This window comes from Phalangium opilio, unplaced genomic scaffold (genome assembly GCF_054372755.1).
Source record: "Phalangium opilio isolate 3A_F unplaced genomic scaffold, DU_Popi_V2 ptg000039l_1, whole genome shotgun sequence".
Taxonomy (NCBI): domain Eukaryota; kingdom Metazoa; phylum Arthropoda; class Arachnida; order Opiliones; family Phalangiidae; genus Phalangium; species Phalangium opilio.
This window is the reverse complement of record NW_028324162.1, coordinates 2916503-2975427: the sequence shown is the minus strand read 5'-3', so window position 1 is coordinate 2975427 and position 58925 is coordinate 2916503. Positions and strand designations below refer to the sequence as shown.

The following is a 58925-nucleotide window of genomic DNA, read 5'->3' as shown; positions in this document are numbered from 1 at the left end:
CGGTAGTATAAGTTAAAGCTTATTTGCTCTCCCAAAACTATTCCGGACCTTAAAATCTACATTATTATGTTGCACCCCAGAAAACCCATTTCTCACCCCCAATTGACGTGAAACCTCATGATGGCGGACTTGGCTTGGGTTGGCGGGGGAAATTGGCGTGAAACCTCATGATGGCGTGCAATCTCAAGTCAAACACTTGAGAAAAGGTTATCTACTCCCATTGGCGTGGCCTATCGTAATTTTCGAAGGAAATATTAAATGCATGGTCTCACTGATATGGATTATGACATTTGAAATCCATGTCACGTGTGCGGGGAGTTAGGCTTAAAACTAGATGCCACAGTCTATTATAAACGAAGTAGGCGGGAAGTATGAAAGTGGGTGGTAAAAAGAGAGTGCAGTTTTCGGATACGACAGTGCACCTGATTCCTCATGAGGACAGGAGAAACCAGGAATTTCGCAACCTACAATGTTTTAGAATGCAAATAAAATGTAAATACGAGGACAAATTAACTCCGATATTGAAGTTGAAAATTGAACGCATCGCTTAGCCTTGTCATGGCTTGGGGTTTTTAACGCCATGTTGACCCTACATGGCAGAACATCGCGATAAGTCATCTTAAAGAACGTCATGTTGGCGTGATTAGAATCCGATCGTCTCGCGTTAAGATCCTATAAAAGACGCGGTAGTTTAAAAGATAAGTCATTTTACGACTCTTCAAGCTTTTCATCCCAGCTAACGATATTCACGTGTCATCACTTAGAAATGGACTCAGTCAAATTATAAGTATACTCTTAACAATATAGTTAACCCTTGCATGTGCATTTCTACCCAGACTTATAATCAGAGTATCCGGTCAATTTTTAAACCAACAGGAACGAATCAATAGCGTTTTACGAAACTGGCAATACGACGGACACGCCTTCCTGTCCTATCTGCTGTAGTGAGGACGGTAGAATGAATTCACGCAATACTTTAGAAGCCGTCGTTAGACGAAACAACTTAAGACGTATTGAAAAATTTGCTACTATCGGATGGGATAAAGATTACGGAAAGGACTACAGATCCCGAAACGGGGGATTTACTAATAAACCCCACACCGAATGAAGTCTATAATGTAGCCGATGGTGAAGGTTATATATGGCAATACGTTTATGGCCCTAATATAAATTTTGGTTTGAAACACTTAGCGATGTACAGATTACTAACTTCTACAGTGCAACTACCCGCAGGGTCATTAATTGATATGTTTGCTAGACAGTTTCCATGTATCATAAATAAGAAGGTTCATCAATTCAAATTGAAAGAATTTGCGGGGGATACTATCCTCGTATTTCCCGTACACCTCACATCGCACAAAATGTACGAAATGCCAACCCCAGATATTTGCCATTTAGGGAGTTGCCATCCTCGCAATGAGGAGGGATGTAAATTTCGTGCCTTTTATTACGGAGGATACGCATTTCATTGCCCATACCAGTACTTAAGAGTTCTGAACTTAGCTCTTCATATGTGTATGTTTATGGTATATAAAACTAACAAAACCGTAAGGAAAAATTATAGTGATGAAAACGACCTAGCTACGCATTATATATTCAAGGCTCTGCAGATTTGTAGGTTAGCCGAGTGTCTGTGTGATAACACTCACAGTTTAATGTTTTACGAAGTGCATTACCACATGAGATCCAATGACGCGAATAATTATTTCGCGAATAAGTATTTCGCAGACTTTCTTTAATTAATAAATCGTTTGAAAGTTCTACATTTTGTAGGCGAAGGATAGTGTTAAATGCTAAACAATATTTGTAGAATCTCAAATAAAAAGAAAATGTTTGAATGATATAGGTTTCTAATTATTTTACGTAGGTATAATATAATTAATATTTTAAACCCATTTTAAAACTTTATCTTTTGGGTATTTATTTAATTTTCAGCATTAATTCACATATGAAACGATATACATATCAATAATAAGCACATCCGACATTAATACTTTTTCATTTACCTAAATATAAGCATATTTCAAATTTTAGGAGTTACTTATATTCAAATTTAATACTATTTAACTAAATATATAGGCATATTTCAAATTTTAGGAGTTATTTCAACTTAATATCCGAATTTAATACTTCTAAATATAAACTTTAGAAATTATTTCAACTTAAACCAATTTCCCTTTATTGATAGACCTATTTCGCATTTTTCAAGGATAGGAAATGTAAATAACGAGTTCGGTGAACTGGAATGGGGAAACTCGGATGGTAAATAAACGGCCTATGTCAATAATTAGAAATCATGATAAGCGCTTGTATGAAACTCCGACGCTGAGTGTCGACATGGGATGATAGTTGGGGTTGCAATGTTTGTTTATGCTAATAAACTTGTAAGTAAACAAACTAGATTGAAACTTGGCGCGAATTTCGAAACACGGCGCGGTTTTCGACTTGCCGTCAACGGAAAAACCCATATGATAGTTCGGACAAAGATTAAAGAGTACAAAAACCTGGCACGTGTCTTTATAACTAGTTAAAATGTTTATTTGTGATATTTGTAATGCGAAGTTCTCCAGGAATCGTGACGTCAATAGGCATAAACAGGTAAAACACGCGAAAGTTGGTTTCCCATGTTCGGTTTGCAACAAAGTTTTATCCAGACGTGACATGTTAAAGGCCTTTGCGTGGGTAATTTAAATCTCGGGTACAAAACAAAACCAAACCTAACCAATTCTAAGCCTATCGCACTGCGAACAATCTATTTAAATTGGAATAAAGCCAATCAACTAATATATTTTTAAGTAATTTAAGTGGGTGTTTCCGAAACGAAACATATGAGTAATAAAAACTTTGTAAGAACCTTTTGTCAATATAAGTTATAAGCTGGATGTTTAGGCGCGGATCTCTCTTAAAAGTGTCGTTTAATGACTAAAAAGTGGTTGAAAGTGTCGTTAAATGACTAAAAAGTGGTTGAAAGTGTCGTTAAATGACTAAAAAGTGGTTGAAAGTGTCGTTAAATAACTAAAATGTCGTTAAGTTACCATAAAATGATAGAAAATTTTATTGTGCCAAAACTTTGACGGGTAATTTGAAACCGTAAATGACTAAAAAGAGGTTAAAATGTCGTTAAATGACTAAATCGTGCATGAAAGTGTTGTTAAATGAATAAAAAATCGTTGAAACGGTTGAGAAAACATGGTTAAACGTGTTGATGAATGACTAAATTGTGGTTGAAAGTGGCGTTAAATGAATACAATATAATAGAAATGATGTTAAATGACTGAAAAGCGGCTGGAAATGCTGTTAATGGCAAAACACCAAAAATAGGTTTACGTTTCGTTAAAAGTCTAATAAACGTCCCGCTATACGACTTAAATGTGTTTGATATTGTTATTATATTACTGAAATAAAACTGATAATGAAGTTGAATGTCCAAAAAGTGCCCGAAAGTGTTGTTAATTTACTAAAATGTGTTTGAAAACGTTGTGAAACGAAAACATTCAATTGAAAGCAAACTAAAAAGTGGTCGAAAGTGTTGTTACTCGTGACTCAAATCGTATTCAAAGGAACTAAAAAGCAGTTAAACGTTCATGAAACGACTAAAGTGCAACTGTAAGTATTGGCAAAACACCAAAAATAGGTTTAAGTTACGTTAAAAGTCTAATAAAAGCCTCGCTATTCAACATAAATGTGTTTGATATTGTTATTATTTTACTGAAATAAATCTGATAATGAAGTTGAATGTCTAAAAACTGGTCGAAACTGTTGTTAATTTACTGAAATGTGTTTGAAAACGCTGTGAAACGAAAACATTCAATTGAAAGTTCAAGGAAATTCCAGTCAGACATGAGGCGGATTTTGCGTATATTTTTCTCTGTATAGATGCAGAGGAATTAAAATGTATGATATTTGCTTAAAATTTGTAAAAGATAAGAGTTTGAACGATAAAATGATATTGGAATTTATGTATAAGAGATTTTTAATAAAGTTTTTTTGATTAAATTGTATGTTTTTCTTTAAGTCGCGCGCGAACTTATTCCTGAACGCCCGAACGCGGGAAATTTAAACACGCGCACGCGGCTGGTCCCACGCGCTTCACCTCATTTAACCTGGAAAAATTTGCCTAAGTTGTATGAAATAAGAGGGAAGAAATTTGTATTTAAAATTTTTTTATTTTGAATGAGAAACCGTAGTGTCTCGGGGTAAAACTCATTCGAGAAAAACAACTTAAAACTATACAATTATACTTTGGAATCCTAAAATATATACATTAAATTATTGAAACTTATAAATTACACATTAAACTATGAAATTTTTAAGGAAAAGGGTTGGGCCCACGTGGACCGATTCGGCCACTTCGCACCAAAAGGGTATGGGAGGGGGGCGTGTACCGGTTCGGCCACTTCGCCCCCAGGAGGGTATGGGAGGGGATAGGGTTACAGAAAGTAATTATACATTTGAAATTTTATTCCTTAATTTTAAAATGACCATGCGCGTATGTTGACACTCCATTGATGAAGAATCTCTTATCATCGCAAGGGTTAAGAGCGAGTTTTTTCTGGGTGATGGAAAATAGTTCGTGTTTAACACTGACTATCCTCTTCATCTCTCTGTGGTGAGTTTACGTTGAAGCAGGCATTCCTTGTATTGGGCGTGACGTATCTTCTTTTTGACGACGCGACGTTAGATTCCCTTCGCCGTCTTCTTTTCACCTTTTGCCGACAAGATGCTGTACATTTTCGGCCGCAAGCCGCAGAACTCTTGAATCTGGACGCTGTTGAGTTCGTCCTTGAACTTTCCGAGGGCCTTCTTGTTCTCTTCGCTGAAGAGAGGATGTTCCTTGGGGTAGGCGGAAAAGTCGAACATCTCCTTCATCTGGGCAAAGTCGCGGGGCAAATCGTCGGTGAAAATCTGATAGGTCAGGCTGTCTGCAATTATACGTAAAAACATTTAATTAGCTTTTTAAAATTGGAAGTAGAAAAAAGGATTTAAATCTAGTAAACGTTTTAAAAAAAATCATACCTGTGTCGGTAAAAAGAAGTTTGAGGTCGTCGCCATATTTTGCCTTCATAGTGTTGTAATGGAAGTCGTACATGACCAACTTTGAGAGGTCAAGGATGGCGAAACCGGTGTAAATGGGTCGGTCCAACTTGAGGGATTTCTTCAGACGATGGATCCCAACCAGCTCGTTCCTAAAGATGGTGAACCTCTGGAATGTCGGCGAACTGGCCTTCTTGATTGCCATCTCCCGGGTCTGGACAAGATCAAAGTTGATCCTGTTGCGGAGGTTTTCCATCGTCTTCCCGAAAACACTGTTAATAGATAAAAACTTTGATTAATTTACGTGTGAAATAATAACTTAGCGTAGCGTAGATGCGTACCTATTGTTGGCCAACTTGAAAAAATCTTTCTCAAAGTCGTTCACTGCCTGCTTCCTTTTCTCCGTGTTGAACTCGATAAATGGTTTTAACCACGCACCCTGCTCGAATGTGAGTATTCGATGGATTTTCCCCAATTTCATCCCCTTCCCTAGCAGCACAAAAGTGCTGGCCCACCACGTGATGGCGCGCTTCAGGCCGTCAGTGTTGGTGCAGCGCTGGGTCATAACTGGCCGTGTCCTACCTGGCCAGCAGTTGGTTTGGTGCCGGGTTTTAATTATTTATCCAGCACATGCCCATAACCACAGCCACCATTATGCCATATATTTTAAGCTTTTACGCCAACACCTAGCCACCATTCATCTATTCGCTAAACCTTCGCTAACCCATCACTTATTCGCCACTCCACCATCCAGTAATCCTACAGGTATCCAGGTTTATCAACATGGCAGGCCTACAGATGACCATCATTTGTCAACCTGGCAGGCCTACAGATGACCATCATTTGTCAACCTGGCGGGCCTACAGGTGTCCATCGGTTATCAACCTGTCAAGCCTGCTTGTGTCCATCATTTAAGAACCTGGCAGGCCTACACGCGTCCATCATTTAGAAGCTTGGTAGGCCTACAGTAAACCATCATGAAATCCTTACTCATTAACCTAGTTGGCCTACACTCAAACTACTGGTAGACCTTAACGTTTCCACCACTATTTCATCTTGTATGCTTACAATTACCCACCACTGTATCGCCACCCATCAACCCTTTTACCCTACTATTGTACACTACTTTTTCCTGCAATTATTTATTGACCTAATCACCCTAATTTCAATTAGATTTCAAGCCATACAATTCCTTTTGTTATTTTTATCCAAGTTTATTTTCCTCAATTATTATTGCACATTTAAATATCATTTTTAGTCATCATCTACATTATAGTGTTCGTCTTCGCTAATTTCTTTTGACATTCCAGCTTTCATTGCACGTCTTCTCCGCCCTCCATTTCGATCTGAAGCACCTCTTAAGAATTTCTGAACAGTGCCTTCAACTACAAATTCTTTAATGCCTTTAAAATTCGTTTGTATTGCACCTAGAAGTATAAGTATTTGTAGCCGTTAAATTAATTTTTCCACTTTACGCGCTACTTTTGGTAGATCATTACCTACTATGACGTTCTTAAGCTTTAATTCGGCGAATGAAAACTTCTGTTGCGAACCAACCCAGTTAAACTTGAGTACTATTTCGTGTGCTATTACATTAGCTAAGAATTCAAAACATTAGCTAAGAATTCAAAACATTAGCTAAGAATTCAAAACATTAGCTAAGAATTCAAAAAAATTAGCTAAGAATTCAAAAAATTAGCTAAGAATTCAAAAAATTAGCTAAGAATTCAAAAAATTAGCTAAGAATTCAAAAAATTAGCTAAGAATTCAAAAAATTAGCTAAGAATTCAAAAAATTAGCTAAGAATTAAAAAATTTAGCTAAGATTTTCAAGCATTTAACTAAGATTTTCAAGCATTTAACTAAGATTTTCAAGCATTTAACCAAGATTTTCAAGCATTTAACTAAGATTTTCAAGCATTTAACTAAGATTTTCAAAAATTTAACTAAGATTTTCAAAAATTTAACTAAGATTTTCAAAAATTTAACTAAGATTTTCAAAAATTTAACTAAGATTTTCAAAAAATTTAACTAAAATTTTCAAAAATTACTACTTAAAACAAACAGACTAACGGAGATTTCAACTATCTAAATGAGAAACCAAAGAGGTTTGGCTTTTTAAAATTAAACTATTAATGGCTTACCTTTATTTTAAACGTTGTAATAAATTTCGAACATTCAGTCACAAATTGTGATTCACAAGACAACTTCAACCAGCTAAGCCTCGGCGTAATTCATTAGGAAGACTAGATGCTCGCTAAATCCTACCAAGTAATAAATCAGAAAATTAATTGAATTATTTGGTAATTTATAATTAACAATTTAAAAATTCGTAAGTATATTCACCTTTTAACTCCAACGTTCCAAAACAGCCCTTAAAAGATTAACTAGTTAAAAAGCGTCTAGATTGGAGAATGGAGAATTTCTTTGTTCCCTTCTTTTTGCGCCGAAAAAGCCGTAACAACTAAAAACCGCGGATTACCAGAAAATAAACCGACCGAAAAACTTTCCTCCACGAGGTTGTAACGCCGTTTCTATTGCAAGAAATCTGCTACCATGGAGAAATATTATAGGAGACATAGAAAAATTCAGCAATTTTAAAGTAACTTTCGTTTCACTCCAATAAAAAACTACTCCATGGACAATGCTGATGTACGATTTTACAGACTAGGAGGATTCATACCATTTTCACAGCCCATTTCATACTCCATATGTAGCCTAACCTCGTGCAAATATTATTACTCCTAGTCTGAAACAATTTTTGGACCGAGTAAACAAATTCTAAATATGATGACACCAAAATTAAATTAAATTTGGCAAATTCGTAAATCATGATTTAGAAAGAATTTCAATATTCTAAATTGTTCTGTTTCAATTTTATCACGGATCACTTTACCACTATATATACTCAAAAAATGATATTTCAAAATTATAAGTCAACAATTTCACGCGGTGACGCGAGACATATGCGCCTATAGAGTAATGTCAGTTCTACGTATGCAAACGTCATACCCTTCTATCTCTTAGCTAAGTGTCATCCCCCCCTACCATGCGGCGCGTACAGTATCCCCTCTTACAAAAGCGCGCCTAGAGGGAGGGATACACAGTCTACTCCCCCCTCTACCGACACTACTCTATATCAATCGTACGCTTTGGGTAAAAGAATTGCCAGCACCATACCCTTCAGTTGTACGATGAAATACCAGCATTGAATTTAGAGATATACTTAAATATAATTGATTATGTACCTTAGATTTAATATCAACTTACTTCGAAATTAAATTTATCAAAACAGCTATAACTATTATGTTGAAGTTAAAAAAACGACTAAAAATATTATTGGTGCTGGGTTTCTGTATGAAAACATAGTGGCAAATTTTGCAGAAAATACATAAAATATAAGCTGCCGGTTTTGACATGTTCATGTAATGGCAAAATATCTACGTGGTGGACAAGTCAAGGCTTACAGCACGTAGCCATCACCATCAGTCTCCCAGCACACCCGGCAATGACCCTCCACCAAATCGGCAACCCCGTGCTACTAGGGTTAGCGATGTAAAACTTGAGGTTCCGGTAGTGGAGAACATATTTCTCCCTATTGTAGAGCGAGGTAACTAACTTTGGAAGGCTATCCCGTACGTTAATTTTCAGTTTGTTCAACTGTTCAATCGAATTCGGCGAAAGCTCATCCGCGTTAATAACTCTACGTTCGGGTGCTAAGGGTAGACAGTTATGTTCTTCGTGCAAACTTTCCGGGTACTCAAGATCAACCTCCAGGATAAAACCCTGGGGATCATCGTCTGGGTGATTCAAGATAATTTCACGAGTGAAATCTTGACATGGTTGAATCCATCGAAATCCTCTCATCGGCAGGTGATGACACATTACGGTGCCGTAAAGGTTATTACAGTCTAGGTAGGTAATGTAAGAGCTACGTTCTGCCGGGTTGAATGTTTCGGGGAGATCCTTATTATTGGCTATGGATAGTCTATGCGTAATTAAAGAAACACCCCCTCTTATACCCTTCTCAATAAAGAGATGCATATCAGGATCCTGAAGTAGTTCCAATTTCACTTGGGTCGTGTGAAGTGCGCTTTGCCAAGCGAAACCAGGACCTGTATATGCATGCGCGCAATCTAACTTGTAATATTCTAGACACATAGCCCTGAAACTTTCAAAAACATCCGCTAGGAGCAGAACGTCGGTCTTAACGTATAAATCATGGTACTCACCGAGGTTAGTGAGTTGGAATTTTTACCAAACCTTTTGACCTTGAGAATAATCTTCCTCACTAACCTCTTCGTCAGTTAAGGAATTGAAGAAGGCATCCTTGGATGGCAACTCGGTCTCGTCGAATTTCGTCTCGCAGTCGAAGTAGTCATAGGGGTAAACATGTTTCCTCAGCAGATGCGGTACTTCGTCAGCGCTGAAGGCAGAGGATAAACACTTGAACTTATCGGCTCCTCAACGAGCCAAATTCGATACGATTGTCTTTAGCGATGCCGGCATGAACCTAATTGAGTCTAAGAATCGTAAATTACCCAGAGAAAACGAAATGTACGTTTCGGAATTCGTGGGGATACACGTAATCTTGTGATCTTTGACCAATCCAATTTTGTCCATAATAAGATGGGCATCGTAACGAGATAAGTTATGCATGAAGACCGGAACGAATTATGAGCAGCCCCCCTGTAGGTTCCGTTAGTGTGGTCGTGGTCACGAACTTTACAGTCATTTACAGTGAAAGGCTTGTTACATAAGTAACAGGATTGGGCCGAGGCGAATTGCGCCTTTTCGAAGTGTGATAGATTCATGGGGGCGTTATCTTTAATCTTACGCTGAATAATTGCGTCTTCGCGCAAAAGGTTTTCTAAAAACTTTTCCCTGGCATCTATCCCTCGATAAGTAACTGGTTTAGAGACTGTACCCTCTTGACTAACAATGACATAACTAAACCCGCAGGAGATATGCTGCGAAGTTTTCGTGGTTGAAGAGAGGTCGGCATCGGGATCGCATCGGTGAGCTTTACGGAGAATGGACTCGAAATCGGCATAGATGACGTATTTAACCTGTGAGAAATAGAAATAAAACTATATTAGATAAAATGTAAACAAAACATTCTCTCTCTCCCATTCATCTTATCGTCTGCTTTATTTATCTTGCTATAGACGCCGTCTAACGTTAGCCTCAGTAAACTATTTTGGCGCGTTATTCAAAATACCCTGATAAATAACAAAAGTTTTAGTTTACCTTCTGTTGCCATGCGACGTTTTTGAATTCCAGAATAGGTTCCTTTACCGGCATCTCGATCTTCTGGGGACCGTGTATACTGCACTCCTTGATGTGTTCCCTGTAGTTCTTCTTCGAGTTTACACCGGAGAATCGATGCAGGCAATAACGACAATAATGGTCCATGCGATTGTGTGTGGAGAATGACTTAGCTAGAAGTCGACTCATGCTTCGGATTAGGCAGAAATGCTTCTTCTCACCCTCGGTTAATAGCAATAAATCTACTTGGCGTGGTTCCTCAACTCTGTTGGAACTCACGTAAAGGGGGAAGACCTCTTTCTCGTATCCGAATACATTAATCGAAATTCTCCAATTTACCGGTATTTACTTCCACGGGGAACGTAATACCGGTCATGTCCAATTCGTTACTATACTCTAGGTACTTTGTTACACGATTCGGGTTAACGTTTACAGGGTGTAAATGTGCCAAAGTTGACCATAAGAAACACTTATTGTCCGTATTTTGCACATTTAATAGGGCTTTTTTAGCTAGAAGATTTTTAGGGGTTTCAAAGTACGTACCCCCGTGAAGCGGGAGGTACGCTATGATATTAATCTACAGGAAGAGAATTTTATCTAAAACCCACCCGCTACCTTGCGCTTCGTACTCCTCTATTAAACGTTTCAGAGTCCTAATACTAAAGTCTATCTGTCCGGGGATAACGTCGGAGTTCAAAATAGTAAGGTTTTGGGTTCGACGATAAATTAAATTTTCTACTTCCTCGTCAGTGTCCGCTAACTGACGGGTGTAGCGAGCCCTGACAGTTAAATACCACTTAATCCCTCTATCCCTAGCCAGTTTATTGCGCAAGTAATTTTCAATCGCTACCCTATGTCTACCCACGTACAGCTCTACGTCTGTCTCAGTCGCTACGGGTGTGAAACGTGCACAAAAAATAGCCCTACCGAGTACTTCCAGTTCCTCTAGCTCGTCGTAAAGAGGAACTTCCGGTGACGCAACGATGGGTTCCTCCTCCTGCTCTTGACCACCACCACCCTCCTGCTGATCCATAAAGCGATGGATGACGCGGTTCTCCTGGCTGGAAAGGGCTGGGAAGTCATCCTCCTGGTCCATGAACTCGTTCAGGGCACGATTTCCATCGTCGGACAGCTCATCAAGATTTTCGCAAACGGCGGGTGGAGGAGTTCCCAGTAGAGATCCATTGATGACACCTTCTCGGTTCATGAACGCGTTCAGGGCACGATTCTCATCGTCGGACAGTTCATCTAGGGAAGGAATAGGGTAGGACGTGGACCGTTTCGGCCGCTTCGTCTCAGGAGTGGATGGGTCGGAAGTGGACCGTTTCGGCCTCTGCGTCCCAGGAGGGATAAAGGTGGAGGTTGAGGGACCCGAGAATGGGATAACAGGAGGAACAAAGGTAGAGGTTGATGGCCCCGTGAATGGGACAACGGTAGAAGTTGATGGACCTGCATTGGTCATGAGGGGGAGTGGAACCTTAGGGGTAGAGTGTCGGGTAGCCACGTGTAGCGTTAAATTCGCAAGTCTGGTATAAACGGCCGGTCATTGCGAGCATGGGTATTTAACATCCCCGTGTTTCTACCTTTTATGTCTCAAAATCTCCCTGTTCCCTTGGTAGGAACGTTCACAAATATTACACTTAAACATTCTCAAAGAATGAATGAGATAAGGACAATCTCAGAACAATCGCAAGTACTTGTAAAAATACGCAAGTACTTGTAAAAAAAAATACGCAAGTACTTGTAAAAATCACAAGTAATTTCGGTACTAGCCCGTAAACTTTTTTCTTACCCTCTGCAAAATAACTTCCAACGGCAAATGTTACCAAGTATTGAAAAGTACTATAAAGCAACTAAGGAGCGGGCTGGAACTCGTCTGAAGTCAGGATCAAAAGTGACTGAGTTTGGACACGTGCCGGGCTTTTATACTCTTGCCTCTTGGCGTCGTCCATTTAATCTTTGCCCTAACTATCATATGGGTTTTTCCGTTGGCGTCAAGTCGAAAACCGCGCCATGTTTCGAAATTCACGCCAAGTTTCAATCTAGTTTGTTTTATTTACAAGTTTCCTGGCATAAACAAACATTGCGGCGTCGTCCATTTAGTCTCTGCCTGAACTATCATATGGGTTTTCCCATTGACGTCACGATGAGAGCCAGACCATGTTTCGAAAACCGTGCCATGTTTCGAAATTCACGTCAAGTTTCAATCTAATTTGTTTATTTACAAGTTTCCTAGCATAAAAAACATTGCAACCCCAACTATCATCCCATGTTGACACTAACCGCTTTCATACAAGCGCTTATCATGATTTCTAATTATTGACATAGGCCGTTTATTTACCATCCGAGTTTCTCTATTCGCGTTCATCGACCTCGTTATTTACATTTCATATCCATGAAATAGGCCTATCAATAAAGGGGAATTGGTTTAAGTTAAAATAATATCTAAAGTTTATATTTAGAAGTATTAAATTCAGATATTAAGTTGGAATAACTCCTAAAATTTGGAATATGCCTATAAATTTAGTTATATAATATTAAATTTGAATAACTCCTAAAATTTGAAGTAGGCTTATATTTAGGTAAATGAAAAAAGTATTAAATTTGAATATTTATTATTTAAATTCAATGTATTACAAGAATTTTTTAGAGTTACATACACTTAGAGAAACCATTTGCTTGCAGAATTGAAAACTTAAGAAAGTGGAATTATTAAAAATATTAACTATCATCTCGATATTTAAATTAGACACGGCATTAGAACAATGTTCATCTACACGTTCGCTCCATTCCATCATTATACAATCATGCTGTAATTGTGAAGGATGGTCGATAATGCAGCCGTTGCACGAATTATTTATTCCCTCAGTTAGTTGCTGTATTACTATGTCCTTAATCACACTCTCCACACGTTTCGCTTCGGTAATGAATGTCGTCACCTGAATGTGTTTTTCCAATAACTTCCCCCATAGGAAGGGTCCTATGGCAAGGTATGTTATCGATTGGGCGTGTTATCAAAACAGCATTGTCCAAAACGGCTTTTTCATAAACGCGTTTGCCATTATAGCCATTTATCGTTTTAGCGCATTTTGATTACAGCGTTTAAATCTTGAGCGTACGAAAGTACGCCTTTTCCAAAATATTGTTGTTTATCTTCATTAACTTCCCAAAATAATATTCCTTTTCCAAAAAATTATATTTTATATTTACTTCCGATATAACACTACTCCTTTTTGCATAATATTGTTCTTTGTCCTATATACTTAATATAATAGAGATTTCCCTCCCTATCAATCACAGTTTGGGCGGAAACAGCAACCGCTGTTTTGGGAAATAGCGCTGTATTGAGAAACGCTGAAACAGCAACCGCGGTTTTGCTTGTACGCGGTTTTGCAAAGCGCTGTTTTGGGAACCGCTTTATTCCAAAACGCTCTTTTGAAAACCGCTCAACTACCCGTGAACCCTATGGCAAATCCATTCCTAGTTGGGTATTGGATTCCGTAGTTCGCTCCTTGTCCCTGGATCACTTGGCGGATATTTAACATCTTCCTATCCTGATAAGTTACAAGTTGAATTCGCTTGTCCATCGATCCCTCGAAAAAGCACGTGGTGGGTTGAGCGTCGTTCTTCTCGAAAAATCCGTTTATGGAGTCCTTCATTCCGTAAAGTTGCATATATTCCTCCTCGCTTAATACGATCCCAGTTGAGCCATCGGTCATTCCTAGTCTAATCCTACAGTCCGGTGTAACACTGACTGATTTAGTTGAGGAAATCTCGAACACGTTGGAGTTATCCCTAAATATTCACATTAAATATGGTAATCACATTAAATGGGATGCGGGCCGAGATTATAACACTAAAATTTGATGAGAAATTATACTTACATTTTCGGATCTGGATCGGTACTTCAAGGAAGGATGTAGAATGTCTTATCTTTAAACCGTCCTCGTCTTTTATACTTTAATGTCACGTGACTTTCTGACCATGTAAACATGGAGCACTTTTTAGACCAATCACGTTCTTATAGTCGACATGGCGTTTAAACCACGTGTATGACAAGGGTTATTTACCACGTTGCCGAATATGACGCTTAAGCCTAACATTGACGCCATGATTGATTGACTGACGCCATAGGAAGACACGTCATGTGCGTTTCACTGACGTCACAACAGGATTGGGTGAAGAATGTTTGATTCACTGGCGCCATAAGAAGAAAAATGCGGTGGACGCCATGTTTGACGCCATATTTGCAGGTGCCATCTGGCACTGTCTGACGCCAGTGAGCCAGCTCGCACACTTTCTATCTACTTGTAGCATCAGCGGCAGTGTATGTGACGTTTAAACTGATAATTCAGTGCCAAATGAAAATTAGTACTCGAAATTTAGCCGGGAGCGTGGCGCACTCCTGTAAGCCAAGCTTCTGGGCGGCAAAGTTTGAGGGAATAAGACATATGTCGGCGATCCTACCCTATAGGTGCCGACTACCCCGTGTCCGCCGGAGGTGACTTGACCCCCACACCCAGTCCGTTACCTCCCAAGTAAACCTCATTTCCTTCCCCTGCTTACACACATAATGAAACCTGAATAATCACATCCTTGCCGCGGTCCTCTGACCCACTTCGCATTGAAACCTCAAAAAAAAAATACTCGAAATTTCTTGCAATGGATGAACCACAATTTTCAGAAGAGAATATTTTCAAAAATGGTAAGTGTTGAAAACCTAATCACCCTAATATTAACCAAATTAGTTATGTAAACTCTTAAGCCATGGTCATAACATGAGTATAAAAATTGGTAATACTCTTTTCATTTTGTTTAGTACCTGTTGCTCTCTCTCGTGTCAAAATTGCTACGAGTATTACACATATTTTCCAAAAGATCCAACTGAAAAAATTCGAAAAGCTCTTCAGTCAAACTTTAAGGCAAATTAATTCACACAGTTTGGAAATATAAACGGAAAAAAACTCATGTTGCTTTAAACAAAGTCTAATTTAAAAGTAACGAAGAATGGTTTTGAAGTCAACCCTTCTTATCCATTCTTGGGGTGTTCCCCTGACGGTCTAGTCAACGATAATTTGGTCGAAATGAAATTGGTGAAAAAGGAAACTTAGAAACAGTCCTCAAGAAAACTCCTTACGTAATCAAGAAGGATGGAACATTTTCTTTGAAACCCAAACAAATGTATTATGGGCAAGTGCAATTTAGTTTGGCCCTTTTAGGACTTCAAAGTTGTCATTATGTAATTTATTCTAAACTGGAAGATGATTGTTTTGTTATTGATATGCCTAAAGACCAAACATTTATTAACAATCTTTTACCAAGATTACAAATTACTTTTAATTACTACATTCCAAATTATTTGAAATGGAAAAAAAAGGACAGAATGTAATGGCGCTAATAAGGCTGAAGTGATATTTTTAAGTTTCTATAAATGTGATAGAATCTTACAAATTTATTAAATAAAATTGTTTTACAAAATTTCAGGAGTCTTGGGTGCATTATTTTTTTGCATTTTTTTTTACGGGTTTTAACAACCTTGGGAACTGCGTAAGAGTTAATTTAAAATGATTTGAGGTCTAAACTTTACTTATTCCAAACAAAGCTGATAGAGCGGTGAATGAAATGCCAAGTTTTAGTTTCATGAGTGTCAAATATACCCTGTCTCGAGCCTCGTAGTTTCAGCTGGTTTTCGCGCGTCGGGAAGGGGAGGGGAGGGTGGGTGGGTGGGGGATCCACATGCTTCTACCTCTCTCTTCTCTAGACTCTAACTTAACGCGCTATATTTCCTAAGCGAGCGTGGGTCGATTGGTAGAGTGTTTGGCGTCTTCACTGGCGTCATAGTATGGAGTGGCAAAACGTAAAAAGGCAAAGTAGTAGACTAGACTTCGAAGTTCCGGTTAGTTGAAACAATCAGCCTTTTCAAATATTTGGTAGCCGAGTGGTAAATTAATTCACCAACGGTAGGCGGAGGTTACTTAACTCACCATTGGTAGGCGGGTGGTAACTCAATTCTCCATTGGTAGGCGGATGGTAACTTAATTCACCATTGGTAGGCGGGTGGTAACTTATTTAACGATTGGTTGTCGGTTGGTAATTCAATTCACGCTTGGTTGGCGGTTGGTAACTCAATTCACCATTGGAAGGCAGATAGTAACTAATTTCACCATTGGTAGGCGGGTAGTAACTCAATTCACCATTGGTAGGCGGTTCGTAACTCAATTCACTATCGGTAGGCGGTTAGTAACTTAATTCACCATTGGTACGTGGTTAGTAGCTTAATTTACCAATGATAGGTGGTTAGTAACATAACTCACCTTTAGTAGGCTTTCGGTAACTTCATTCACCATTTGTAGGCTCTTGGTAACTTAATTCACCATGAGTAGGTGGGTGGTAACTTAAGTCACCATGAGTAGGTGGGTGGTAACTATATTCACCATTGGTAGGCGGGTGGTAAATAAATTCATCATTGGTAGGCGGGTGGTAAATAAATTCATCATTGGTAGGCGAGTGGTAAATAAATTCACCATTAGTAGGCGGGTGGTAAATAAATTCACCCTTGGTAGGCGGGTGGTAACTTAATTCACCATTGGAAGGCGTTCGGAGACATAATTAACTCTTTGTAGGCGGGTTTTAACTAAATTCACCATTTGTAGGCGTTTGGAAACTTTCACTATAAAAAAACGTCTTTCTAGTGTGAAAGATGTGTTGAAAGTTAATTGCCTGAAGTAACAGATATTCATATTTTCAGTTTTGAAAACATGATTATAAAATATCAATTATTTGAAAAATTCCTAGTGTTTTTCTCCAAAATTTCATTTTCCCGAAATATTTTCCAACGTTATTTACCCAATTATTAGGTATGCTCTCAATAATAGGCCTAGAAAAATTGTACCTTAAAGGGAGGGTGAAGTGGAAAATCAAGTAATTTTTCAGCGATTCTTCTTCTGTAATTATAAGACCAGTCTGCATAGTGAAACATTCAGGAAATACCTCCGAATGATTTCAAAATTCAAATTAACTTCAGATTATAAGGATAATTTGAATTAAGCCCTTCCGACAAATCGCGTAACGCGCTGCCTTTTTGTTAACAAAATTCTCGTGGCATGGTCCATCTCTCGTGCCGCGATCGCCCGCAAATTTTATCAAATCTCGCGATAAATTTCATTTGACACGGTTTTTATATCAGAAGCTATGAACGATTTTCGGTCCATTTGACTCTCCTAATAGGGCCGAATACTCAATCAATTGTAAATTTTTGAGAGAAAATAAAATGCAAACGCGTACTGTTTTTAAAATGATCCACATGTTTCATATTAAAATATTTTTGCTATAGTAATTTTGGTGAAAAAACTGAGATAAGAATTTTTTCAAATAATTGATGTTTTGTAATCATGTCTTCAAAAGTGAAAATTTTAATATCTGGACTTCAGGCAATTAACTTTCAACACTAATCTTTGACACTTCTCCGACTTTGTCTACAAAGACGGTTATTTTTATTAATATCTGCAAGTTCAGTCTTAATATTAATTAAAATTGTTTAGAAAAATTAGGAGAGAAAAAAATCTTAGGCCTATGTATTCTAAAATCAATACGACCAACTTCGAAATCTGCGTCTTGCGGTTACGGTTCATGATTTGTATTGTTAAGGAAAGAAGTAAAAAAGAAAATCTAATTTAATATTCAACTATATCATAAATTTTACTTTCACTTTTACGTGTAATTGAAATCTAGGCTAGGTCACGCTTCTCCAAGCGAAAATTTATTAAAGCCTTACAGTTTATTTCCTCCAAAAAGGACCCAGTCAAGAATATAATTCTAGTGACGCTCAACTTGATCTTACTTTCTGGGTCGTATCACTGGATTACTTTGGAAAATGTGGCAAAGTAGCTTGGTTAATTCTACCTCAATGAGGATAAGCATGTACCAGGTGAGTCTCTCCAAAAAAAAGTTAAGATTGAAAGTTTTTGAAACTCTTATAAACCCGTATGTGTACAGCATGCACTCTAGTGATCAGCGGAATTCGCAGAGCGTGTGCCGAAAAAAGAATAGAGTCTTCCGTGGTATAATTATAAATAAGTTTTAAGGACCCTAGCTTCGTTTGTCTATGTCTGGCAGCGTTTCGTTTGCAAAAGAAGCAACACATAAGTTACATGGCCCGGGTTCAAATAGAGCTCGGCATTATCTATCCATTATCCACGTTATTTTATCTTTATCCATACTCGAAAATTATCCACAGAACTTACATGTTAAATTGTATTATAATCCACAACTTTGTTTATAAATAATCGGTTATCTACCAATTTGTGGATAATGGATAGGTAATGCCGAGCTCTATCTATGTAGAATAAACCAGGATTAAGAAGCTAACAAGTACAAAATGGAGTCCACGTGGGATAGACAAAGACCAGAAGATATTGATTTTAAAAGCCAATAGCTAAGGCGGTGTAGTTATATTACGAATTTAAGTGAGTTACTAGCGGTCCGTTAATGACGAACATGTTTGCTCCAATTTGCTAACTGCGAACGCGGTCCCATGAGGTGTAATAACAGACATAGGCAGACAGATACTGTCAAAACCGAACCTATCCGTAACATACGTAATTCGGAGATGAAAAATGTCTTAGTGATTCTCTTGCTGCGAGGGGGAAACCACGTGTGAAATCAGGTGTACAAAATTTTTGAAATCATGATTGAAGTCCATAAATCTCAGAATTTGGTTAAAATCTCGGAATTCATGCGAAGTCCCTTGGAAATCGCTTAAAGTCATGCGAAGTCCCTTGGAAATCTCTTTAAGTCTCTCGGAAGTCTCTTGAAGTCATACGAAGTCCCTTTGAAATCTTTTGAAGTTGATGAAGTCCGTTGGTAATCTCTTGAAGTCAAATGAAGTACTTGAAAAATATCTTGAAGTCATATGAAGCCTATGATAGTTCAAGTGAAGTCATTTGATATCTGAAATCGGGTGTACAAAATTTTCTTAGTGGTTTTCCCCCGTCTTGCTGTACGCGTACATGTTCTAAGAGACTTGTAAACGGTTTTAATAATTCAAACTTAATAGGATGAAGCCAATATGCTTTTCAAAAATCCGCGGTACAATGTATACGATAAGGATGAGATTATGTTGACGAAAATGCTTTTTCATTATATGGAAAACAGAACGTAAGAATTTACCAGATACGTGAAAGCAGGATTTCATAACAACCCCCCTTCGGGGGGAAGTACGAAACTGGCCATAGAGATAATGATAAAAATCGCGTAAAACAAGATTTTGTCGTTGCGCATAGAAAGGACTAGCCTGTTGATGGACAAACAACTTTACAGTAGATTGTAGTGGTATCTATGCTCCTTGGTTTTCGTTCCAAAACTTCCGTTGCCTGGGATCTCCGTCGTTAAGAAAATTGGCGACTATGGTGGACGTAGAAACACGATGGAATTCTTATATTAAAGATACTAGGAATGAATTTGTCCATACCGTTTCAATTTAACCACGGAATTCTCACTCACACATATCACAACAGAACATTAATGACGATCGTTTAAATGTTTTGTAGAAAACTAGAAACCATCGAAATATTTCTTAGCCAAGGCTTAATTTCCACCGACAGACACATATACTAGCCATTTTCACTCCCAAAATCACAAGATAAAAATAGTGCTAAGCAAAAGTGTGGAAGATAATGCGCGTGGGCGCTAAAAATTGTGTAACTAATTCTTTGGGAGTTAAGCGGTGTATAAATCCGCTGAGCTTTACGGCGAAACTTTGTTGTTGCGGGCTTTTTAACCAGTTTCGTACTTCCCCCCCTCCCGAAGGGTGGTTATTATGAACTCCTGGTGATAGGTAATTGCTGAAAGTTTAAGCGTTCCCGATTTTTCAGATGCAAATTTTTAAGTAATGAAGACGTAAATGCTAATCTTAAAAGATTGAATCAGACGATCTACAAAAACGTTGCAGTAAATATGGCTAATGCAATGAAGCTTGACGTACGTATATTAGAAGTGAAAGTCATGTATTATGATTTATTCAACTTCAAAATTGATGGCTATGGGTTTAGGCAAAGTAGTGTAATAATTAACAACACAACAAAGAGTGAAGACAGCGTCTCGTATTCGCTCATAAATGGGAGGCTTGCAACTTCATATTTTATGAGTTCAAATTAAAGAACCATAAAGAGTATCATTATTTTCAGTTAAATGAACTATAACAAACATTTAAAAATATGACAAGTTTTGCTTTGAACCTGCTACACCGTAAAATATTCTGAGATCCCCTTTATAGCCAAGTTTTAAATAAAAGTTTGTACAGTTCGTTTATATAATACATCTTAAAATGGTTATAATATTGGAAATATTGTTATTATCTTATTTTTGCTGTGCTATAGCCAAGTGACAATATATTTTGTATAAACTCTATAAAATTCCAAAAAATATATATGAAACTTGGCTGTTCATGGGGTTCCCTACCCAATGGACCGAATTCCCATTCCACCGAAACAAAATTTGGGAGTCGCCATTCGACCGAACTCCTGCACCTTGGGAAGTTTTCGAAAAGTGGAAAATAACCACAAAAGACTGCACTTAACGAAAGTGTTCATTGCTAACTTCTCTTTGATAATAACGGAGTAGCAAGGAATTACATTTTCAAACGATTTGAAGGCTTATCTTAATATAAGGAATCGGTGAAATAAGCCATAATCCGTAACATTTTCTTTGATATTATTGTAAATGATGCTCAAAAGATAAATTTATAATGAAATCAGGGTAAATTAACATGTTACTGTAAAATGTTGTGATATTATTGGATTTTAATGAAAGTTTGTGTGTAGTTCAAATTTAGAGCAGCAGAATCAAGCAATTATGCTATAGTACAAAGTAAACTTTATTTGGACTGTAACCTTCCGCAATAGTTTAGGAACCTCCCGAGTTTCTACTCCAGGGGTGTAAGATTACATACCTTTGACCTTTCCCTTACTATAAAAGGGTCGACTGCTTATCATTATAAGTCACTCACTCTCCACTACTAAGATGTACAAGTATGCTCGAGTGTAGGGCTTTGACCCTGGTATTGGACTTCATCATCATTATTAGTTATTATGGTTTAATTCTTATGTTATTTAATTTGTACTAAATACAAGTCGGTACTTAGTTAATTATTATTCAGTTCTTATAATAAATTAGGAATGAAACTAAGGTACGAGAGTAGTTTTATCTTAGTCTTAGCGAAGGCTTTTATGGCCACGTAAAGCGAGTTTAGAAATCTCGCAAGCGCGGTTACAGGGTTTACTAAACTTTTAATTCAACCGATACCCAACACTGTGAGTGTGGGCCTCACCAGCTCTTACCAATAATTAAACCTTGCCTCATTAATTTTAAAAATTTATACCCGAGACGCAATACGTTAAAATGATTAATGATTTTATAACTTTATGGGTAATGCAAAATAACCTGTACGTCGAAACAGTTCATTAGAAATTCCGCTATCGTTTCGTACCTTATTTGGCACATTTTGGTCGAATGGGAATTCGGTCCATCAGGAAGATGCTTCTCAGATGATCTCAGAACTTTTACGGTGTATTAGTTCCAAAGCGAAGCTTGGCATATTTTTTAAATCTTACTGTTTTTGTTGGAATCTCACTTTATTATTATCATCAGGTAGTTTTTAGAGTGAGAATTAAAATTCATTTCAAAGAAATTTCAGTATTTATAAATACTAAATAAATCCCAAATTTTAAGTTTCCACCTCATCTAGATAAACTCGGCATTATCTATCCATTATCCACGTTATTTCATATTTATCCATACTTGAACATTATCCACAGAACTTGCATGTTAAATCGTATTATATCCACAACTATGTTTATATATAATCGGTTATACACCAATTTGTGGATAATGAATAGAAAATGCGAAGCTCTACTTCTGGAAGCGCCTTAGAATTTTCATGATAGTAGTACTTAAATGCCGTTCCCAGCACAGGTACAGTGGAAGGCAGGGGAGGATTGGAGGATGGGAGGATGGGAGGATTGGAGGATGGGAGGATGGCAAGATGGCGGGAGAGAAAACGTAAACCTTTTGATTGACTCACCCCTCTCTCAGACCGGTAGGAGGGCGTTTATGATTGACTCACCCCTCTCATCCCCGCACCTGCAATGGGTGTTTTTGATTGACAGGGTCAATGAAGCGTGTTCGATTCTCGGATGTAGAAGTGCATACATTGGAGTATGAAGATAGGGTGAATTATGAATTAAGGAATAAACAGTATTTTAATATGTTAATTAGATTAAAATTTGAACCATTAATTTCCCCGCTATTAATCAAATGGTTAAGGGGGTATGAAACTCCAGATGACGGTGGGGGAAAATAAAGAATCCCCGTAAAAACCCAGCTCTACCGATTATTCTAGATCATTCTAGAAAAATTAAAATGCGCCCCGTAAAACCCAGGTTAACGTTGTTTAAGGCCATGACGTAAAATGTACAATCAAAGTTGTAGATTGTTCGAGAATAATCTTCCCGAAAAAACCCACAGCGTAAACACCAATAATGTACAGTCAAAGCTAGGATGATGATCTTATTAAATAGTATAAATAGCCAGGACCATGAGTTAAACCATCATCACAATCTCTCTAAAGTCCGACGAGGAAGGAAGGACCATCCAACAAGTACCATGTAAGTATAATTTTTGTGGACTTGTTATTTTTAAAGCTATAGTTTGGATATAAAACTTAGATTTTTTTTCTATTTGACAGAATGTCTGCTGTAGTGCTATTTCCCCTATCAGATGAGAAAGTAATTGAGGTTACCCCGAAGTTAGACGTACGACTAGGGTTCAAAGACAGTTCTACGGGACTCATACTTCACCAGTCCGATTTCCACGAGCTATACGCTAGGAAGGATGAAATATTCAAGTTCTTCGAAACCGACGACGCCCCGGAGACATCATGGTTCTTTGCCGGTTCTGAAACGAAGCGTGTGGAGTTGCGAACATATCGAGACCGTAAGATTATAGACATCAGGGAACTATACCCTGGAACAGGTGCTATGTACGGCAAGTTTTTCCCAACAAAGAAGGGATTCGCCGTTGGACACTACCTTGCCAAGACGTTAATGGATACGTATAAAGACGTAGTCACATTTCTTAACGAGGCGAGTCGAGTACGTGTGTTATTAAAAAATTGTATTGTAGAACAATTGAAATCAAACATCCGTAAATGTTGTTACGGATGTAGTATTGATCACCCCTCTCAAACTCAACACGATTGTTTGAATGGGTGGGAAATGCGTGTTTCAATGAACTTTGACACCGCGATAAGTAATCTTGATTATGTTGAAATTTATAAGATATTTACCCTAAGCACTTTTTTAAGTGACGAATTTTGTAAGTCTATGATTGGTCAAATCGTATGTAATGCCAAAGAATATTTGTGAATAAAAAACAACTTGATTCTTAAAAAGTGATTCATTCCTTAAAATGGACTTCAGCTTACAACACCCATTTAATGGTCTCATAGCCGGGGCGACACAATCGGGAAAATCATACTTTGTAGCTAACCTTATAAAGTATAAAGATATGTGTATATCACCCCCTCCAGATAGGATAATATGGTGTTACACTGAATATCAACCGAAATTATTTAATTCGGTATTAGATCACACGCCTTCTGTAGAATTTCACGAAGGTATATTAAATGTGAATATATTAGACCCCAATATCAAAAATTTTGTTATACTTGATGATTTACTTTGTGAAATATCTAATAACAAGGATGTAACTAATTTATTCATACGGGGTTCGCACCATAAAAACACGTCTGTTTTTATTTTGATGCAAAATTTATATTACCCCGGGAAGGAAATTAGAACATTAAATTTAAACGCCCACTACTTGATAATATTCAAATCTCCTCGAGATAAATCGGCTATATTTCATTTAGCCAAACAGATTTGTCCCACTAATAGTAAATACGTTATCGACGCATTCCATCAGGCAATCGCTAGAGATTTTGGGTATTTATGGGTTGATTTAAAGCCAACGACGTCAGATGATCATAGACTACGGACGGGACTCATACCAGGCGAAGAAGCCGCAGTCTATATTCCAAAATGAAAAGAGTGCATACGCATCAACATTTCTTAAATTATCTGACTACTTGTAATGCGTGTCAGAGAAAATACGCTATCAAACACGCTAGTAATGACTCTATCAAGGCCATAGTGGAATGTTGTATAAATGTCCTACGCGGTAACGTGAAGTTATCAGATGACCAGAAGAAACGATTGAAGAAGCACTGTCTAATGTTACGGAAGTTATCTAAACAAAGCACTGTAGCAAAACGAAAAAAGATCCTTATTCAAAAAGGTGGTTTTTTACCTCTTTTGTTAGCACCCCTCTTATCACTTGTTAGCACTGCTGCTGGTGCAGCTATAAGCAGAGCAATTAAAAATGGCTAGAAAGATGATATTGGTACCTGAAGAGGTTTACCGCCGATTAAACTCGCAACCAAAAGTTGAACATAGTGAAAATTTGGATACGAAGACTGTTTTGGTAGACAACAAATTGAACCAGACGCAAAAAGTTAACATGTACAATCATTTACTAACGAGTGCTATTAACAAAAGAAAAAAGAAGAAACCTGTTAAACAACAGAAAAAGAAAGATTGGTATTCTGAAATAGCCATGACAATACCAGATTCACACCTCAAACCAGCCATTGCCTTATACAAGTGGATTGATATCAACTCCAAGATTAACTGGTCTCCCAACGGGGAACTCATATACAGGGGGCAACCAATCGTCGGGTCGAATATTATGGATATTTTACACGAATCCGTTAAAGGTTATAAAAGTAAACCGAAACACACTGTCGTTGGAATAAATCAGTTTTACGAAATGTTAATAAAAGAAAATGTACCAAAAACTATCGTGAGAAACAAATTCCCATTTGGAGACTCTACGAGTGTTGTACCAAATACCTATCTCGATGTATCTAAAAGCGAATTACCGAAAATTGATTATTATCCCCCAACCCCGGATTCCCACTACGGTAATGGTCTCCACACCTGGATAAACTTGAAATAAAGAATATATATCAATACCACGTTTCATTTCTTTCACAAATTACTTACACGTTATCATGGAAGGATGTAACGACCCTTCTCCCACAGGGCTTCTAGCCTCCCTGTCCGTTTCATTTTTAAATAATCCCAAAGTTATTACGGCGCTTTTGATATTATTTCTTATTATAATTATCGAGTTATCTGATTTCGCTTATTGGTATACTCAAAAAACCTTAAACTGCACGACTAATGGATAAACTAGAAGAAATATACTTCAATGAAAAAGATCCGGGGAGCTTCGGAGGTGTTCAAGGACTATATAGGGCTGCGAGGGAAAAGGGGATTAACGTTTCCTTAAATGATGTTATTGAGTTCCTACAACGTCAAGATACGTACACGTATTACCCGACTTATTGGAATCGTATAATAACAACTACCACAAGTCAATTAAATGCAAACCCACTGAAGTGACAGAGGAAAATTCGAAAGAAATCTGGTTAAATTTGTACGGGAAAGTAAACTTTTCGCCGCCAGTTTCATACCCCTTTGAAATTGACGATTTAGTTAGAATTAGCAAAAATAAAAGAACGTTTGAAAAAGGGTATTTGGCCAATTATACCGAAGAACTATTCAAAGTAACAGAACGGATCCCGAGAGATCCACCGGTATATAAACTGAAGGATTTGAACTCCGAGCTCATTTCCGGTGTGTTCTACAAAGAGGAAATACAGAGAGTTGGCAAGGACCTAGAAAACTGTAAATTTAAAATTGAAAAAGTATTACGAAAACGTAAAAAACCTGACGGTACTAAAGAACTCCTCGTACGGTGGAGAGGGTATAGTTCCGAATTTGATTCCTGGGTGCAAGAAATCGACGTAAAATGAGTTTCTACATCACACTACCCTCTGACTCGTCAACGCAATATTTCAAAGGAAATACTATAAGCATGTTCAGAACGTATCTACCAGAACCTATAATTCTAGAGGGATCTCACGAGGTTGCTCTGGCTGAAATAAGCTATCCTAGAACTTGGAATAATGTAAAAAGGGAATGCGCAGTTCGCATTTGGGATAATTCGTTCGTAGGTGTTGCTTCGGATGCAATGGATGAATTCCCAGAAGAGGGATCTGGTTTCGGTGAAAGTGGACAGACAATTAACGGAGTGAATGAAAACCGGGGTATATCGATAATTATACCTCCCGGATATTACGGTTCTGTAGAGGAATTACTCGAAATATTGTCAGCCGACGACGATGCTGGTGCTACTGAAAAAATAAAATCTAGGGTTGAGTTTTCATACAACAAACCAAATCGACGGGTGATGGTTGAGTTAAAAGGGACGAACCAACTTTATATCCCAAGCGAAATTGCCATTATATTAGGGTTCACGAGGAATTCCAAAAAAGACTTCACTGTGGTCGCCTCTATGACGGCCCCATTCAGTTGTGATATGGATGCTGGAATGCACTCCTTATTCGTATACTCTGATATAATTCAGTCTCGATCGGTAGGAGACTCTGACGTCCCTCTCTTAAGAATTATAAGTATCAACGGGAAAGATGGTGACACGGTGGAAAAAGAGTTTGCTAAACCCCATTACATGCCCATAGCGAAAAACAACTTCCAAACAATTGAAATAAACATTATGAGTGAAATGGGTAAACCGGTTAAGTTCGAACGTGGGAAAGTTCACGTCACTCTGCATTTCAGGCCCAGAAGAACTTGGCACTTGTTATAAGAACTACGTTGAATTCAATCTCCGCCCCATTTATGACGTGATTGTCAAAGTGTAAGGATGTCTCCATATAATACGGGTCACGTTTCTGTTAAGGATTATGAGGACTATTATCTAAATCAAATTGGACATGGATCCATCCCAGTATATAGAGGTTTGGCCGTGCAACGTGGTTATGGCCTGGGGTCAATTATCTCCTCGGCGTTCAGATCGGCCATGCCATTACTTAAAAGGGGTGCCACGTTCCTAGGTCGAAAGTTTTTAAACACTGGCGCGAAAATTGCGACGGATTATACAAGCGGTGTACCCATTAAACAAGCATTGAGAACTAGGGGTAAAGAAGCGGGTAAGGAAACATTGAGAAGGGCCGCCGAAGAAGTGACCAAGCTAACTGGAAACGGACGTAAAAGGAAACGCAAAGTGTCACCCATCATCAGTTCTGTTCGAGCTAAGAAGAAGAGAAGGTCGTCATCTTTACACCCGGATATATTTTCATAATGTCGCTCGCACACCCAAACTCTATGATCAGCGTCAGCTCGGAACTAAATGTTTTTCACGTACCCTATACCCAAACTGGGATAGTAGGAAGTCAATGGGTGGAGTATAACTCTACCTCCAATGTGGATGAAAATCAGGCTATTATATTTCCCGTCACCGGGAACTCCGAGACATACATGGACTTGAAAAACACGCTCCTGCATTTACAAGTAAAAGTGGTTAAAGCCGATGGGTCTCTACCTAAAGCCGCTGTGTACGATGCGAATGGTGATATAACTACTCAGGCGGATAAAGTTGGACCCGAAAACCTATTACTCTCCAGTCTTTTTAGTGAACTACACGTATCGTTGAATGATAGATCAGTTACATCATGTCCTCAACAATACGCATACAAGAGCATGATTCAAACGCTATTGACATTTGGTGGTCCAGCGAAAAAGAGTTTTTTGACCGGGGCACTATTCTACAAAGATACGGCGGGACATTTTGACGACTTTTCCGAAAATGAAGGGTTTTTGAAACGGAGTGAACTCGCCCAAAATGGGGTTATAGACTTGATTGGCGTCGTACACGCCGATATATGTCAGCAAAATCGCTTTATCCCCAATCTGGTCGATGTGAATTTTAAATTTATCAAAAGTCCCAACGAATTCTGCTTACATGCGGATGGAAATAAAGCGAAAGTTATATTTACCCACGCTTCGTTATTCATAAGAAGAGTTAAACTAACCCCCGAGATTATGATATCACACGCCAAAACCCTGGAATTGGCCACGATGAAATACCCCATAACACGTACGGAATGTAATACGTTTTCCATATCTCAAGGAAGTAAAATAGCAGTCAAAGACAATTTATTTAGCGGTCAACAACCGAATAAAGTTGTAATTGGATTTGTAGACCAGAACGCGTTTTTGGGTGATTATAAAATGTCGCCTTTTAATTTTAAAAATGAAGCGGTGACTCAAATCACCTTATCCGTTGATGGGGTTAGCGTACCCCATAAACCCTTAAGCCCCAACTTTAAGGATAACCTATGTATGAGATCGTACGCCAATCTCTTTCTTCAAACCGGACAATGGAATATCGACGAGGGTAATTTCATTGACCGTGACGAGTTCGCCAATGGTAATGCTCTTTTCGTATTCGACTTGACCCCCGACCTGAATGGTAGTTCGACTGAAAGTTTCAACTTTATAAAGAACGGTAGTGTCCGATTGGAGTTAATATTTGCCGAAGCGCTACCGGCTACAATTGCCGTCGTTTACTATTCCGAATTCCAATCCTTGATTGAAATTGACAAACACCGAGCCGTTTTATTCGATCAAAGTTCATAATGGACTCTCGACAACTTGAGAGAATATTAAGGCGCGATCCATACACTAGAAATTTGTTCCGGGGAATATTTCCGGCGGATAAACTACCACTAACTGTTAAAACATTTCCATCGCTGTACATTGTGAACACTGATACGTCTAAAGGGGGAGGAAAACATTGGACGGCTATATACATTTCGAGGAAAAAGAATACTGAATTCTTTGAAAGCTATGGAAATCCTCCGGATTTATTTAAATTTAATGATTTTGTAGAGCGAAACAGCCTAACTGTTACGTTTAATTCGCGCCAACTACAAGGGGAATTAAGTCATACTTGTGGCGGATATTGCGTTTACTTTTCATTGTATCGGTGTAGGGGAGTTAAAATGTTTGATATAATAAAACGATTTTCTAAAAATAAAAATGTTAACGATCGTATGATATCTGAATATATGTATAAGAATTGCTCAATAAATTTGTCATAATTTTTTCTTTTTATTTCGCATTTTTATGCCCGTGGGCTAGTGTGGTAATACCATCATTCATTATGTAACGTTTATCGTCACAGGGATTGAGACATAGTTTGTTTTGCCGTACCGTTTTTAAAATGTGTTTGTCACTCACAATTCTAACCATTTCCGCGGTGGTCAGCTCGCGGTTCTGCAAGCATTCGCGGTAATGCGCGTGCCGGACGCGTTTCTTTACGACGCGCTTGCACACGCCCTTACAAGTCTTCTTTTCTCCTTTGGCGGACAAAATGCTATACATTTTTGGCCTAAGCCCACAAAACTCCTGGATCGGTGTCCCATCTAGTTCATCCTTGAATTTCCCTAGACGCTTTTTATTCACGTCACTGTGGAGAGGATGGTCACGAGGATAGCCGGAAAAGTCGTACATGTTGGATTGGGCAGCAAAGTCCGCGTACAGATCCTCTGTCTGGATGTGGTAGGTGAGGCTATCTGTAATTTTACATAATGTTAGTACAGGTATATGTTAAATATTCACGTAATACATACCAGTATCCGTGAAGAGGAGTTTTGCCCTATCTCCATATTGTCTCCGGATGACGTCATAATGAAATTCGTACATCGATAATTTTGACAGATCCAAGATGGCGAACCCCGTGTATATCGGTCGGTTTAACACCAACTTCTTCTTGGCGGAATGAATACCGACCAGTTCATTATGAAAAATTGTGAATTTTTCAAAGGCGGGTGAGCTGGCTTTCTTAACCGCCTTCTCGGGAGTGGTTACCAATTTGAAATCTTGGCGATTCCTAAGGTTCTCCATGGTTTTACCTGAAAAAGAGAGAGAGGAAATATAATAAAAGAGCTTAATATAGTAATAATTAATTTTACTACACACCGAATACAGCGTTGTTCATTAGTTTAAAGAGATCCTTTTCAAAATCGTCCGTCGCCTTGGTTCTCTTCTCCGTGTTAAAACTTATATATTTTTTTAACCAAGCCCCTTGTTCGAATTTCAATATCCGGTGAATATGGGTGATTTTTAACCCTGTTGCTACGTAATATTTCAGGTTGCGATAGTGCACCACATATCGTTCCTTTTTGAAAAAGTTGGGGACGAGTTTAGGTAGTGATTCCTTGATTGGGATGTTAAGAGCCGTCATCTGCTCCTTAGAATATTCGGAGAGGAATTCCGATTTTATTGTCATTGATTCCGGGGCTAGTGGGTAGCAGTTGTGGTTATCATGGAGGTCCTCAGGGTACTCCAAATCAACCTCAACTATAAAACCCTCCGGTGCAGCGTCGGGACAGTCCAATATTTCCCGCTCCGAGTTCAGGTTCGGTTCAACCCATCGAAATTGCTTCATTGGTAGGGCGTCGCACATTACAGTGCCGTAGAGGTTGTTGCAATCTATTGATACTATTCGTTAATACCATGATGTACAGAATTGTCTCAAAATTCATACCTAGGTAACATATGTAGCTATCTGATTTTGTGTTGTCGTACGTCTCCAGATATTTGTTATTAGCCTCTGCGAATCGATGACTAATCATCGACACCCCACTCCGAATCCCCTTTTCGATAAAAAGGTGCATGTCCTCGTCTAGGAATAGGTCCAAGCACACCTTGGTCATACACAAAGCGGCGTTCCAGGCGTAACCAGGTAGTGTATAGGCATGGGCGGGATCTAGACGGTAATACGTCATGCACATTTTGCGGAAGTTTTGGAACACGTCCGCTAGGAGGAGTGTGTCTGATAGCACGTACAAGTCGTGATACCCGCCTAATATATGGAATAATTAATTTCACCTGTTTGAATATGTTTATTTATATATATATTTACCTAAATTTCGAATTTTAAATGATTCCCACACATTCTGGGCATGCGTATAGTCGTCGGAGCTCAGCGGTTCATCCGTTAAGTCATTATGGAAGCTTTCGATTGGTGGTAATTGCGCCTCCTTAAATCGATCCTCGGAATCCATGTATGAATATGGGTATACACCCTTCCGTAGAAGTAATTTTACTTCTTCTGGTTTAAAAACCGAGCTCAATAAAGGGAATTTTTGAGCACCCCCCTTAGCCAAATTTGAAACCAGCGTTTCCAGCGAGGCGGGTAGAAAACGTATGCTATCTATAAAGCGGAGATTGCTCAGTGAGAATGAAATATATGTCTCGCTATTAGACGCTATGCAGTCTATCCTCGTGTTTTTCACGGTAGCGATATGTTGCATAATGAGATGAGCATCGTATCTGTTGATTAAAAATGTTTGGTAAACACCTCCCCTTATGGTAAATGATGAATAATCTATATTACCTGCTTAAATTATGCATCACGACTGGGATGAATTTTGGCGCTTTTAGCTTCAAATTACAGCTTTGACAAGCGCTTCCCCTATACGCTCCAGTATAGTGATCATGGTCACGTGTTTTGACCGATGTTTGAAGGAATGGTTCTTCGCATACGTAACAGCGACTTGAGGATTGGAATGAGGCCTCCTCTTCCACCGTTAACTGCATTGGAATGTTTTCCTTCAATTTTTCCATTATAGTTTTGGATTCATCCATGAGCATTTTTAGAAATTTTATGCCACCATCGCACCCTCTATATGTCTTGTGTTTAACAAGTTTTCCTGAAAATAGTATATCGTTAGATGACTGTATAATATCTGTACCCACAGGCTTTAACTTACCAGTAGGACCAATAATCGTGTATGAGAACCCGCATGCTGTATGAAGCGCCAAAGTTGTTGTGGAAGATAATGTTGCTTCCGGGAGACACGTTGTCACCTTTGCCAACAACGATTCAAAATCAGCTATTATGATGTATGGAACCTATAAATAAACGTGTAACTATTATAGAATTCTACCAAACTTTTATATTGTTAATAAATTACCATTTGATTCCACCCGTAATTTTTGAATTTCAAAATGGGTTCATCATGCGGCATTAATACTCGCTGCGGGTCGTGTACGTTACATTCCCGAACGTGGTTGTTATGGGTGGCCTCGGTGGCACTTCTTTTCAAACAATACCGACAATAAAACGATTGGTGGGAATGTTTCGTGAAGCCGTTAAACAGTCGGCTAATGCTACGAATTAAAACATAGTGCTTTGATTTCCCATTGGAAACCAAGAGAAGGTCTATTTGTCTCGATTCACGCACGTTATTCTCGCTCACGTAACGAGGGAAATATCCTTTTTCGTAGGCGAAGATATTCACGGATAAATTGTTTTTTAATTCGAAACGTTTCAGTTTAAAAGAGTCTAACTCAAAAGGGAAAGTGATTCCGCATAGGTCTAGTTCGTTCTCGTATGGTCTATAATGTGATACGCGGTTTGCGTTGACTAACGCTGGGTGAAGTTTTGCTAAAACCGACCATAGGAAACACTTGTTATCCTCTGGATCTTCCGGATTAACATTTACAGTAGCCCGTTTATTAGCGATCACGTCTGGCAGTTCAAAGTACGTTCCACCAACGAGGGGTAGATACTGGATAATATTAATTTGTAGAAATAGGATTCTATCCAATATCCAACCACTCCCCTTAGCCGTGAACGTATTCATGCTTTCGGCGATCTTATCCCTACTGACATTGATTTGTCCCGGAATGACTTCCGGCGTCAAAGTTGCGTGCGTGAACCCACGGAAGAATGGCGAGGTTTCCGTCTCAGTCCCGGTGTTTCCCAACTCGCGGGTGTACCGCGCTTGTATGACTATGTACCATTTGACGCCTCGTTTTTCGTTTAATTTGTTTCTAATATATCTCTCTAGCTTATGCATATGTTCATTTATGAACAAAATTGGATCCGTAACACCTTCGGGCGCGGTGATTCTGGCCGAGAAAATCGCATCGTTCAACGCGTTAATTTCCTCAATGTCCGGTTGTTGACTCCCGGGTTGTTCTACCGCGTTTTGTTCGGCCTCCCAATTGTCCATAAATTCATTTAACCCGACGTCATCTTGCGAGAGCATAACATCACCATCTACGTCCTCCCTACCTCCACCATCTAGATTATGTCTATCCTCCCACATCTTTATAAACTCATCAAGCCCTTCGAGATCTTGGGTAGATAACGGGTCATCAGACCTTGATGCATCTTCTACATAAATATATTAGGATTTAATTCTTGTACCGATTGTAAGTTCAATGTTTTATACTACTAAGCCCCTGGTGGGTACATATACCCTATGCATCAATGTGCGGGGAGTGAGAACCTTTACAGGGTATGACTAATTATATTTTAGCAAAATAATTACCATTTTCAACTCTGATTCGTTTTCTTTTCTCTGGAGTCGGTTCTCCCTTCCTCTTAACGGGGGAATTAGGAGGGGTTACACGGTGTGATGGCCCGGGTTGAGGAGATGCTGGACGCGTGTTGTTTTCCGCGACGTTATTTACCGCGGCTCCATCGTGGTTCGTTCGCCGTTGATGACGCAATAAATTATCTCTCCGCGAAAATGACTTATCGCAAACTGGACACGCAAAAGAAATATTACCGTGTTTGACCCGCATATGTCGAGTGAGGTTCTGCTGGTTCGTGAAGACATCGGCGCATGTGGAACAGGAGTACATCTTGAAATCGAATGTGGCCATAGGACCCATTTCCCTTCCCTTTTATACAATTTTTAAGCTCACGTATATATTGTTTCACCCTTCCCCGTGATTCCCATTGGATAAAAATATTGTCAGCCTTAAACAGTGTCTTTTTACTTGGATTTTCCGGGGTTTCCCCATCAACGTACAGAAATCCAATTGCGAATGGTTTAAGAAGGTGTAATATGGAAGACCCAAAAAGAACCTTCTAGAAACAATGGAATGTTCTGGAATCGGAAAGAATATTCTAGATGGTCCGAGATGACCGACACTTCATTGTACATCCGAATTCGGCTTATATTGTGGGTAGTGTAAAGTCAACATGACGCTTTGATTTGAAGACTCCCTCGGTCTAAGAAATTTACTCCTCCGATAAAAACCCAAACTGTATCTTTAACTATAGTAGCAGGTACAATCGTACACGAGGGGTTTGTCGAGACGTCAAGTTGACATGTTAGGTTAAGACGCACGTGTTTTCGACTTCTAGATGGTTCGAAACGAGGGGTCGGATACATCTTATTTTATACACTATATCTTTTGAGTTATCAGTATATTTCGAACTGGTAACCGACCACCCAGCATCGGGCTTGATTTCTTCGCGGTTTTTGGGTTTTTTTGGGGGAATCCCGATTGAAACCAGTGATTCATGTGTGTATGGTTTTTAATCCTACAATTCATACTAACTGTTTGAAGTTCTATTGTGATTTTTGAAAATCCGAGGAAGGGTTAGAGGATTTCATACTACATGATGGACCAGGGACATGGGCCATTTTCAATATTCTACTCACAACGATTTTTTCTGTCCTTGTTACAAGTCGAGTCAAATTTATTTAAAAAAAAAAAAAAAAACTTTTATAAATTAACTTAATAATGGTTCTGGGTCGCGTCCCTATGGGTGACATGTCTTGGGTGTACGCACCAGATGATCAGCCCATAATACAAATAGAAATGGAAGGAGAGATATTTATAGATGATGAAGAGGAAGTACTTAACTTCATTGTCGAGAATGATGAGGATGAGGTTACAAGTGTTGATTCACTCGTCACGTTTCCGATTCTCCATCCAGGGGACATGTAAGTGAATTTTTCCCATTTATTGTTTTTTAGTATCAATAATTAAGTCAACTTCTATATAATTAGAGCCGATCTCGGCGATTTTGATGATTTTAATGAAGAAATAGTTTTAAACGTAAACTGCGATGGCTACCGGTAAATACCTCCATATTTATGAATCCTACCATAAATAGCGCCAATTGATTTCGTTTAGGATCATAGACACCGTACGTGTCCTACTATTACCTAGTATGGGCACCCCCACGGTCCAGGCCCTTTTAACAAGCCTGGAAGATTTAATTGCTAGGTACATACGTCCAAGCTGTGTATTGAAAATATAGCCGAGTTTCAGATTGTTTTATTAATATATTTTGGGATCCCCCCCTTAGCCCGACTAGGGATGCCGATGGGGCTTACCCCACCCCAGATGCTGGGCTCCCAACGCCTAACTGTGATGGATACGGGTATGATACATTAAAAATATTTAATCTTATTTACATTAATTACAATACACAAATATCCATTAAAAAAAATACCTCTTATTTATTGTTATCAGTGTTCAAAACGCCGTGTTCACACATATTATCAGAAGGCGGGACAACCGCAACCGTTCAGGAGGGCTAACCCCGGAAGAGTTGGAAAATGCAACCCAGCTCGATAGAGCGTTGGTTCAGCACATCGGTGTTGCGATTAATCGTAGTGTGTGTGAAAATTTAAATTTAGCATATCAAATTTAAAAAAAAAAAAATAAAGAAAAAAAAATATATAAAATAGACTATATATTGTTTGAATTTTTATTCATCTCCTAAATTTTCATTTACAACATTCTTATGTTTATAAATCCACTCAGAAAATAGTATACATTTAGAAAGTGCACATAAATACTTTTTATTATTACGGACAGTTTTATGATTTAACATGCATGTAATCATCGGACCATCATCATCGATTTCGTTAGCTTTTGGACATCCTACTGACCTACTCCATTCAAGTCTATAACTTCTCGATTAATAAGGTTCAACAAAAAGAAACACTTTTCCTCCCCTTTACAGAATACCCTTTCGTAGCCTTGTACTGCAGTCCGGAGGCACTCCCCGAGTTTTTCGTAGGGCGTTACTCCATCATCCCATCCCAAACCATGCAGGTTGTTAAGAAGCCACCTGTTCTGACGCACAGTGTCGTATGTAAGTTCTTTTTCACTGTACGGGGGCGCGAAAGACCATGATCCAACTCTCGGAGTTTTCTCCACGCTGGTTACCGCCACCTCTTTCGCGATTTGTTCCCGTTCAACTCCAACAATTCGCCCGGTAAGAGAATCAAAATCAACGACCACGGATTTCTTAAGCCTTGGTGAGGGTAAAAAAAAATCTCCCATTAACACTGATATTTACGGTTCAAACTTTAACTTTAAAAAACACCAAGTCCACAAAAACTATACTTACATTGTACTTGGTAGCTGTTCCTTCCTTCCTCGTCGGACTTTAGAGAGATTGTGATGATGGTTTAACTCAGGGTCCTAGCTATTTATACTATTTAATATGGTCACCATCCTAGCTTTGACTGTACATTAATGGTGTTTACGCAGTGGGTTTTTTCGGAAAGATTTTTCTCGAACAATCTACAACTTTGACTGTACATTTTACGTCATGACCTTAAACAACGTTAACTGGGTTTTATGGGGTATTTTAAATTTCTGGAATGATCTAGAATAATCGGTAGAGCTGGGTTTTTACTGGGATTCTTTATTTACCCCCAACGTCATCTGGAGTTTCATACCCCCCCCTTAACCATTTGATTAATACCGGGGAAATTAATGGTTCAAATTTTAATCTAATTAACATATTAAAATACTGTTTATTTCTTAAATCATAATTCAACCTATCTTCATACTCCAATGTATGTACTTCTACATCCGAGAATCGAACACGCTTCATTGACCTGTCAATCAAAAACACCCCTTGCAGGTGCGGGGATGAGAGGGGTGAGTCAATCATAAACACCCTCTTACCGGTCTGAGAGAGGGGTGAGTCAATCAAAAGGTTTACGTTTTCTCTCTCGCCATCTTGCCATCCTCCCATCCTCCAATCCTCCCATCCTCCCATCCTCCAATCCTCCCCTGCCTTCCACTGTACCTGTGCTGGGAACGGCATTTAAGTACTACTCATGATCGATCAGTGAGTGTAATAATTAAAATTTGAGTTGAGGTATTTCGTAAACCTTATTAGGTACACACTTGTAATTTGGCGATAAAGGTAGGTCCAGTAAGTACTGTTCCTTAATGCAATCTTAGACCTTTAATCAAAACGAAGACACCTGAGCTTAAAAGTGCTTAAGTTGCTATGAGATAAGATCCGCCACTGTGCACGCAGATATTTTCCCTCCCAATGATTTGGATAAGTTTTTTAAGGTCCCGAACCATTACCTTTCCCGGGGCCCGCATAGTCTCTCGACGGAAGGAAAGTAAAATACTTGAGATGGGCGTTTGAACTTAGGTATAGACATTTGCAGAGCGTCTTCAGCATTGTCACGGGTAAAAATGACGAGAAGTAGTAGTAAATTAAAACTGAGTTTATTTTAAAATCAACTATAAATAACTAATGTACAAAGTACGGCGTTACGCCCAAGGTCTTTTCGACCGTTGTCTCTCTGACCTTTACCGGGAGGGAGCTTGGCTTTTCAGCCATCATACGTTATACATTGGTGCGAGAAGTGTTAAACAATTTTACAGGGTTTTCGTCTAAATGAAATGGAATTAGGCTAGATTTCTTGGACGTTTATCTTGGTGTCCCGTGGTAATTACAAACTAAACTTTTCCAGATTTATCATTGATTTAAAGACCAGATCCAATCGTCAAGTAATTTCAGTTGGGGGAATACGGTCTCCTCCGAGGTTTTGCTTATCTTTAGCGTTTTGGAGCTAAACTTGGGTCAATACGAACCTCAACTCCTAGATTATTGAGAGTTATTGCTTCTTCTTCTTCAAAAAACCCCAGTGTCGAAAAAAATGTCACGTGAAATACACAAAACGAAACACCACACCAGCGAACAACATTTTTTACATACCTTGCCCAAAATACTGTTGCCGTTATTCTTTGAAATGTTGCAGAATGGGATATTAGGATTTAGCATTCATTGTTTTAAATTTGGATAAAAAAGACAAAACGAACGAAGAATATGGTCTGATTACGTTGAGATTGGTCAAGTGAACCATTTTGAGATTTAACGAATGGGAAAATAATTTTTTCAAACTTACAGGTATTGGATACATGTATTACGTTCTATTTCCTCATTCCAAGTGACGCCATGACGTATGACGTCTCACCACCAGTATCAATATCAGGATACAGGATCTTCAGTACAATATCTCGTATCAACAACGACTTGTCTTCAACATCTATCAGCCTACTAGGAATGAATTCTGCAGTTTACATATATACTTTACTAGCTCTTGTTTTTGTATCCGTCACTTCACTTTTCATCTCAAAAACCAATAGCTTGAAGGATGAGAGAATATATTTTAGCAGGTTGTTTTCGATGATGTGGCTATTTTCATCGAATCTCTTATTAAACTGTTAAGTGTTTTAATTTTTTTTCAATATAAATTGTAAAAGTTGTCCAAACGAAACCACACATTTGATATGATAGTCTTTAATCTGGTATACGCGACCCCGACTATTACGTGCGTTTAGGAAATTATAAGTAACATGATAAATGCGGATAACTTCCTCTACACATGCCTATCATATTGCTCATGCACTTAAATCTCTCTCCTTCCAACAAAGTTCAAAGATTTTCACATAAGGCATTTAACTGTAACATCCTAATTGCAGGCAATCTTGCCATTTTGGGTCGAAGACTACCAACGAGGATTTTGGTTGGATCGTGGATTCTAGCTGCGTTTATTCTCATACAAGCACACCATGGTTCGGTGAAAAGCGAAGCTTTGATTTCCAAAACAGAGTTTATCAACACTATTGAAGATTTAATAAGAAATCCTAATATTGTGCCGTTCATCCAGAATGGTGAAAAGCTACAGCGAATGGTTATTGTAAGTGAGGTCATAAATCAACAAAGCATAACCAAATAATTAAACTTAATAAGCAAATTATATCTTCATTAAATACAGAGATCTGACACCTCGTACAAGCAGCTACGAAGTAGAATGGCTTTAAATGGATATTATTTCGAGAAATTGGGCCAAAAGAACCACACTGACATTTTTCTCAAAGGAGAGGGCGTTTTATTTCGCCAAATTAAATATATTGAATTTGTTATTCAGACGTTTTCCCATGAATTAATTAAATCGGAAAGGGTAATGCACATTGGAACAACGGAATTCGAAACGACAGCTCTACATTTATTTTTCAACAAGAAACTACCCTCAAATGTGATTGAAAAAATTAAATATCTGTAAGATCTTTACCTTTTTTGGCATGTGACGTCATAAAATTCTGTGTAATTTAATTTATGGATTGGAGGAGGCATAAAAAGCATGTGTTGGTGATCATTCACATATAAACAAATGAAATAGGGAATAAACACTACTAGACTCTGTACACCAATTAAAGATTACGTGTTATAAATTGCGTATTGCCAAAGGTAAGAGTGCATTTAAAGTGGGCGTGAATTTCGTTTAGTGTTTACCAATTAAATAATTGATATGGAAACTGAAAGTGTTCTTGAAAGTACTATCAACTTACCTCTTTTATGACCTCTAATTTAATTTAAATGTCACTGTTTTATTAAAGCATCTGTAGATTTATTGAAACTCGTCAAAACGAACCAAGCCGGAAGAGAATTTTGCTTGAAAATCGCAAAGCACTTCATACGGAAAAAGACAATTATATCAATGGACCAAAAGCAACCAGTTTTGGATTTCTTTCTTCAGTTTTCTTGGTTCACCTTTATGGAATAATACTCTCAATGCTTACACTGGTCGTCGAGTTGGTTAAAGGCCCCTGGATATCGTCTTAACTATCATAAAGGAAGATTCATTAGTTTCTTTAATTTGATATTACATGTTGTTAATGAATATTGTACAATGGAAACTTTGATGGTGTCTTGAATGTAAATTCTGCAGCTAAATGACACCATTTAAATTGCGCTTGTCGACTGGAATCATAATATTATTAAGCGCAAAGTTCGACAAAGCCGTCATGACGTAATTAAAATTAATGGGGAATTACTTGATAAACCATAGATCTAAAAGGATACCAAATGAAAGCTGCACTATTTTTTGACCACAAATGATATCGAAAACCATAGTGCATTGAAGTATTTTTCTTGAATTAAATCCCTAATTCGGCAAGATTTGGTAAAATCTTTCCGAAAAAAACTTTTGATTAAAACCCCAATTAATAGATAGTTCTAATTATTTTTCGAGTTCTCAAAAAAATTTAAAGAATGTAACCCTGGGCAATTAACGTAAACTAAAACGCCCTTATTTTTAGTATACAAATGTTTTCGGAGTTTTTTTTTGGCATAATAATATCGTAATACTAAGGGACTAACCTTGGTTTGTAATTCAAGATAAAAAAGCGAAGCAAAACCATTTGTTGCGAAATTAAACCATAGGGCAATGAAGTAAAGATTTCAAAAAGTGCAGTTACCAATTCCTAAATCTTTTGTTATAATGTAATTAACAACTCTCAACATAGCAGCCCGCAAAACCTATAATTATATTCAATGAAGGAGTTGGGGATGGATCTGTTAGAAGTATGTCAGGTGCTTTGATCAAGCCTGAGATTATCAAAAATGGTAATTTAGTCTTCACTAGCCACTCCAAACCTCTTCTCATGTCAAGATGGGAGCTTAACTCGTTTACACGATTTAAAATTCCAAAAGCCTGTTTACCGGGCAGGAAATAACTAGAATACTTTAATATCAAGTCTAAGGATCATGTTCCTCTGTGACCACTTGGTGACTTCGACGCCAAGTCTTTAGTATCAAGGGGCTAGGATTGGCTTCATTCAAGTTAATCGAAAATTCACACTTCCCTTGGTAGCATTACAAGACGATGCAAATTGTAATATAATATTATCTATGACGATAACTTAGCAAAGGGGTTAACCTGATCGATGAGTTACCGCTTTCTTCATAACTTAAGATGGTAAAATATTAACTTTACCACCTTGTTTTTTATTAGCACGAGAGGATTTCACGAGACTTCCACCGCTTTTCAAACAAGGTTTGATATCACCTAAGACTAAACACCTATATAGATATCGCGCTCTCATAGACGGCACGAGGTTGACACCAACCCTTTATGACGATAGTCATCACTTGCGATAACGCCCTTATATATATTATATTAGATTAGAGAATTGCCCCATAATAAATATATTAGATTAGAGAATTGCCTCATTATATATATATTTTATTAGATAAGAGAATTGCCCCATTATATATATATTATATTAGATTAGAGAATAGCCCCATTATATATATATTATATTAGATTAGAGAATTGCCCCATTATATATATATATTATATTAGTTTAGAGAATTGCCCCAGTATATATATTATATTAGATTAGAGAATAGCCCAATTATATATATTATATTAGATAGGAGAATTGCCCCATTATATATATTATATTAGATTAGAGAATTGCCCCATTATATATATATTATATTAGATAAGAGAAATGCCCCATTATATATATTATATTAGATTAGGGAATTGCCCCTTTAAATATATATTATATTAGATTAGAGAATAGCCCCATTATATATATTATATTAGATAAGAGAATTGCCCCATTATATATATTATATTAGATAAGAGAATTGCCCCATTATATATATTATATTAGATTAGAGAATTGCCCCATTATATATATATATTTTATTAGATTAGAGAATTGCCCCATTATATATATATTTTACTAGATTAGAGAATTGCCCCATTATATATATATATATATATTTTATTAGATTAGATTAGAGAATTGCCCCATTATATATATATTATATTAGATTAGAGAATTGCCCCATTATATATATATTATATTAGATTAGAGAATTGCCCCATTATATATATATTATATTAGTTTAGAGAATTGCCCCATTATTCATTTCAATTCAATAATGTGTTTATTAACTCTGCATCACAACATACAAAAGTACTTTTTATAGTGGTACAGAGGATTACATTAATTTCGTTAATAATAAAAATAGAATTTGGGTGTTTTTACAGGGGGGTATTTACAAGGGGGTATATATATGTATATTTATATATCGCGATGACAGCGTTGTTAAAAAATGGTAAACTATATTTTTATTTAAAAATCCTAACATTTAAAAACAGATAGTTTAAATAATAAAGATGCTAAGGGAATTTAGTTTAGGTTCTTTTGCTTAAAAATGCTAGCCTATAGTAGTTCTCACTTCAGAATTCACATATCCATAAGGATAACTTTGAGGTCCTTTGAGAACTTGTGTATATTTGTGCCGAATATATCTGTTCTGTCACAAATGGCGTTATGTTCGATTTGCATTCTTTTTATGGCGTCACGTCTGAAAGAAGTGGAACATAGAATGGTTCGCGTTTTCGTGTTTTCACCATACTTGTTCGAAATATATTATATTAGATAAGAGAATTGCCCCATTATATATATATATTATATTAGATTAGAGAATTGCCCCATTATATATATATTATAATAGATTAGAGAATGGCCCCATTATATATATATATTAGATTAGAGAATTTCCCCATTATATATATATATTAGATTAGCGAATTGCCCCATTATATATATATTAGATTAGAGAATTGCCCCATTATATATATATTAGATTAGAGAATTGCCCCATTGTATATATATTATATTAGATTAGAGAATTTCCTTATTATATATATATTATATTAGATTACATTATTATACTATTAATTACTTAGAGAAGACTCTTTGTTCTCGCCTTTAAAATTATCACAAGATATACAAACACCGAGGAGCTGATCACTTTTAAGTTTGCCTATACAGAATATACTAATTATGATGTTTACATGGAAGACCACGCCTAGTATGACTAGATTATTCTGAGTACGTCAAGGTTTGGGAGGTAACATTTAATATGCTGAGTACGTCGAGGTTTGGGACGGTACATTTAATATGCCGAGTGAACAGCCTCTCGTAACATAACAAACAAAACGTAGTATTGTCATAAAATCACCCGTTTCTATAGGATTCTTATGTGTTCATAATATTTTCTAAAAAACTTAGTGAAGGATTGATACGAATTTCAAAATCTCTTGTGGCTTTAACATTTTGTTAATAAACTTAACAGGTGCACCCCAAAAGAGCTTACAATAAAAGCATTCAGTTACATTTACAACTAGTGTATACAAAACCTTATTTAAATTTTGAAAGAAATAGCTTTGGCAAATATTCAAATATATATGATATCATTCACATTATAATCAATACAAACTTGTACTTATTTTCAATAAATATACATATGCTTTTACCAATTTTTACACATTCCTATTTCAACCTTGTAACAAATAATTTCACCAAACTTTCAATTGATGTTCCTACGATATCATTCACTTTCAAACGATTCAAATCTGTATTGTCTTTCAAACTAGTTCTAACTAATGTCAGAGCTCATAAATATAAATTAAACGATTTATGCCAGGGCATATCTCGATGTACGTTTTAAAACCGAAGCTTCTCCCCATTTTTTCGTCAAGAATATTTATCTAAAACACAATTTTTTGTATGCAATTGTTTTTGGAGTTTGTTTTCCGTATATAAATAACGTAATACTATGTGGCTCGCCTTTGTTTTTAATTCAAGTATATGAAGTGACGTGAGACCATATGATTCGAAATTAAACCATAGTGCAATGCAGTAACGATTTCTATGAGTGTAGTTACCAATTCAGCAACTGCCTGTAAAATGTTTAACACAAAATGCTTAAGAAAATTTTAAAACTTTAGTAACAAATCTCAAGCAAAATCATCAAGCAAAACACATAATTGTTTTGAATAAAAGAGATGGGGATGGATTTGCTATCACGTCTACTTCACACACGGAAAGTCCCAGGTTCGAGCCCAGGTAGATACATGTTTTAACCATCGTGATTGGACATAATAATTAGTTAGATCTCTTGGAAAACTTAAGACTTACCACGTGTCTGTGGTGTAGTGGTTATAATAAATATTTAACAATTATTTCACTTCACTTGGTTTAATAATGTGACATAGGTAGCATATTTTTCCCTACTTTTAAAACAATTAATATAAGTAATATTAGAATTTCAACAGATTGTCAAAAAAACGATGTTAAAAGCCACTGTAAATGGTGCTTAAATGCCTAATATTTCCTTAATACTTGCAAATAATCTTTGTAAATTCCGTGAATTGATCATAGAAATGGGGTTAAAGTACACCCTAAAAGATGTCTTTTTTGGCACTGGAAAAAACAGCATATATGGTGCTTGAATGCACCATTATATTTTAGAGTGCAAATGTATGGCGGTATATATATATATATATATATATATATATATTGTTGTTGAGGAGGGTACAGACTGTTAAAAAAGTCTTTGCGCATTGCGTTTTTCGCACATATTTTACTATATTTCAAAAACTATTCGAGCTAGCGCTCTGGAATAAAGTGCGTTATAAAAGTTTTGCATTTTTCTTTCATATTTTACCCGTTCCAAAGTTGTCCTTTGCATACTTATACCGGAAACCGGAAATGTCAAAATTATCAACTATGAAAATATTGGAGTCTCGAGGATATAAATTCGATTTTCGGATTCCTTGGGGTCGATTCATATTTGAAAAGTTTTCACCAAATTCAATTCCGATGAATAGGTCACGAGTAATCAGCCTTTATTCAAAATCTGGCAACTTCGATTTAAATGGCGATAATTCATAATCGAGTATCGAATCTTTGTCGTAATAATGCTTGTTAGATGTTATGGCACCTTATGCGTATATATATGATTGGTCTTGTGGCGCAATACTTTGAAACAAATCAGACGTTCATTAAAGGGATGGTGAAGTGGAAAATAAAGTAATTTTTTATTGATTTTTCCATAAGACAGTGAAACAACCAAGAAATAACACCGAACGATTTTTAAACTACGATTAGTTTGAAATTTCATGAATAATTTTAAATAAGGACCTCCGACCAATCGCGTAGCGCCCCGCCTTTTTATCAACAATTTTCTCTTGGCACGCTCCGTGTTGAATAAATTTATCGCGAGACTTGAAAAAATTTGCACGATGTGACAATTGTGGCGCGAGACATGGAGCGTGCTACGAGAATTTTGTTAACAAAAAGACACGGCGTTACGGGATTGGTCGGAGTTCCTTATTTAAAACTGTTCTTAAAATCCTAGCCTAATTTGAATATTAAAATCAATGGGGGGTATTACCTGAATTTTTCATTGTGCAGACTGGTCTTATAATTAGTAGAAGAATCGATAAAAAACACCCAGATTTCCACATCCGGCTCCCTTTAAGAGAAAACTCTCGTCTTTTGAAGAGGAGAAGCGGTTTGAAAATATTGTTATTTTGGCCATGATATCATAATATTTAGAACTCACATTAATTACGTTTGGGTCTTCAGCCCGACTCAATGCAGCCCAGTGAAAATCTCATTCATGATGGCATATGCGCTTCACGAGATCCCTTCAAATAGACAAATTCGACTATTCCATACATGAAACAACTTCAGAGAAGAGGGCTTCTATGCTAGGAATGTTCGCTACGCGATTTTGCTTCTTCAAATGGAGCCTGAGGCTGGCTATATGTGAGGCCAGGGATAGATTTAATTTTAGAAGTGGGAATAGAGTAATCTAGGAGCGCGTCAAATTCCCGGACCCCCTTCCACGGAAAGGAGGGGTATGAAAGAAGAGGCGTGTCAAAGCGACAAACGTAAAAAGGAATAACGTTTTTTTGCCGATCCCGTCAGCAACGTCAGCAAAACGTAGTTTAAGTGAGCAATACGAAAATTTAAACTTTTCATCACGCGTTAGAGGGTGGGCTCTATTCTGGGCTATGAGTCGGACTAAATTAAACACTAACCGTTCTCCAATCCTACTTCTAAAATTAAATCTATCTCCATTGAGGCTTAATAATAAAGCCGACCGCAACCAAAAATGGGCAAAGGCGTATTTCACAACTAACGTTCAAAGCTACCGATGGCAAAACCTAAAAATTAAATGAAAACAAATGAATGCCGGTAACAATGATCACAACTGAAAATAACAGCTAACAGCTAAAACGAACCCGAACGGTAAACACTTGAAGTTGGCCTCTCTGCGCTGCTGGTCTGCTACTCCTTTCATTTATTTTCTATGGCAAAAATACTAACTTTGGGAGGTATTGGGATATTAGGCCATTTTGTGTTTAAGAATTTTATTGTGTAGGAAAGAAAACTAGCCTTTTTAAAGAAATTTTGGATAACTATTAATATCATTATTGATTACTAGTTAAAAGTTGAAAAATATTTATAAAATTTGGACGAAAATTTTCAAATAACAAGACTTCCTTCGAGTTTCAAATTGAAGAATGCTCGTGTGCTTTATTGAACTATTTTATACAAACAAGACAGTCACTTTCAGCTTGAATTGTGCTTGATATTTTATTGGACATCACCTAGCCCTTAAAGGGAGGATGAAGAGGACAATAAAGTGATTTTTTATCGATTCTTCTTCTAATTATAAGACCATTTTGCATAGTGAAACATCCAGGAAATACCGTCTGCGTTCTTGAACTATTTATTACAAACAAGACTGTCACTTTCAGTTTCAATTGTATTTTACTTAACCTCCCTAAGCCCTTAAACACATTTTTAATATTAAATGACAGACATAAACGCTAAATCGGGTTCAAGTCGGGCGAGAGAGCGGGCCAATCCAAAGCGTCAATTCCTTCGTTCTCCAGAAATCTTGCAACGAGTCCGGACGTATGGGCTGGACAATTGTCCTGCTGAGCCTGAAACCATACACTATAAAAGTCTGTCAAACGAAAGAAGAGCCCTGAGAAATTTGTCCAAATTGGTGTCGCCACCATCGACCCCATAGTACTTTATCAACTTGTTTTGTTTTGTCAATAGTCGTCTGTAATATAGTCTGCTATATACAGATAGGCTTAATCGCAATAGAACCAATACATTTTGCGATATATATTTAATACGTTTATGTTTCATGGTTTTTTACGATCATCGAGTATTAAAGAATATAAAACAAAATTAACGACAAGACACCAGTTTTATCTTTGTTGAACTAGCATTGCAATACATTTTAATGACATAAGTTAAAGTATCTGTATATAGCAGACTATATTACAGACGACTATTGACAAAACAAAACAAGTTGATAAAGTACTATGGGGTCGATGGTGGCGACACCAATTTGGACAAATTTCTCAGGGCTCTTCTTTCGTTTGACAGACTATAAAACAATGTTTTAAGTTAGTCAAGAATAATTATCAGGTTATTAATATTAATACCGTTCACGACGTGGGCTGGTTACTCATACGGAGAAAAAAATACCAGCGAACAGGGCGGATCTCTATTTTCAATATTACAATGCTTTAGCTCCTAATTTCATTAGAGTTTATGTCTGTCTTTTAGAATACGATTAAGAATGTGTTTAATGGGAGGGTGAAATGAAAAATCAAATAATTTTTATCGATTCTTCTACTAATTATAAGACCATTCTGCATAGTGAAACATACAGGAAATATCTCCGAATGATTTTGAAATTCCAATTAGGTTCAGATTAATCGGAAAATTTGAAATAATGACCTCCGACCCATCGCGTAACACATTGCCTTCCTATTGACAAAATTCTCGAGCACTCTCCATGCCGAATGAAATTTATCGCGAGATTTAATAAAAGTTGCTTGCGATGTGACTATCGTGGCGCGAGATATAGAGCGTGCAACGGAATTTTGTTAACAAGAAGGCAGGGCGTTAAGCTATTAGTCAGTGGTGCTTATTTCAAATTATCTTTAAAATCTGAACCTAATTTGAATGTTAAAATCATTCGGAGACTGTATTTCCTGAATGTTTCACTGTGCATATAATGCTCTTATAATAAGAAAAATCGATCAAAAAATCACTTTATTTTCCTCTTCATCCTTCCTTTAACGGCTAGGGGATGTCCAATAAAGTATCAAACAACAATTGAAACTGAAAGTGACTGTCTTTTTTGTAAAAAATAGTTCAATAAAGCACACGAACATTCTTCAATTTGAAACTCAAAGGAAGTCTTGTTATTTAACAATTTTCGTCCAAATTTTATAAATAAATTTCAACTTTTAACTAAATATTAAAAAATATCCAAAGTTTCGTTAAACAGGGTCGTTTTCTTTCCTACACAATAAAAGTCTTAAAACACAAAATGGCCTAATATCCCAATACCTCCCAAAGCTAGTAATTTTGCCATAGAAAATAAACGAAAGGAGTTGCAGACCAGCAGCGCAGAGAGACCACCTTCAAGAGTTTACCGTTCGGGTTCGTTTTAGCTGTTAGCTGTTATTTTCAGTTGTGATCATTCTTACCGGCATTAATTTTTTTTCATTTAATTTTTAGGCTTTTCCATCGGTAGCTTTGAACGTCAGTTGTGAAATACGCCTTTGCCCATGCTTTGGTCGCGGTCGGCTTTATTATTAAGCCTCAACAGAGATAGATTTAATTTTAGAGGTAGGAATAGAAAACGGTTAGCGTTTAATTCAGTCCGACTCATAGCCCAGTATAGAGCCCCACCCTAAAACACGTAATTAAAAGTTTAAAATTGCAGATTGGCTCACTTAAACTAGGTTTTTATGAAGTTGCTTACTGGGACGGCGAAAAATACGCAATTCCTTTTTACCTTTGTCGCTATGACCAGTCTCTTCTTTCACATCCCACCGTCCCGAGGAAGGGGGTCCGGGAGTTTCACTCGCGCCCACATAACTCTGTTCCCTATTCCTGTTTCTAAAATAAAAATCTTTCAATGGCCTCACATTTGCGCTAAACGCGGGAGGCTATGGGCAACCCCAGGCTCCGTTTAGCGAAGCTCAATCGCGTAGCGAACGTTCCTAGCATAGAAGCCATCTCCTCTGAAGTTATTTCTTTTATGGAATAGTCTAATATGTCTATTTGAAGGGATCTCGTGAAGCGCATATGCCATCATGAATGAGATTTTCACTAGGCTGCAATGAATCGGGCTGAAGACCTAGACGTAATTAATATGAGTTCTAAATATTATGATATCATGGCCCAAATAACAATATTTTCAAACCGCTTATCCTCTTCAAAAGACGCGAGTTTTCTCTTAAAGGGTGGGGAAGTGGAAATTAAAGTTATTTTTATCGATTCTTCTACTAATTATAAGACCAGTCTGCACAATGAAAAATTTAGGAAATACCTCCCATTGATTTTAATATTCAAATTAGGCTAGGATTTTAAGAACAGTTTTAAATAAGGAACTCCGACCAATCCCGTAACGCCGTGCCTTTTTGTTAACAAAATTCTCGTGGCACACTCCATGTCTCGCGCCACAATTGTCACATCGTGCAAATTTTTTCAAATCTCGCGATAAATTGATTCAACACAGAGCGTGCCAAGAGAAAATTGTTGATAAAAAGGCGGGGCGCTACGCGATTGGTCGGAGATCCCCATTCAAAACTATCCATGAAATTTCAAACTAATTGTCGTTTAAAAATCGTTCGGTGTTATTTCCTGGAGGTTTCACTATGCAAATCAATAAAAAATTACTTTATTTTCCACTTCACCATCCCTTTAATGAACGTCTGATTTGTTTCAAAGTATTGCGCCACAAGACCAATCATATATATACGCATAAGGTGCCATAACATCTAACAAGCATTATTACGACAAAGATTCGATACTCGATTATGAATTATCGCCATTTAAATCGAAGTTGCCAGATTTTGAATAAAGGCTGATTACTCGTGACCTATTCATCGGAATTGAATTTGGTGAAAACTTTTCAAATATGAATCGACCCCAAGGAATCCGAAAATCGAATTTATATCCTCGAGAATCCAATATTTTCAAAGTTGATAATTTTGACATTTCCGGTTTCCGGTATAAGTATGCAAAGGACAACTTTGGAACGGGTAAAATATGAAAGAGAAATGCAAAACTTTTATAACGCACTTTATTCCAGAGCGCTAGCTTGAATAGGTTTTGAAATATAGTAAAATATGTGCGAAAAACGCAACGCGCAAAGACTTTTTTAACAGTCTGTACACGCCCTAGCACCGATGCCAAAGGCATATTGTGCATCCTCATATTCAGGCCTTGAATAGGCCCGTAGCTGCAGCGTAGCGAAGAATTCGCTCCACCGTAATAGAGGAGACCCTCGAGGGTTCCAAAGTATGTGAATCAAAATATTCTAGTCTAAGCGAGGCGAAGCAGTCGCACTCGCAAAGTACGTGAGCGGATGTTTCTTCCTTCTCCTGACACGACCTACAGAGAGGGTCGTCGGCAAAACCCATCAGATGGAGGTGCCTATTAAGCCGACAGTGCCCGGTCAAAAGACCGGTGGCCAGCCTAATATCCCATCTGCTGAGCGAAATTAGGTCTCTGGCACGAGACCTGCAGGGACCATTGTCAAAAAGTTTAGTCTGTCTCTGGCCCTCCATGTTATGCCAGAGCTGGTTTTGTATGACAGTCAACCTGTCATGCAGACACCGTTTGACGTGCCTGTAGGGGATGGGACCGGCCGGCTCCGGCTCCAAATCTATCGGCTTGCTCATTGCCATGATATCCGCTATGCCCTGGCACCCAGTACAACAGAACCCTGTTGCAGGATGCCAGTCGCGCTAGCAGATCAAGGCAGCTGCGCACCAGTTGAGAGGTAATCTCACACTGGTTCAGCGCATTCAAGGCGGCCTGACTGTCAGAGTAAATTCTCACAGTCCGTCCGGTATACCCTTTGTTAATACAGTAATCTGCGCAATAACAGATCGCGGCAATTTCCGCCTGGAACACACTAGCAAAGGTGCCCAGGCATGCAGAAAAACCGACCCTTGTGGTTTGGCAGTAATAGCCGGCGCCAGCGCCGGAGTCAGTCTTAGAACCATCGGTGAACCAAATAGTTTCACCTCCAGTGCCAAGAGGCAGCAGGTTAGTCCACTCGGCCCGACTGGGAAAGTGGATGCTGAATGGCTTAGTGAAGTCCAAACTTGTAACGGTTTTGTCAGAGCACATCGTAAGTGACGGCTCGAGTGCGGCGTACTCCCGAAAGAGCTTCGTATGACTGTAATCCCAGAGTCTTGGGACCCAACAGCCATTAATGTGGAGCCTATAGGCCCCCATGACAGCCTCCTCCTCAATAAAAGGATGAAGAGGAAGCATGTCAAGGAGCACCTCCAGGGAAGCAGTTGGGGTTGATCTCATGGCCCCCGTAACACCGATGCAGGCAAGCCTTTGAAGCTTGCGCAGGGCAGCCTGCACCGTTTTAAGCCGCACCCTTGTCCACCAGACAAGTGCCCCGTAGGATAATATGGGTCTGATGATCCCAGTATAGAGCCAGTGTACAGCCTTGGGGTTAAGGCCCCAAGTCTGGCCGACAGAGCTCCTGGTCCTCCAGAAAAGCATTTTGGCCTTCTTGATGCACCGATCAAGATGCGGCTTCCATGTGAGTCTACAATCAAAAGTCACCCCCAGGTATTTCACCTCGGTGGACTTTGTCAGGACCTGGCCAAAGAAAGAGATATCATTGAACAGATCCTTAGTATTCTTCCTCGTAAATGGAACAAGGATAGTTTTGTTAGGATTAACAGTGAGGTTGACCGCCTGACACCATTGCTCCACGTTAGAGAGAGCAGATCTCATAAGTGCGGTGACAGTATCCGGGAACTTCCCGGTAAAGACTATCGCCACATCGTCCGCATACCCGAAACAGTGACAGCCCCCAGAACCCCTGAGCCTCTCCAAGAGTTCGTCCACCACCAGGCACCACAACAGGGGGGAGAGCACTCCACCCTGAGGGCAGCCCCTACTGGTAGTCACCCCTAGAGAGTCCCCAAGGAGAGACGCCGTCACCTCTCGGTCGGTCAGCATGGACTTGATCCAGCGGCCAAGAGTGTCGCTGATGCCAAATCTCTTGACAGCTTCAGTAATAACCGAGCTAGAGACCTTATCAAAGGCCCCCTCGATATCGAGGAAAATGGCCAGTGAAAATTCCTGAAACTCGAATGCCCTATCCAGGCAATTCGTAAGGCCGTGAAGGGCCGTCTCAGTTGATTTACCTTTTTGGTAAGCAAATTGTGAAGAAGAGAGAGGAGTTACCGAAAGTACCTCGTCTCTAATGTACCTGTCCACCAGCTTCTCCAGGAGTTTGAGGAAGAAGGAGGTCAGGCATATGGGCCTAAATGCCTTCGCCTCGAGATAGGAAACCTTCCCGGGCTTGGGAATAAAGATGACCCTAGAGCGCTTCCAGTCACGAGGTATGTGGCCGAGAGCAATGCAAAGTCTATAGATTTTGCATAACGGAGAGGCGATGTGGTCTAAGCCCTCCTGCAAAAGCCGAGGGAAGACCCCATCGGGTCCCGGAGACTTGTAGGGCTCAAAACAGTTGACAGCCCATCGAAGCTTGGGAATCGTAACAACCTGCCTGGCTACAAGCCAGTCCTCCCTCTTCGCCCTGTGCAGGACAGGGTATCGAGAGTCAGGGTTTGTTGGATTGATTGAAGTGGAGTCAGGAAAGTGGACCTCCAGCATATGCTTGAGAGTCTCAGCCCCAGACTTAGTGTACACACCCTCCTGCAACTTAATAGTATTAAGTCGGTGTGTGTTGTCGTGCGCTAGGATCTTCATGACCCTAGCCGTGGCAGGGACATTGGAGACTTGCTCACAGAAGGTCCGCCAAGAATCCTTCTTAGCAGCTCTAATGGCCCTGTTGTAGGTATTAAGGGACTGCCTGTATCCAGTCCAGTCTCCCGTGCGCTTGGCTTTGTTAAAGAGCCTGCGCGTGTATTTCCGGAGCAGGCTGAGATCCGCATTCCACCAAGGAACAAGCCTCGAGCGGTTAACGGTCTTGAGTGGGCAGTTCCGGATGTATGGCGGTAAAGCAAACATAATTATTCAAAATTTAACTACATTAAGACTGAAGTGACAGATATTATATAAAAACGTCTTGGTTTGGACCAAGGCCGAAAAAACAAACGATATGTGTGAGGTTTATCAATTGACTGAAGTTCAGATATTGAAATTTTTTCTAGTTATTTTTATCCACTCAATCCTTAATCAATATTTAATTCAATCAACTGATTTTACTGTTAATCGATCTAGTCCCTCTAAATTAATTGAAAAAATTACATATCTACGCTTTTTCAAGAACAATTGAGTTCATGATAAAATGTTTTCGGAAAATGTAGTTGTTCTTGAAAAAGCGTAGATATGTACTTTTTTCAATAAATTTAGAGGGACTAGATCGATTAACAGTAAAATCAGTTGATTGAATTAAATATTGATTAAGGATTGAGTGGATAAAAATAACTAAAAAAAATTTCAATATCTGAAACTTCAGTCAATTGATAAACCTCACACATACCGTTTGTTTTTTCGGCCTTGGTCCAAACCAAGACGTTTTTATATAATAACTATACGTAGATCCATCCAATGAAGTCTAGGAAAAACCAAACGAGCCTAATTCCGAATTCCATTCGTGAATATTTCGTATCTAGTATATCAAAAATTGTTCACTCTTTTTTTTTACGTATTATCTAATAACGTTTTTAAGAACATTATCATTAGAATGTTTTTTATCTGATACTCATGTTTTAGGTCAATATTTTTAGCAGTGTATCGCATAAAGTACACCGTAAAAAGCAGTTTCCCATTAATTTTTCGAGTAATTGCCATAAACCCGGTGAGCTTAGAGTAGTCAGTTTTCGTTGCGTGTGTTTGCGAGATAGATTATCATGTCAGAGATCAACCATAATAATGATGAAAGTACTGGTAACATCAGACGTGAAACAACAAGTGTACAATCAAATATCCAACTTCCATATCTCTTGGACGGCGAGTTTTTTCTCCAATCGGCGAGTCCAACAATGCCCGTAGTGGAAATAATCCAAAATACATTACACTTTCCTGAAAATAAATAAGAGCGATACTATTAAGAGTACTTGGCTGTGTGCCACTTGTTAGATTCTAAAGGAGTTGTAAAAGAGTTTTTCTCCGCTGTGTTTCATGGTTTCTCCTTTCTATCAAAACTTGCTGAGGCTATCGGTAATAGTATAGAACCCTGTCTGTTAGATGTGGCACTGGAGCTATGCATTGTAAAGGAACCCACCTGTAAATAAGCCGCAAAAATAGTGTGGACAGGTAAACTCTATATTATTATTATCAAAAAGGGATATCTAGTTTACTTGGGAGAAGGTATAAATTCGCCACATTTCTAGCTTTATCTCCAGTCCAAACGTAGGTCCGGACGGAGTTAATCCCCGCCTCAAAATTACAACGCATCTCACTGGTTCTTAAAAACTTACGTCAGCGCGACGTGAATCGCGAAAATTACAGACGACGGAGGAGAGGCTAAATAGCCCGGCCTCCTTTTTACGTCCCCCTGGCTAAATTCAAGAATAGCTCCCGGTGACGGATTTAAAATTTTTGTTTTCTTCTGAAAGAGAAAAATGCGACAAAAATTATGGTGGAAAAATTTTTTAGGGCAAACAATTATTAAGGAAGATACAGCTAGTTTTAATTTTAATTGGCCTGGACAGAAAACTGCACAATTTAAGGTAAAAAAAATTGTCGTCTGCTAATTTTTGGCTTTTGGCGGGAAATGAGTTAAAACAGTTTCAACAAACACTTTGAATTGCAAATCAAGCCCCCAATATAACGAATTCATCGGGAGTTTTCAAGAACAATGGCTTGTAATTATCCTCCTAGGGAAAGTTTGGACATATCTGATAATTCGGATGACTCGGATGACGAGCAGTTGGTTCCTGAAGGAGAACTGTTAACGCCATATGAACTTCATGAAATGGTTAAGAAGCCATTTGAAGCAATCGAATGGCTCCAAGACAAGAACTTGATAGCAAAATCGATGAAGTGTTCAAATTGTCAAGAGCCAATGAAGTTGGTGACCAAATCTGATGTTATTGATGGGTATGTTTGGCGTTGTCGTAGAACACGTCATGGGGAAAAAAGGGAAGAAAGTATGTGACACTTATGCATCCATTCGAAAAAATTCATGGTTTTCAAAATCCAAACTTTCCTTGCGTGATATTATCTTGTTAACCTACTATTACGTGTTCAACATTCGTCCCTCATCGTGGGTAGCTGAAGTCCATAACGTTTCAAAACAAACATTGGTGGATTGGAATAACTTTTGCCGAGAAGTTGCGTATGAAGTCGTAATTCGTAAGAATGAGAAAATAGGAGGACCAGGGAAAATAGTAGAAGAGGACGAATCGCTTTTTGGTAAAAGAAAGTACAACCGCGGAAAAAGTGTGCCTGGAGTGTGGGTTTTTGGGGGCGTTGAGAGGGATACGAACAATTTCTTTATGGTCCCGGTTGAAAAACGGGATGCGGGAACTTTAATTGACCTGATCAAATTGTGGATTCTGCCTGGAACCACGATATATTCCGATTGCTGGAAGGCTTAAGATAGCCTTAAAGATGAACACTATGAACATATGAAGGTAAACCATTCCCTCCATTTCAAAGATCCTGAAGCTGGGGTGCACACTAATCGAATTGAAGGTGCTTGGGTGCAAGCCAAAGCTTCTTTACCGAGAGGGGGTCGTAGGAAGCAATTCATTGCAGGGTATTTAGCGATGCATATGTTCAGGCAAAAGGCCAAGAAAGGAAAAAAAATTTATTCCTAGCATTTCTTGAAGCTATTGTACAATCCAGAAAATAATGAAAACCTTGACGAATTATTGGAAGTTGAATAAACTTCAACATTTTTTCTAGTTTTGTATTAAAATATTTCATTTTCTGTATGTTTCCAGGTTTTGGGACAATTTTTTTTTTCTTTTATTGTGTAAAATTAATAAAACTTGGGAGTTTTTGAAATATACAAATAGAGATGTTTACTGTCTTGCTATTTTTCCTCTTTCCCACCCTTTTATTACCTTTTCCAAAACGTTCATGTTTACAGTAGGTTAGGTTAGGTTAGGTGGTATGCTATCGATTGGGCGTGTTATCAAAACAGCATGGTCCAAAACGGCTTTTTCATAAACGCGTTTGCCATTATAGCAATTTCTCGTTTTAGCGCATTTTGATTACAGCGTTTATATCTTGAGCGTCGTTTCGTACGCCTTTTATAAAATATTGTGGTTTATCTTCATTGACTTCCCAAAATAACATGCCTTTTCAAAAAATTATATTTTATATTTACTTCCGATATAACATTACTCCTTTTTGCATAATATTGTTCTTTGTCCTATATACTTAATATAATAGATATTTCCCTCCCTATCAATCACAGTTTGGGCGGAAACAGCAACCGCTGTTTTGGGAAATAGCGCTGTATTGAGAAACGCTGAAACAGCAACCGCGGTTTTGCTTTACGCGGTTTTGCAAACCGCTGTTTTAGGAACCGCTTTATTCCAAAACGCTCTTTTGAAAACCACTCAACTACCCGTGAACCAGGTTAGGTTAGGTTTGGTTTGGCCGAAAATAAGCAGACGCCAATTTTTTTATAGCTTAAATTGTGCAGTTTTCTTTCCAGGCCAATTAAATTTAAAATTAGCTGTATCTCCCTTAATAATTGTTTGCCCCAAAAATTTTTGTCGCATTTTTCTCTTTCAGAAGAAAAAAAAAATTTTTAAATCCGTCACCGGGAGCTATTCTTGAAAACTCCCCGTCCCCCTTCTATTTTAAAAGGAGGACTGGGACAATAATGCGCGAATACTTAGGCATCTTATACCTCCTCCCTAGCAAACTAGATATCCCTTCTTGTCATTATTACGGTTTCCGACCCTCTAGTTACATTTTCAAGGTAATGCAAAGTTTAAGCATGTAGTCACCGTGATTAGAGACAGGTTATGGAATATAATCTGAGAGTCAAGTTGTCGGATGTCGAATTTGTATGTACAACTGCTGATATATGGAGCTCCAATCATAAATCATTTATGGGGGTTACCGGACATTATATAGACCCATCCTCTTTAAAACGTGTATCTGTATTACTTGCATGTCAACGAATGAAATTCAAGCATACATTTACGGAAATTGCTGCAGTTTTAATATCCGTTTACTGTAATTATGACCTGTATGTCCCCAAATTAGTGGGTACGGTTACTGATAATGCTTCAAATTTCGGAAAAGCATTTAAAGTATTCCATGTGCCTGACAATTTACCTGACGAGGATGTTTCTTTCCTGGACCACGATTTTCAGAAGACTGTAGATGTAGGAGCCATCTCGCATGGCCCATTGGAAGATCAAGAGACCATTCTCGATTCCAGTCTACCCAGATACTATAAGTGCTTTGCACACACTCTGAATTTGGTAGCGACTACCGATGCAGAGAAAGCTTTGGAGGATGCCGTCTATAAGAAACGCTACAATTCATCCATAGGAACATGTTGCGCTCTCTGGAATAAACTTAGCCGATCGACACAAACGTGCGACTATGTTGAGGAACGTCTAGCAAAACGGCTACCGACTCCAACTAGATGGAATTAATTCTACGACTGTTTTTTAGAAATAGTTAATTCTAAGGAACACCTAACGGCCATTTCCAATAATCTGGGAATTTCTTCCTTAAAAGCCACAGACTTAGAATTTATCACTGAATATCTTTCCGTTATGCGCACGGTTGCTCTTGCCTTGGATTTCCCCCAAGGGGAAGAACATTGATATTTGGGGCTAGTGCTTCCTACACCCTATCTGATAAAATTGTCATTAAGTAGCATTGATAAGTTGGAACAATGTCGCGCTTTAAAGGCGGCTGTTATTCAAGGCTTGGATACAAGGTTTTCAGATATATTGATCTTGGAAATTCCAGAGAGTAGACCCTACATTTTAGCCACCATTTCACTTCCGAAATTCAAGCTACATTGGTGGACGATCTAAGAAGAACGGGAAACTTTGGACTATTTGAAATCTGTCTTCTTGTCGGAAGCCGTGTGTCCTCTAGGAAACTTGACCAGATGGTACCGAGTGTCCTCGAGGAAACTTGGCCAGTTGGTACCGAGTGTCCTCGAGGAAACGTGACCAGATGGTAACGAGTGTCTTCGAGGGATTTTGCCCACTTGGCGATAAGTGTGTCTTCGAGGGCATTTGCTTACTTGGCGATAAGTGTGTCCTCGAGGGCATTTGCCCACTTGGCGATAAGTGTGTCCTCGAGGGCATTTGCCCACTTGGCGATAAGTGTGTCCTCGCGGGCATTTGCCGACTTGGCGATAAGTGTGTCCTTGAGGGCAATTGTTCATCTGGCACTGAGAGTGCAATGGAGGGTACTAGTCAAATAGTGTCGAACAACAATTCCGAGGCTTTAAGGTACCGTTCTTCGTCTTGTTACATCTTAATATACAACTGTCCTATATGCGCTTCTCAACTAATCCTTATTTTTATCAAAGATTTGCAACGTTTCGTTCACGATTGTAAAGCTTGAACATGTTTCACAATTGTAAACAACCCGATAATTGTATCTATAGGTCGAACAAAACAAGGTTCACATAGATCGTTATAAGATTTCCTATTTTCAAGATGGTGATTCAAACAGATAACATAGATTTTTGTAAAGATAAATGTCATGCAGGTTGGGTATAAATATTTGTAACATATGTAGTACAGACACAAACAGATACAAATACGCAAAATACATATACGTTTGTATCTATAATCAGGGAGCATATATCTAGATATCAAATCGCTGAACACTGTCCCCGAGTTTAACAAGGTTCCCCCCCTGGAGTAATAAGATCAGAGTGGTTTTTTATAGTTAAAGCAACGCTCTTCAG

General features: G+C 38.2%; 3 protein-coding genes and 2 long non-coding RNA genes across 5 annotated transcripts; 3 read left to right on the top strand and 2 right to left on the bottom strand.

Moving 5' to 3' along the window:
* Positions 1-4677: 4677 nt before the first annotated feature.
* LOC149681263 (uncharacterized) lies at positions 4678-6630 on the bottom strand. Its single transcript, XM_089834502.1, has 4 exons — positions 6534-6630; positions 5376-6461; positions 5017-5306; positions 4678-4922 (listed from the first exon to the last, which is right to left on the bottom strand). Exons 2-4 carry the CDS (start codon positions 5597-5599, stop codon positions 4678-4680), a joined length of 759 nt encoding a protein of 252 aa, XP_089690628.1. The 5' UTR covers positions 5600-6461; positions 6534-6630.
* A 1550-nt stretch (positions 6631-8180) lies between these two features.
* On the top strand, positions 8181-8333 carry LOC149681262 (uncharacterized). Its single transcript, XR_016365546.1, has 2 exons — positions 8181-8222; positions 8287-8333. It is a non-coding gene; the product is annotated as an uncharacterized LOC149681262 (long non-coding RNA).
* Positions 8334-27583: 19250 nt separating this feature from the next.
* LOC149681261 (uncharacterized protein F54H12.2-like) lies at positions 27584-28921 on the top strand. The gene has a single exon (XM_089834501.1). The coding sequence runs from the start codon at positions 27584-27586 to the stop codon at positions 28919-28921; it is 1338 nt and encodes a 445-aa protein (XP_089690627.1).
* Positions 28922-29395: 474 nt separating this feature from the next.
* Positions 29396-33976, bottom strand: LOC149681260 (uncharacterized). The gene is made up of 9 exons (XM_089834500.1): positions 33631-33976; positions 32266-33473; positions 32062-32203; positions 31686-32001; positions 31212-31621; positions 30834-31151; positions 30266-30787; positions 29917-30198; positions 29396-29859 (listed from the first exon to the last, which is right to left on the bottom strand). Exons 1-9 carry the CDS (start codon positions 33974-33976, stop codon positions 29396-29398), a joined length of 4008 nt encoding a protein of 1335 aa, XP_089690626.1.
* Positions 33977-34977: 1001 nt separating this feature from the next.
* LOC149681259 (uncharacterized) lies at positions 34978-35341 on the top strand. The gene is made up of 3 exons (XR_016365574.1): positions 34978-35040; positions 35107-35175; positions 35234-35341. It is a non-coding gene; the product is annotated as an uncharacterized LOC149681259 (long non-coding RNA).
* The last annotated feature ends 23584 nt before the right edge of the window (positions 35342-58925 follow it).

What these genes read in the sequence shown, in the direction of transcription:
- LOC149681263 (XM_089834502.1), bottom strand. Translation starts at nt 5,599, where the DNA reads ATGACCCAGCGCTGCACCAACACTGACGGCCTGAAGCGCGCCATCACG. An exon ending in TTCAAGTTGGCCAACAATAG is followed by an intron (nt 5,307 to 5,375) that starts GTACGCATCTAC and finishes ATCTATTAACAG; the next exon opens with TGTTTTCGGGAAGACGATGG. An exon ending in ACTTCTTTTTACCGACACAG is followed by an intron (nt 4,923 to 5,016) that starts GTATGATTTTTT and finishes GTATAATTGCAG; the next exon opens with ACAGCCTGACCTATCAGATT.
- LOC149681260 (XM_089834500.1), bottom strand. Translation starts at nt 33,976, where the DNA reads ATGGGTCCTATGGCCACATTCGATTTCAAGATGTACTCCTGTTCCACA. An exon ending in TAGCTACATATGTTACCTAG is followed by an intron (nt 30,788 to 30,833) that starts GTATGAATTTTG and finishes ATTAACGAATAG; the next exon opens with TATCAATAGATTGCAACAAC. An exon ending in ACTCCTCTTCACGGATACTG is followed by an intron (nt 29,860 to 29,916) that starts GTATGTATTACG and finishes GTAAAATTACAG; the next exon opens with ATAGCCTCACCTACCACATC.
- LOC149681261 (XM_089834501.1), top strand. Translation starts at nt 27,584, where the DNA reads ATGTCGCTCGCACACCCAAACTCTATGATCAGCGTCAGCTCGGAACTA.